Here is a 72089-nt window from a genome sequence, read left to right as displayed (position 1 = left end):
ATTCCATATTGCCTGTCCACCCTTCTCACCATTAAAAACATGACTAGTCATTTTACTGTCATAGCTTCCTTCCTTTGGTTCCAGCCTCAGACATTTACTAGCTGTGTGACCCTGTGTAAGTCACTTAATCCTGATTGCCTTAAAAAAGAGAGAGAGGTTGGGGAGAGAGAGAAAAAATAATTTAGAAAATGAAGATTATGTCAAAACAAATATATCAGTAAAAATAGAGAGACAGCATGGGGTTGTGGGTAGAGAGCTAACCTTAGAGTCAGGAGAACTGGGGTTCTAGTTCTATCTTTGAGATCTGGGGCAAGCCATTGAAACTCTCAGTGCCTCAAGCAGCTCTCTTGGCTATACAATATGGAGGAAATCTATATTGGTAGAAGACATTCCTTTTAAAAAATATTTGTTTTAATTATTTTTCCAATTACATGTAAAGATATTTTTTGAGTTCCATATTTTTCTCCCCCCTTCCCTCCCCCTTCCCAAGGACAGCAAGCAATTTGATAAATGTTATTCATTACAATCATGTTAAACATTAGTCATGTTGTAAGAGAAGAATCAGAACAAAAGGAAAAAAACACAAGAAAAAAATAAATAAGAATAATAAAAATATAACAACAAAAGTGAAAATAGTATGCTTTTATTTGCATTCAGATCCATAGTTCTTTTCTGAATGTGGAGAGCATTTTTCCACCATAAGTCTTTTGGCATTGTCTTGGATCATTGCATTGCTGAGAAGATTTGAGTCTATCACAGTTGATCATCACACAATGTGTACAATGTTCTCTTGGTTCTGCTCATTTCACTCAGCATCAATTGATAAAAAGAAGACATTCCTTACCAAGATTCCTTGTACAGTTCTAGTTGAACAAAACCAATAAAATAAGTTATAAAACAAAGAAAGAAAAGAAGAAAAATAATGGAAGGAAGGAGAAGATGGAGGGAGAGGAGAAAGGAGGAAAAGACAGAGAGAAAAAACAGAAGGAAGGAAAGTTTCCTTTTAAAATTTAGATACACCTAGGATTAGTCACATCTTAGCAGGGACTTAAATGACAGTCAATTGAATGAGTAGGACACAAGACAGAAATGAGAAATAGTGGTGGTGGTGTTGGTAATAGGGAGGATGGTATATGGAAGGAGAGCAACAGGAAGGACAAAAGAAGTGCTAATAAGGGAGGCAAGAATTTTCGGAAAACAAAATTGATCATTTGTACAATTTTGTCAAGGTCTGGCAACACTAAATATAGATGGGGTCCAAATCCATTTGTGGTGCGGGGACCAATTTTTAATTGGGGAGTATTAGCTAAGCGGCTAGCCTCAATATTGTGGCAAGGAAGAACAGCAGCCTCCCTCAAAACAGAACAGGATTTATTTTAAAAGAACAAACTTAAAAAAACAAACACAAAAAGGATCAATAGGCTCAAGGGAAAGGAAATAAATGGGAAAGGGAAATTATACAACCTGAAAAAATACCACCGTCCAGAATCAGCTGAGAATACACAGCCCCACTCCTGTCACCTTCAGCTTCCAGCTACAATACCAGAGGAAAAAAAAAAAAACTCCCTTCTCTCAGCACCCCTACACAGTCCCCAGCCAACTGGACTGGCCGCTCGGACAGTCACATGACTGCCCTCACTAGGCTTCCAATCATTATATTTTGCCAGGCCATGTAGGTGTTAGCGTGAAGTAGGGGATGATTGACATGAGGTGCCGCACCATGGGAACTGGCTAACAATCAGTGGGTGGAGCACTGTGCGGTTTTCCGAGCCCAGGCCAGTGAGTGCTGAGGCATAAATCCTCAAATAACAATTAATTCTTTATAGTGGCCATGAATAATCTTTGCCCCTATCAGGGAAGCTGAACTGAGTTCCATTCCACTCTCTGGCCTTTTCTTTCCTATGTCTGCCTGCTCTTGACCCAGCATCTTAATTAGAAGTAGAGATAGGATTGCTGCCCCAAATCTCCACGTCCAGCTCTTTGGATAGTCACCTACTGCAGCTGCAGGGATCTAAGCCTATGAAATATGGTGATTGGCCATGGTAATTTTTTTTTTTTGTGGGGCAATGAGGGTTAAGTGACTTGCCCAGGGTCACACAGCTAGTAAGTGTCAAGTGTCTGAGGTTGGATTTGAACTCAGGTTGTCCTGAATCCAGGGCCGGTGCTCTATCCACTGCACCACCTAGCTGCCCCTGCCATGGTAATTTTGATGGGGAGGCTGAGATCCCAGGGAAAATTTCAGTTCAACTTGACCGGATCCTACTGGGTTCTTGCGTTCTAGGCAAAGGCTTGCATTCCACTTCATCAGAATCAGTCCTGGATCCTCCTTTGCACATTGATTCTCCTGGGAACAGTATACTGTAGATTGTCAGTGGCAGCAGATATATAGCAAGACTGGGCAGCTCTTTTGGTTATCCAACTGGAAGGCTGGAGCTGGGAACACCAAATGCAATTCTCTTCTTCCCAATTTACTACAGACCCAGTGCCTGCACTGAACTACTAAAACAGACTTTTCATATTTCCTGTGACTCAACCTTTTTTCATCTATTTGACTCCAGCCCAAGATCCTTTAGTACCCTCTTTCTATCTTCTTGTCTCTAAATATATCAGATACTTAAACTCTGAAGCTTGGCCATGGGAAAGTCCTGCAGTAATGTAGATAGTGGCAGAACCAGAATTCAAACCCAGGACTTCTGACTCTGATCCAGTGGTTTTGCCACCATGCACATGACTTCATGGAGTAGCCTTCCCAAAGTATTCATATAAAAACACAGGATCGTAGATTTTGAACTGGGAGAGGGTTAGAGTTTATTTAGTCTGATCCACTCATTTTATAAATGAGGACACTGAGGTACAACAATGTCAAGCCACTTGACTAAGGTTACACGGGTAGCAAGTGACTGGGGCAGGATTTGAACCCAAGCCCTTTGGCTTCAAATCCAATACTGCCTCTTATATGATGTGATTATATTGGCCATGATTCTGCATTGGAGTTCTCAAGTTGGGGGTGGGTTTTCTAGCTTTTCGACTACTGATCATGAGAGTGATGCCCCTCCACATAGAAAGAATATAGACAATAGTGGGAAGAGCAATTTGGTGTTGGCTATGTCTGGTCTCTTCTGTTTAGGCCCTTTGGTAAGTCATTATGGGGAGGCAAGTTTCCCTGGGGCCCATGACAAAGCACTCTGACCACAAATCATCTCTCAAACATTTTCAGACTATTAAGCAAGGGAAATGGATTTGAAATTGAGCACACATCAGTACAGCTTCGGAAAATTACTTTTATTAATCAACATTGAATTTTTTTTAAAAAGTTATATAATGGTGCCATAAGTTTTCCTGTTAAAGGAGGGTTGTGGGAAAATCTTCAGGACTAATGAATCTGTCTTGACATCATGTGCAGGACCCCAGGAGAAGTGCAATGACTTGTTTCATTACTGAGGTTCCTGGCTGACTCAACTCCCAGGGGAAAAGGAGCAGTGTAGTAAATGAAGGCTTTTTCTGGCTGGTACACATTTAGTACCTGATGGTTCTCCATCATGAGTGACTAGTGGATATAAGTTAAAAAGCCCTGGGGGCCACCATCCCTGTAGGTGCTGTCAGGAGTGAATGGGCTAAGAACCAAACCTCTGCAGCAGACTTTCCACTTTAGACTAAAAACATACTCTCCTTCCTATGGCAATGTAATGGATTGAACTCCATGTAATGCACTTAAAGGCACAATATCTTATATATGGGTATATTAATGGCTTGTGGAAAGACAACTTCCTGAGGTCTAGAAAAGAGAGGTAGGCAAACTTGAAAGGGAATATTTCTTGGCATTGAGGGAGGGAGGGAGGGAGGGAGAGAGAGAGAGAGAGAGAGAGAGAGGAGAGAGAGAGAGAGAGAGAGAGAGGAGCACTAGGTGACTCTTACTGTCCATAAAAGTTGTTTGATCAGCAGGACTATGGTTTTCTGGCCGATGGACCTCCCTTTGGCTCATGGGCAATTTAGGTAGTCAGCCAGTCAATCAATAAGCTTTATTAATCCCCTACTGTGTGCCAGGCAATACTGTGCCAAATACTGAAGGTATAAAGAAAGGCAAAAACCAGATAATCCCTGATCTCACGGAGCTTACTTCTAATGGGGGAGACAACATGCAAAAAAACTTTGTACAAACAATTATAAACAAGATAAACCAGAGATAAGCGACAAAGGAAAGGCATCTTATAGAAGGTAAGATTTTAGCTGGGATTTGAAGGAACCTAGCAGGCAGAGATGAGGAACAAGATCATTCCGTCATGGGGAAGAGCCAATGAAAATGCCCAAAGTCTGGAGGCATCTTGCATCATTGGATTGCAGAGTATATGGTAAGAGTAAGTTAAGAAGCTGGATCTAAGGAATCGATCAGGTTATGAAAGGCTTTGAATGCCAAAACAGACAATTTTATATTTGATCCTGGGGGTGATGGGGAGGCTCTGGAGTTGATTGAATAAGGCTGTGGCACACTATATCTGAGCTTTTGTTGTTGTTGTTCAGTCATTTCAGTCATGTCCAATTTCATGATCCCATTTGGGGTTTTCTTAGCAAAGATACTGGAGTGCTTTGCCATTTCCTTTTCAGCTTATTGTACATATGAATAAACTGGGGCAAATAGAGTTAAGTGACTTGCCCAGGGTCACATAGCTAGTAAGAGTCTAAGGCTGGATTTGAACTCAGATCTTCCTTACTCCAAGTCTAACACTCTATCTATCATGCCACCTAGCTGCCCATCTGATCTTTAGGAAGATCAATTTGACAGCTGAGCGGAGGATGGACTGCAGTGGGGAGAGACTTGAGACAGGGAAATCACCCATCAGGCTACTAAATAATGTAGATGTAAGGTGATGAAGGCCTGAACATGGGTAGTGGCAGTGCCTGAAGAAAGAAGGGGGTAAGGTCCTATAAAGGCAAAATTGACAGAGCTTGGCAAAAGATTGGATATAGAGTAGGAGACAAGGTTGGGAGTAATTAAACTTGAAATGCTGAAGATATTAGCTGACCTAGTCAACAGAAGGGAGGCAGGGGAGGGGAGTGACTGTTTACAGAAAGTGTGGGGACCCTGATCTAGGCTTAATGGGCCCTAAAAGCTACTTGCCAAGGGGACCTTGGAAGTCAGAGAGGAAAGGAAGAAGTAACCAGCAAAATTTTAAAGGAAAGGAGAATAGGTTCATTAGATTCAGCACTGAAACGTCCCACTTTGTCAGTATCTTTCCTAAAATGTGGTGTGCAGAACAGAACACAATAATCCATACCTGGCCTGGGCAGACTAGGAGAGCATTTCTTTGGGGGTCTTCCATGACACATGTTTGATCCATTTTGAGCTTACAGTCCATTCAACTTCTCAGGTCTTTCACAGATGAACAACAGCATAAGGATGTAAGAGAATGCAAGTTCCAAACATATCTAGGCTTCCCTCATCTTGTACTTTTTTTTTGGATGGGCAATGAGGGTTAAGTGACTTGCCCAGGTTCACACAGCTAGTAAGTGTCAAGTGTCTGGGGCTGGATTTGAACTCAGGTCCTCCTGAATCCAGGGCTGGTGCTTTATCCACTGTACCACATAGCTGCCCCCATCCTGTACTTTTAAAAGTGATCATTTGAGAGGCAGCTAGGTGGCACAGTAGATAGAGCACTGGCCCAGGATTCAGGAGGACCTGAGTTCAAATCTGTCCTCAAACACTTAAAATTATTAGCTGTGTGACCCTAGGCAAGTCCTTAACCCCAATTGCCTCACCAAAAAAAAGAAAAGTGATTATTTGAGCTAAAGAGGAGAGCTTTATATTTATCCCTATTAATTTCATATTTTAGGTCTGATCCATCATTGCAGCTGGTTAAGAACATTTTTGCATTGTGAGGAAGGTGGATTTGATGGCCTTCAAAGGTAATTTAATAGTTCTAAATCTATGAAACCCCAAATCTGGGCATGCTATAATTCCTGCTGCTGAGAGAGACTGAGGCTGGTTGATTTCTTGAGCTCAGGAGTTCTGATTTGCAGTAGGGAGAGAGCTGATCAAGTGTCTACACTAAGTCTGGAAGCAATATTGTGAGCCCCAGGGAGCAGAATGTCACCAGACTCTCTAATGAGAGATAAACTAAGGGGCAGGGGGTGGAGCACCAACCCTGGAGTCTGAAGGACCTGAGTTCAATTTGGCCTCAGACACTTACTAGCTGTGTGACCCTGGGCAAGTCACTTAACCCTTATTGCTTCTGAGAGAGAGAGAGAGAGAGAGAGAGAGAGGAGACGAGAGAGAGAGAGAGAGAGAGAGAGAGAGAGAGAGGGAGGGGGAGAGAAAGAGAGAGAGGGAGAGAGAGAAAGTGAAAATGAGAAAGTGTTAAGTTACCCAGGTTGGAAAAAAAAAGAGCAAGTTAAAAGTTCTGTGCTGGGGCAGCTAGGTGGCGCAGTGGATAGAGCACCTGCCCTGGAGTCAGAGTACCTGAGTTTCAAATCGACCTCAGACACTTAACACTTACTAGCTGTGTGACCGCTGGGCAAGTCACTTGACCCCAATTGCCTCACTAAAAAAAGTTCTGTGCTAATCAGTATTGAGATCGGACTTATAAGTAGTTGCTACATTTCCGGCCTTCATGAGAAGGTGAAACCCAATTATGAATTTTTTTTTTTGGAACATGTAATCTAATGTGTTAGCTATTCCTCCAAGGTTCGTGTCATCCACAAATTTGACAAACATGCCTTAATCTAAGTCATTAACAAAAATGTTGATGAGCATAAGGACCAAGGACAGCTTTCTGGCACACTCCATAGATTCCTTTTCCCAAGTCAACACCAATGACTATTTTTTAGGTCCTATCATTCAGCCCATTTGGAACCTACCTATTAATTCTATTATTTTGGCTATACAGGATTATATAATAATAGATCAATGCTAGAAGGGACCTTAGAGACCTTCCAATCCAATTTTCTCATGTTTAGGTGAGGAAATTGAGTTTCATTGAAGTTAAGTGAGTTGTCCTCATTTCACAGAGGTCATTGAGGGTTATGGTCATCTGGAGGCAGAATCCTGTGACCTTGGTGTTGTGATGTTTAAGATTAGGTGGTTCAGGGTTTACTCTGATTGGTTGTCCACACCTTTGTTCCTAAGACAGGCCTGAACTCAGGTCTAATAGCTGAACTTAATCTTTGGCTCATTTTCCTACAATGCCTATTATTTGGAAGGAGGGAAAATTCCAATGTCTCCATCTTGACTCCAAGGATAGTGTAAGAAATAAAAGTCTTTCCTGGCTTTTAATAGTTCCATTTCTAAATGTTCATAAGCCTTCTCTCTGATAATAAACCATCTTTCCAACTATAACCCTGGAAGTCTTTGGGATGTTTTAGAAGAGATTCATGAATTGTGACCAGATGATCTTTCAATGAGGATTTTAGATCACTTTTCCCTTTTCTTTCCTTTCTTCTTTCTTTGTTTGGTGGGGCAATAAGGGTTAAATGACTTGCCCAGGGTCACACAGCTAGTAAGTGTCAACTGTCTGAGCCCAGACTTGACTCAGGTCCTCCTGAATCCAGGGCCAGTGCTTTTCTCTACTTTTCCACTAGATCACTTTTATTTCTGGGTTTCTATGACTTATTCAAAATTACAACCTCTACCTGAAGTAGAATCCAGGGTTTTAAAGTCCCTATCTAGTTCTCTTCCCACTATGACATAATGTCCCCTCAGGAATTACCCTGGCAAACTATGACCACCAAGTCAGGTCATCAAGCATTTATTAAGTGCCCACTATGTGCCAAGCACTGTTCTATACACAGGGGATACAAAGAAAGACAAAAGTAGTCCTTTTTCTCAAGGAAAGCTCTCAATCTAATGTGGGAGGTAATATGCAAACAACTCTATCTATGTATACACACATGCACAGAAGAAATGTAGAGGATGGACTGGATATAATCACAGAGAGAAGCCAGTAGTATTAAAGGAGACTGGGAAAGGCTTCTTACAGAAGGTGAAAATTTTGCAGAGAAATAGAAGGAAGCCAAGAGGCAGAGATCAGGACTGAGAAAATTCCAGGCATAGGAGACAGCCAGTGAAAATGCAGGAAGTTGGGAGGACAGAGTGTTGTGTTGAGGAACAGCAAGGAGGGCCATCATCACTGAATTGTAGAATATATAGAGGTGTAAGAAGGCTGGAAAGAAGCAAGAAGGGAGGGGGAAGTGCTAAAAGGAGAGTTGGGAGGCACTGAGTATAAACTTCACTTATTTCACAGAAAATATAATTGAAAATGTTTTGAAAATGGGTTTCCCTTTTGAGCTAAAGCTTAGTGGTTACTGGCTCCCCAACTTAGTAAAGATATTTTATATTAAAAAGAAACCCTTGAGATTATCTAGACTCAGATTTTTTTTGACATTGAGTCTCTTTCTCTCACCCAGGCTACAAGTATAAAGACAACTTATGGTCTAACCCTTCTATTAATAGGCATGGGAGTTTTGACTTGCTCTGTTTTTGGCTGATTCACCCTTCATTAGGCAGCCTGGTGCCTCCCCACTTCTAGGGGCTCACTACACTGGTTACAGACAATGCAGACACCCCAAATACTTAGCCCATTGTAGGTTAGAACTTTGGAGCATAACAGATCATTAGCCTTATCTGTAATAGCAGAGATTAACTGACATCCACCACCACTCCTGGCTAGTCTCATATAACTTTATTTAAAAAAAATTTTTTAGTTTATATCACTTAAATCTAGGAGGGAAGCTAAAGAGTCAAGAAACCATATTTGACTTACAATTCCTACAACCCCTAGGTTTTGGAAGGCAATATTGGGTCCTATAGCAGCTAGGAGGAGCAATGGGTAGAGCACTGGGCTTGGAATCAGGAAGATTCATCTTTATGAGTTCAAGTCCAATCCTGGACACTTACTAGCTGTGTGACCCTGGGCAAGTCACTTAACCCCTGTTTGCTCAGTTCCCTATCTGTAAAATGAACTGGAGAGGAAATGGGAAACCATTCCAGTATCTTTGCCAAGAAATCCCCTAATGGGGTCATGAAGAGTCAGAAATGACTTAAAACAACTGAAATTGGTTCCGTACTTGGGCATGATTATTTCCAGGATCAAGAATGCTCCAACTTGCTCTGTACTCTTCATTTCAGTCATAATAATTGGCCAGGGCCCCTACAGCTGAGGCTAAAAAGGCAGGGCAGACCTAGAAAGCAGAGACAGTGACATTGAAGACAGAGCTAGATTAACATAATTGCAAAAAGAGACACTTTCCCCACAGCTCCTGGTTAAGGCTCTCATCTGTATTACAAATTACAGTGTAACTAGCAATATTAGGCTTAGACAGACCAGCTGGCTGACAGTGTTGCTCCACCTCTGATTTAGGCTGCCCCAGACTGGGTGGGAGGAAGAGAAGTAGGGTCTTGTCTCACTAAAATCAGAGATATCTAGGCATTTTTGGTCTTTCTACACTTTTTTTCCTTGGAGTTATTAAAAAAGAGAAGGTGAAGTAATACCTATTCCACATCCCCAGGGGCTTCCAATTTAAAATAGGAGATGCTCTTTTGGCCATCTGGTATACAGCTTCCATTTTAACACAGGAGTCAATGTGAACAGAGAGACCGAGATGCAGAGTCTGTTTTATAGCTGATTTGGCTGCAGTATAACCATTCTGGCTATAGGGAGGGGAGGATGTGGGAATGCCAAGTGCACCTGTCCCCCATGCCTAGAACTGAGCATGTAAGACCTAAAAGAGAGAAATTGTTTCAGAGCCTAGGATCCAAGAGTCAAGCTGGAATTTCATCCCATTCATATTTGGGGCTGTGATATGGCAGCCAAAAAAGCTAATCTGATGTTCAGTTGTGATAATAGTCCACAGGGTTCAGGAACAAGAGGGCCAATAGTCCTGCTTCCCTCTCTGCTGGTCAGATCCCATCTGCAGTGCTGTTTCCAGTTATGGCACCACATTTTAGAAGGGTGTGGTTGCACTTGTGCCTCTGCAAATAAAAAGCAACCAGGAAGGGGAGAGGGGTTGAGGCTAAGCCCTTACAAGGATCAGTTGAAGAAACTTGGGAGGTTAGCCTAGAGTAAAGGACTCCTGGGGGAAACATGATGGCTACATTGCAGTATTAAAAGGGCTGTTATTTGGCAGAGGGATTAATTTGTTCTGCTTGGCCTGGGAAGGCAGAACTAGAACAGTGGGTAGAAGTTAGAAGAAAGAGATTTCAGCTCAATAGAACTTCCTCGCAATTAGAGCTGTCTAACAGAGGAATGAGGATTCATGTGAGCTGGTGTGTTATCACTCTGACACATTCAAATGGAGGTCAAGTGACACACTGTGTTGGGGATGTTATAGATGGAATTCATCAGGTGAGATTGGCCTTTCTCTCTCCACCTCCCCTTGCCCTCACCCCTGTCCCAGATCTGTGAATATATTAAATACAGGTTTTCATTGATTAGGTCAATGAATTGTTTATCAAATACATATCACATAGTCAGGAATGTCCTAGGCACTTAAGGGAGGAAGGGACAGAAAAGAGGTGAGGACACACAGACATAGAGGGCAGGGTCTTTGCTTTCTTGTAGTTGATAATCTACCTGGTGAGCCATGACTAATATACATGAGAATTACAAAACAACATAGGGCCAATTGCAGGATCAATCAATCTGTGAATACTTATTGTCTATGGTGTCCAAAATGAAATAGTCCCTCCCTTCAAGAATCTCAGATTCTATTAGGGAAACAATGCAAAATAAATACAAAATATGAAATAAATGGGAGAGAAAGAAAATACTGAAGGGGAGGGATAAGAAAAAGGCTCATAGAAGGTGAAATTTAATCTTGGTTCCCTTGAAGGAAATGAGGCATTCAAAGAGGTAGAAAGGAGGAGAGACTGCATTCCCAGTTGTCATAGGAGTTGATTTGTGCTGTTGTTGTCTCACTCATTTTGTTTGCCTGCCTTTGGTGGCTATGCCCAGGATACACATTTAGTCAGGTATTGGGGACTAAAATGGTGGTAGCACCTCTATACCACTGAGGCACCAGAGAGTTCTTGCCTTCACACTGCTTCTGGGTCTAGGACTAGAGTCTCCTTTTCCTCCTCCTCTTCTTCATCCTCCTCTTCCTCCTTTTCTTCTTTCTTTTCTTCCTGTTTCTTCTTCATCATCCTTTTCCTTTCTTTTCCTCCTCCTCCTCCTCCTCCTTCTATTCCTCCTCTTCTTTCCTCCTCCACTTCTTCCTCTTCAAGTAGTGAAGAGGCATGCTCAGGGTCACATAACTGGTCACTGGAAGATCCTAAATTTGATTGTGTCTTCCTTCCCCAAGAATAGTGTTCTATACAGCTCACCACAAAGGGTTTGATTTACAAAGATCTTCAGGGATATGAGGCATATGAGCTATCAAAATGGTATCCAGTTAATCAAGAAAGACTTGGATTCATAGCATGTTGGTATTCTAAAAGACCTTAGAGATTATCTATTTTTATCCTTTCATTTTATGCAACTATACCTTTAACAGCAGTTGTGGCACAGTGGTTAGAGACCTAGATCTAGAGTTAGAAAAATCTGAGTTTCAATTTGGCCTTAGACACTTGCTAAGTGTGTGTGGCCATGAGCAGGTCACTGAACTTTGAATTGCCTCAACTATTAAATGGGAATAATAATAGCATTTGCCTACCAGGGATGTTGTTAGAAGCAAATATTTGTAACTGCTTAGCACAGAGCTTGGCATATGATATATGTTTAATAAATGTTTCCTTCCTTCCTTCTCTCTTCTCCTCCCCCTCCCACATATATGTGCTCTGATATATGTATAGATTATCAACCTGCCTTTCTGTCTCTCCTCTTTTTTTGAAATAAGTAATGGATATGGATTGGCACATGGAAGGGAGAGACTTTTCCAGTTGGAGAAAGAAAAGTCATTAAGACTGGAATTAGTAAGATTGAAGAGGGCCTGATAATAGAACGGCTTATTCAAAGTAGGGAGTCCAGGTCAATGGATGTGGGTTAGAAAGGTGTGGTGAGGGCAATAATGGAGCATCTTAAGTGATAGACTGAGGAATTCAGAGTCATTCCTTGAACAATAGGAATCCATTTAAGGTTCTTGAATAAGGTGATAGGGAATTACAACTATACTTTGAGTGGTAGTATAGAAGATGTAGTGGAGAGCATGGGCAGCCTAGTAATTGGAATTGTACTTAGGAGGCTATTACAACAATCCAGGGAATAATGGTCTGATAAAATATGATAACTAGCAGAATGGGGAGAAAGTGTCAAAATCGGGAGGGGATGAGAAGGGAGAATCTTCAGGACTTGGTGACTAATGAAATATGTCATATGTTTGGGGAGTGGCTATTGGAAAGTGAAGAAGGCTTTCTGTGTAGGGGGTGGGGGATAGTTGTGTTGGTTTATATATTTGTGGTTGTATAAGGGATTAAAAGGAAGAAGGAAAAACCATCCTTTAGTGGTAATAATGAGAATGGAGAGAAAGCTCTGGGGGCACTTTCAGCTGACTCAACAGTATCTAACCATTCTTCTCATCAGATACTCTAGGCCCAGTGATTATATGCTTGTTTTACTTAATCTATCTTCGTAAGAGGAGGGAAGCTAGAATCTCTGTTATTTTCTCCACAGTCTTCTCACAATAGGGTCTGAAGAACTGGATCTGAGAACAGAAGCTGGACTTAATGAACCTTAGTGGACAGAGGATTAGAGACTCAGGAGATGCAGTCCATCAATCAATCACTGCTGCACTTTGGCATATATATTCTTCCCTGAACATCCCTTGTTGAGTCCTTTATAGGGGCTACTTATGCACCTTTGGTAGGTGTCCACCTGGTGCTCAACTCTCACCTGTGGCTTCAAGAAGCTGTAGGACATACAGTGGCCACACTGTGGTAAAACCATCTCAGTAGATGGGTTAAACTAAGTTGAGGGTAACCAACAGGCTTCAAACCCATTGGTAATTTAGGGGAATGTCTACCCCAAGCATGTGAAGACTTCTTCCTGTGGAATGGGCTGATGAGAACAATTTTTTTCAGTGGCTATGATGGAGGCTGAAGCAGGTTCTGTGGAGCACTTAGATCTTGTTCAGATACTGAAGATGTCAAGATCATCCATTGCATTCTGGTCCATTGCCAAGTTCTGACTTTTGTCTTGCCACTGGACTTCGATGACTCTGGAGAGAGAGTGAGGCTGGTGGTTTTGTGTGATTCTGCTTCACTTAAATCCATTCACATGCAGGCCAAGACATCAGCCAGTGATGGCATTGGTTTGTCTTCTACAAAGAAGGATGAACAATAACAGCATCATATTTTTGGAGAATGCTTTATACAACCTACATACAGCCCCCTCCCTTTTCTTTATCTTTCTTTTCTTTTTTTTTTGGTTTGTTTTTTTGCAGGGCAATGGGGGTTAAGTGACTTGCCCAGGGTCACACAGCTAGTAAGTGTCAAGTGTCCTGAGGCTGGATTTGGAACTCAGGTCCTCCCGAATCCAGGCTGGTGCTTTATTCACTGTCCTACCTAGTTGCCCCCTCCCTTTTCTATGTTCCCCAGCTGCCTGCTTCTGAATAGTGACAGGTTGGGCAAATGGAAATCGGAGCCGCCACCTCAAAAAGGTAACCTTTTCTGTATGTGCCCAAGTGGCTGAGGATTGATGAGTCATCTGGCTTTTCTTTCTCAGCCAGACTTACACATACAAACAACAATAACCTGCCATAGCTGCCATCTTTGAATACAAAGGATACCAACTATAATAAACCCATCCTGGTAAAGATCCTTGCCCTTCCCTAAACTCTGCTCCCATACCCTCCTCATTCCACAGTCCAGTGCTAGAATGCCCTCCTCTACTCCTCTCTGCTTCTACACATTTTCTTTATCCTGCAAAATACACTTCAGCTCCCATCTCCAGGAAGTATTTGAATACTGCAGTCCATGGGATTATAAAATTTAACTATAAGACAGACACCTTAGATATCATGTAGCCAACTTATTTTACAAAAGAAAGAATTGAGTGCAAAGGCTCTAGTTCCATCTGCTGCTTTCTACCCATGTGACTTTGGCCACTCACTTCCCTTCTCTGTACCTTAGTTTCCTTGCATCTAAAATGATAGTTATTTAGTCAATAAACATAATTAAGCACTTACAATGTGCCTGGAACTGTGCTAAACACTGAAGATACAAAGTAAGACATATGTATGTATATATATATGTGTATATAATAATGTATATACACACACACACACATATATATAGTCCCTGCTTTCAAGGAGCTTACATTCTAATGAGTTGAACTTGCTGATATGAGTATTGAAAACCACATTCATGGGAAAAGGAATGAGTCATGACTGTGCTAAATGTGAATGACCATATAATAGTTTAGTCTTAGCTGTTTAAGCTTCAGGGGAGTGAACACAATAATATGGCAAAAGGTAATGTGTGAAGGACCTCCTAAAGGGGCTTAGCATTGGAACTTGTCTGTCTCTCTCCCAAACAACAAAAAAGTCATTCCATCATTTTTGTTGTTATCTGGATGGGTTGTGACATCAGGGACAAGATGATGTGTCTGCCTGTCTCTGATTCTACAAATTGCTTTTATTTGGAAATAGGAAGTGGAAATATCACTAATCTGGACCTGGAAGAAGAGAGGCATTACTAAACTCAGCATCACAGAATTAGAACTGGGAGGAACCTTAGTGGTCATCTAGTCCAACAGCCTCTTCTTCCAGATGAAGAAATAGGACCAGAGAGGTGAAATAATATGTGCCAGGTCACACAGCTAATAGGTGAGGAGAGTTGAGATTGGAACCTAGGACTTTCCTCCCAGCCCCTGCACAAACAAATTCAGCCAACCTTTTATAAAAAATCATTGTTTAATAAAATGTCTTCAGTTAAAATTCTTTCTAGCTCCAAAACCAAGCTGTAGTTCTATGATTTCTTCAGTCAATCTTTGTGCTTCCTTTTCCAAGCTGCTGATTTTTTTCATAATGTTCTTGTGTTGCTTTCATTTCTCTCAATTGATTTTGAAAATCCTTTTTGAGCTCTTCCAAGAAGTCTTTTTGTTCTTGAGACCAATTCATCTTCCCTCTGAGCTTCACATGTAGGCAATTTAGGAGTATTGTCCTCATGCCGGAGTTTGGTGTTTGCCTCTTCCCTGTAGATACAGAAGCTCTCAATGGTGAGAGCTCTTTTTTGTTTCTTACTCATACTACAGCTTATTTTTTTTAAAGTTGAAGTCTCCTCTGGGGCACCAGGGTCCTTGTTTCAAGCTTCTTGGTGCTGGGGTATAGGGGCTGTTTCACTGGCTTTCTACACTGAGGCCTCTATGGCTTATGGATTCTCACCACCCTGGGCTTCCTGTCACAGCACTCTGCGATCAGTAGGCCTGGTTGTGCTATCCTGTGGGTGCCCTCCAGTTGGCAACCTGTCCTCTCGAGCTAGGGCAGGTGGGTTTCGCCACTGTTCTGCTGTGCCACCAGCTTGTTGTGCAGGATCCAGGGGCCTCAGTTGCCCCGTCCCTCTCCCGCATGCTGTGCTGTGGGTGCCTGAGCCTCCCTTTTGCCTGAGTGAGACTGACCCTTTCCTGAAGTCCTTTAAATTATCTCTGGTTGGAAGACTGTGTCTCTCTGTCTTTTTGCAGGTTCTGTAGTTTCAGAATCCATCCAGAGGCTTGATTTAATGTTCTTTTTGAGGGAACAGAAGGAGAGCTTAGGAGTCATTGGCTTCTCTCTGCCATCTTGGCTCCACCCTCCCGGTTCTATGATTTCAATGATATACTTTGCCTGGTGCATTGCTTTGCTGAGGACATGCTCCCCTGTGCCAATACTACTACTACTACTACTACTACTACTACTACTACTACTACTATTACTATTACTATTACTACTACCAACACCAACACCAATAACAATAATAATAAATGAATGAATGAACAAATAAATGAATGAATGAATGAATAAATAAATGAATGGATAGATGAATGATTGAATAAACATTAATGTATCACCTACAATGTGTCAGGATCTGTGCTAAGTGCTTTATAATTATTATCTCATCTGACTCTCACAATAACTCTGGGAGGTACATGTTATAGACAATGAAAGTCAGACAGGAGCAGGTTAAGTGAATTTACCAGGGTCACATAGTAAGTGTCTTAGACTGGATTTGAACTCATGACTTACTGACTTGAGGATTCTAGCCACTATACCACTAGCCTACAATTAAAGTCAGCGGGCTTTCTGTACAGAATCACAGAATTTTAGAATTGTAAAGGGCCTCAGAGGTTATCTGGTCCAAGCACCCTAGTCCAGCCCAGCAACTGTGCCAGTTGAATTCTGGATTTAAAGAGAGACACAATTTCACATTCATAATGACCTTACTTGGTGGCAATTTGCTGATGTCAACCAAAAAGAGAGTGAGACATATATACCAGTCTGTGATATAAACTTCTAAATGAAGGAATGAGTGAATGAATGAATGGAGAAGCATTAAGTGCTTATGATATACAAAAGCACTAGGATAAACTTTGGGGATACAATCAGAAAAGCATGACAGTCCCTGCCCTCAAAGACTTCACATTTTAAAGGGGGAGCCCACACACCTATTATCCAGATTTCAGGACCCTGCCCCTGCCCACTGAAGTCCCAACCAGGATCTGACCTGCTGTGCTAGCAATGAATAGACTAGTAGACAGTGACTTAACAGTTCCTTCCTCCCTTGGCCTGTCAGGAGGAAAAAAAAAAGAAAGCTGGAACAGTTTTCAAAATGTATTAATCTAGGTAATCAAAGGGCAGGTAGGTGGTGCAGTGACTTGAGCATGACCTGGAGTCAGGAAGACCTGAGTTCAAATCCATTCTCACACACTTACTAGCTGTGTGATCCCTGGGCGAAAGTCACTAGCACTGTTTACCTAAGTTTCCTCATTTGTAAACATTAGTTAGAGAAGGAAATGGAAAACCACTCCAGTATCTCTGCCAAAAAACCACCCAAATGGGGTCCTAAGGAAACTGAAAGATTGAGCAACAACTACAAAAGGGTAAGTGAAGGCCTAGACAATTGAATACACTAATTATAAGTCATTCAGATAAGAAGCCACGTTAGGGTGGTACCTTTCCTTAGGTGCTCAGTGGCTGGGCTACACTATAGATTCATTCAGTGAATCTAGCTATTTCCCCTATTGTAGGGGAAGGGGTCAGCCTGTCATGTATTTCATGTAACAATTGTGTATGTATTGACCACCTTGGGAACAAGTTAATGAATTAATTCATGTTCAGGTAGAAAGGTTCACAATGTACTAAAATATCACCAAGAATGCTGCACTTGGCGTCAGATTCATACCCTGTCTTCACTATTTACTACTACCAGTGTAATCTCAGCAAGTCACTTATTTCTCTATGTCTCAGTTTTCTAATCTGTAAAAATGAAAAGATTAGACTATGTGATCACTTAGGCTCCCTGGGATTCCATCTGCATGATCCTTTGACTCCTCCACAATTAAAAAAAAATAAGAGGGGCAGCTAGATGGCGCGAGAGGTTAAAGCACCGGCCCTGGATTCAGGAGTAGCCTGAGTTCAAATCCTGGCTGAGACACTTGACACTTACTAGCTGTGTGACCCTGGGCAAGTCAGCTTAACCCCCCATTGCCTGCAAAAAAAGAAAAAAAAGAAAAAAAGAAAGGGGACAAGAGTTTCTGTTCTCAAGGGATTATATAGTCTAGTTGGGCAGATAGAGAACACCCAGAAAGAGATAGCTCAACATTTGTTGTTCAGTCACGTCTGACTCTTCATTACCCCATTGAGGTTTTCTTGGCTGGAATTGTTTTAGCCAATTCCCTTTTCCAGCTCATTTTATAATGAGGAAACTGAGGCAAAGCAGGTTAAGTGACTTGCCCAGGCTCCCATAGCTAGTAAGTGTCTGAGGTCAGATTTGAACTCAGGAAGAAGAGGCTTCCTGATTCCAAGCCCAGTGCTCTGTCCACTGCACCACCTAGCAATGTATGTTCAGTGCCCAATGAATGTTTTAGTTAGAGGAATTCAGAGGTGAGAGGGATTTCCCCTGGGCTATGGAGGTAAGGAAAATATGGAGGAAGTGGGATCTGGGTTAGGGCTTGAAGAATGTGCTGGATTCAGTTAGGTAGCGAAGACTAGAGTGTGGGAGTGAACAGATGGAAGTGGGAATGGATTGAACCAAAGCTGAAAACACTGTCTCCAAGGTACCATTACAAACAATGAATAGCATATAGACAACAGGACTTACATTGGATAATCAAGTAATTATATCAAATTGATCTACTTAGATAAGAATTAATCATAATTATCTTCCGTCCACTGTTGTAGAGATGTTATAATTATAAAGTGATACAACAACGCTTGTTTAGATAGTACTTTATGGTATTAAAGAACTTTCATATCCATTATCTTATCTGATCTCATCCAAAACTCTGTGAAGTGGTTGCCTGGTCAATATTTTATATCCAACTTAAAGATGAGGAAACTGATGTCCATGGAAGTGAAGTAAGTTGAATAAAGTCCAATACAGAAGAATTAATGGAAGACTTGGGACTAATAACCAATTATAAGTCCTTATTATTGTTGTTGTTGTTTTATCCTATTGCCTGTAAGAAATTAATTGTGATTCGGGGTTTCTATGACCCCATCTTTGGCTTCATTATGGTCAGACTGAAAAAGAATTCCTTACAGGCCTATGACCCAGAGAACCTCTTCCAGAGAGTGGCTCTAGTTCTGGACTAACATGAACTACATGGTTCAGTACTGAGGAGACTGACCCCAAAGAAAGGAGATCTTAGCTACTTTTTAATACTCTCTGACTCAATTTGCCCCCTCCCAGGAAATTCTAAGGTAAGGTCTTCACATCAAAGCAATAGATCATCAAAGCCCATGCCTAGGGGGCCTCTCCTAAAAGGACATTGTTCAAAGTAGATGTCAGTTCTAGGACAGTTTTTATTTCTTCCACTAAAAATACAAAAGATCAATAAGTGTATATTAATAAATAACTAAAAACATAAGACAATAGCCCATCCTTTACTGTACTCTTGGAAAAGGTAAAGGTATTGAACAGAAAATTCACTTTTGCCATTGACCTACTTGCTTGTACATTTCAAAAAATCTGTATCACCTGGCAAACCAGAGGCGTGCCTTGGACTTTCTTAGGTCTTTCACTTGCAATGTCGACCTGGCAGTTTCTGCTGGTGATGATGCCCATTCTCCTCTGAGGAGTGTAGTTATAGAAAGCACCTCATACACGATTGCCATTACCAACTCTGGTCAAGTCAAAAAGCATGTCTTAAGCATCTACTATAGTTAAGGCAGGTCATGTAATCTGTCTGATTCCCCTTTGTAGAATTCGGGAGCTTGATTAATTAATTGCTAAACTCCCTTGAACTCAGAGATTTATATATGTATATGGTGATTTGTTTTTTCTTTTCTGTGGAATTGCAAGTAATCTAGTTGGCTTTGTTAAGTGGGTCAGTAAATGAGATAAATGGACATCATTAAGGGATTCCAAAGTGCTGCTTGAACCAGTTGTCACTGACTTTTTCTTTTTTAACTCAAGTTCCTTATCAGAGTTCAAGAGAGGGATGAAAACGATGCACACTTTTCTAGGCTGTCTTTGGTACCCACCGGTAAGTACGTCTTTCCTGAAATTATAACCCTTTAGCAACTTTTCCCCAGGCTTGGAATAGATTAGCTGTCAGTTCTCAAACAATTGAGCAATTAGAAGGCCCATTCAGGAGCTCTTCTATTGAGCTAGCAGGTTTCCTGTGGCAGTGTTCTTCAGTCCCAGTGCCAATGTTGGTACCATCACAAAACAGCTGGATGAGTCATCTGTGGAATGCTAAAGAAATCATTTCGGGCAAGGATTTAGCAGAGAGTTCAGCAATTGCTACCAGTTCATAACTTAAAGAATAATGTTAATAATAGACCTGCAAGGACAGTATCTATGAGAATTTTTTTCCTCCTTTCTACCCAACATCCAGGCAAAGAAAGGTACCAGTTAATTCAGGTGTCTAGGCTTCATATAAGGGAGGAGAAATGAATCTCTGATTATCATATATGATTTTAGCCAATTAAGCTTGTGAAAAAATTCCTTAAACTCTTAAATGAACATTCAACAAGCATTTATTAAACACCTACTATGTATCAGACACTGTTAAGAGCTGGAGATACAAAGAAAGGGAAAAGACAGCCCCTGCTCTTGAAGAGCTATCTAAAGAGGAAACAACATGCAAACAATATTGTATAAACAAGCTATATGTAGGATAAATTGGAAATAATTAATAAAGGAATATTCTGGAATTAAAGGGGATTAGGAAAAGCTTCTAGTAGAAAGCAGGCTTTTAGGAACTTGAAGAGCAGCCAGGCAGGCAAAGATGAAAAGAAAGAATATTCCAGACAGGGAACAGACAGTGAGCATGTCCTTTGTCAAGAGATGGAGTGTCTTGTGTGATGAACAACAAATAGGCCAGTGTCACTGTGTTACTGTATCAGAGTACATGGGGAGGAGAAAGGTATAAAAAGACTAGTAAAGTAGGAGGGGGTCAGGTTATGAAGAGCTTTGATTGCTAAACGGAGGATTTTATATTTGATCCTAGAGGTGAGCAGAGCTACTAGAATTGATTGCTTAAAGGGTATGTGTGTGGTGATTTACATGGTTAGACCTATGTGTTAGGAAGATCAATTTGATCTGTGTGGAAGGTAGAATAAAGTGGGAAGATACTGGATTCAGAGAGCCCAACCGGAAGGCTCTTGCAATAGTCCAGGTGTGAGATGATGAAGGCCTGTACCAGGATTGTGCCATTTTTCAGAGGAAAAAAGGTGGGGGGACATATACAGGAGATGTTATAAAGCCAAAATCAACAGGGCTTGGCAACAGATTGGGGATAAGGGGTTAAAGAAGAATTTTTAAAAAGGGTTAAAAAGAATCATGTTTGTGAGCCTGGGTGACTGGGAGGAAGGTGGTACCCTTGACAATAATAAGGAAGTTCAGAAGAAGTGAGGATTTAGAGAAGAGATAATGAATTTACTTTTGGATGCATTGGGTTTAAGATGTCTACAAGACATCCAGTTCAAGATGTCCACTAGGGGCAGCTAGATGGCACAGTGGTTAAAGCACCGGCCCTGGATTCAGGAGTACCTGAGTTCAAATCCGGCCTCAGACACTTAACACTTACTAGCTGTGTGACCCTGGGCAAGTCACTTAACCCCCATTGCCCTGCAAAAAAAAAAAAAAAAAAAGATGTCCACTAGGTAGTTAGAGATGAGTCTAGAAGGAGGGATAGGTTAAGGTTGGATAAGTAGATTGGAGAATCTTTGGCATAGAGATGATAATTGAATGCCTGGGAACTGATGAGATCTCCAAGTGAAAGAGAGGAAGAAGAGAAGAAAACCCATGGTAATACGGGGGGGGGGGATACCAATGGTTAGTAGACATGCCCTGGATGAAGATTCAGCAGAAGAGACTGAGGGGTGGCCGCACAAGCAGGAGAACATTAACCATAAATTAATATGAACTAATAAACATTTACATTAACATAGCACTTGTTTATTGTTGTTCAGTCATTTCAGTGGTGTTCACAATCTTTATGACCCCATTTAGGAGATTTCTTGGCATAGGTAGTACTTAATAAATACTTGTTTGATTATATAGTTCTGTATTCCTCATAATAGCCCTGTGAGGTAGATAGTAAAAGTATTACTATTTCCATTTAAAGATGAGAAAACTGATGTTATGAGAGGTTAATTTGCCCATGATCACCTCAATAGGACAAATCTGAGACAGAATTTGAACTCAGATCTGTCTTAACTCCAATTCCAACCCTCCAACCACTCTACAATATTGCCTCTTGCTGAGAGATAAATAATTATTAATCTCAGTTCTGCTACCAATTACTTTTGTGATCTTGGAAGTGCTGTTTATTTCCTTTCTCTGGGTCTCAATTTCATGATTTAAAAATGAAAGTGTTGGGTTAGGGGGCAGCTGGGTGGCACAGTGGATAAAGCACCTGCCCTGGATTCAGGGGGACCTGAGTTCAAATCTGGCTTCAGACATCTGACACTTAATAGCTGTATGACCATGGGCAAGTCACTCAACCTTCATTGTCCCACAAAAAAAAAAAAGTATTGGGTTAGAGAGTCTTTAAGGCACATGCAACAGTTTGTTTGAGGAAAACAATCTCTGCCTTCCTAGAGTTTATACTTTAGTAGGGAGATAAGAAAAAAAATATAGAAAACTATGCTAAATAACATTAGAGGCTAAGAGGTATAAATAAAATCCTGGGGAAAATCATTGCAGGGAGAAGGATAATGGAAGATCATAAAGGAGAGGACATTTGATTTGGGCTTTGATGTATGGACAGGAATTCAACAGTCAAAGAGGGAGCAGGACATTCAAGGAATAGGAAACAGTGTGAACAAAAGCATGGAAGCAGTGGGGGAATATCATACATTTGAGGGGACAGAGTAAAGTGATTTGGCTGATATGCAAATGACTTATGATTAGGTGATTACTAAATTTTTTTTTATCTCTTACATCTCTCTAGTCTATGTTTCTGCTAACATTTATGTAGCATACTTAAAGAATTAGATACTCTAGAGTAGGACTTAAAATGCCTAGGCACATTATGGAACCTTTAAACCCATTTCAATTATTAACACCTTCTTCATTTGGGCAGCTAGGTGACCCAGCAGATAGAGTGCCAGACCTGGAGTCAGGAAGACCTGAGTTCAAATTGGGCCTCACACACTTACTATCAGTGTGACCCTGGGCAAGTCACTTAATCCTATTTGCTTCAGTTTCCTGAACTGAAGAAGGAATGACAAACCACTCAAGTATCTCTGCCAAGAAAAGCCCAAATGGGGTCATGAAGATTTAGACACAACTGAACAACAACTTTCTTCATTTAACCCTCACTTTTCTACTCTGATTTGAAGGAAAAAACCCCTTTAATTCTTCTTCTTACAATGTTTCAGGTGTCAAAAATTCCTAGACTTGTATAGGTTAACAGTGTATAGCTAATTTTGTCTGCATATATATGAAACATAAAGATTTAACTCATAATCTTGAGGATATCTCTAGTTCCACTGTCATCTTCAGTAGCAGCAACCAACCTGTATACTATGGTAACACTCTTCACAACATGCAATATATCTCTGCCTGAAATTATTTATTGAGTATCTTGAGAAGCAATTAATCTAAATGGTTCTTCTTCTTCTTCTTCTTTTTTTTTTTTGGTGAGGCAATTGGGGTTAAGTGACTTGCCCTGGGTCACACAGCTAGTAAGTGTCAAGTGTCTAAGGCTGGATTTGAACTCAGGTCCTCCTGAATCCAGGGCCAGTGCTCTATCCACTGTGCCATCTAGCTGCCCCTAAATGGTTCTTGATAGGAGCAACCACAGCACTGAGACCATAAATAATAGTGGAAATGAACACTAGGATAGGGAATCAGTACATTTGGTGGTTCAGCCACCAATTAGCTGGGTCTCTCCCCTCTCTGGACCTCAGTTTCCTCTGAAAAAACAGTGGGGTTGGATAGGATATCTAAGACTCCATTTAGCTCTGCCAGTCTGTTGTGCATTCTGACATTCTGTGGTGTCATCTCACATTGTACAGTCAAAAGGCCCTCCCATTGCCCAGAAAGGTCACACAGAGCATCTTTGACGAGGTGCTTTGGCCAACAGATGATGCGGGGGAAGGTCCTCACTTGGTTTGGGTCTTCCAGGCTTTACTCAATGCTATCCTGCTGGTCTGCCCTAGAAAATCTGACTGGGGGAAAATTATATGCTGTAAGCAAGAAATGAATGAGCAGCCTGGCATATATTTAGATCGCTTTACAGAAGTCTTTGAGGAGTACTCTGGCATCGATGACCCAGCCAACGGTGCCACCCAAGGGAAGGCAATGGCTTTCGTCCAAGGCCTTCTCCCCAAAGTTCAGGAACAGCTGTGTGCTTGTGTGGGATGGGAAGGAAAACGCTTACAAGAATTAGTAGCCTTAGCTAACTATCACTGGGAGCTGTGATGGAAGCACAGTGGTGGTTGGACCCTAGTCAGAGAGGTCCCAAGAGTCCCTTCCATTCTTCTGTATGCTTTTACTATAAGCAGCTTGGTCATTGGAAAAAGGAGTGTCCTTATTGCCAAAGTTGTCTGCTCCAGTGTGAACTCCAACTACCCTTCAGGCTCACTTGAGGGATAGTCATCCTTAAAGCCCAGACTGGATGGGAGCCTCCAGGCCCCTCCTCTTGATGTGGCAAGCCACTGCCACTGAGAAACAGTTTTTTAAAAAGCCAAAGCCTGGCTTCTTATCAGGAGATTTGTTTTGTAATTTCACCTTCTGCCTTCAGTTCCTAAATTGTGGGGAAGAGCTTTTCTATTCCAAGATTTTTTTTAAATACAAATTTTGGCATCAATTTTTTATTTTATTATTATTTGTTTTGCAGGGCAGTGAGGGTTAAGTGACTTGCCCAGGGTCACACAGCTAGTAAGTGTCGAAAAGCCCTCCCAGTCCTAACATTCTATGTTCTGTGTTCTTATATTCTAAGTTCTAAGGTCCATTTCCTCTCTGAAATCCTTTGTTCCATGATTCTAGGGTTGTTCTCTCCAGGGTCTCCAAATAAAGAGGCTAAACAAAAAGCAAAATATGTCACATGTTTGTATCAAGGTTGGACAGCTACCAATACTTTGCAGGATTAAAATGAAACACTAGAATGAGCACATCTAATTAACAGCTGCCTCTGGAGAAATAGATGAATTACCCCTGACAGCATGGCTTAAAGTATAACCCCCCTGGTCTCTGAACTTCTTGTCTTTTTTTATTGTGGTCTCTAGGTGAATGCCTTCCAATTTATTCTCTACCTTAGATGTCACCCCTTTATCGCCTATAATTTTCAAGTATCAATATTCTCTACTGTGTTTGCCATTTAAGATCCTACCTCTCCTTTAAGGCCCACATCAAATGCTACCTCCTTGAAGCCTGCACTGATGTTTCCAATCGTAAGTGGTCCCCCATATTCTTTGAATTCTTGTCACTTTACTCCTCTCATATACTTTGACAGCATCATGGGGGTGGAAAAAGCTCTTGATTTAGAGTCAAGAGAGCTGGAGACTTATGTCTCTGTTAGTTGTGGATTGTATGACCATTGCTAATTACATTGCTCATTTGAGCTTCAGTTTCTTCATCTGTAAAATGTGTATAATGATATTTGCACGATCTCCTTCAGAGTTGTCAAAGTGCTTTATAAACATTAAAGCACTACAGAGACACGAATGATGATAATAATAACTATTATCTTGTTTTGCTGTTATTACTCTACATTTATAATCTTCCCTACTAGACTGTGAACTTATTGAAGTCAGGAACTATGCCTTATTCACTTTTGTTTCTCCCTTAGCATTGTACCTTGTTAAAGTGACTGGCCCAACATAGATATACAATAGGTGACTGTCAACTTTGAATTTATTGAATTGGAACATTTTGTACTTTTTGTGGCCATGTGAATTTATTGTTTTTATTCATGTATTCCTCCATTAACCCTTTCCGTACATGTCATGCCCCACTCCCTTTTCCCTTTTACAAAAACTATTTTCAATTATAGACGTGGAGGACACCCTACCATTTTATGGGACAACTTTAGTCATACTTAAACTTCAGAAGGATAAAGCAAAGACAGAGAATAGTGCAGCAATATTACTATTGAATGCTGATGCAATAATGTTTTAATTGAGGGAAGAAGGGCAACAACACCATCTAAATATCCAAAAAATTATTATTTGTCACAAAATTGGATTTGTGTTTATGATACAAAGGAAACATTTATTGTAATTAATTATATAAATACAAAACCATAACCACTGAATTTGGAAATGGAAGTCCTGGGTTCAAATCTCAGCTTCACAACTTCTTGTTTGACTATGGACCGTTTTACCTCTTTGGGTCTCAGTTTCCTCATCTGTTAACAAGGGGATTGAAGTAGGTTACTTCTAAGCTCTTTTTAAGCTATTTTCCATCTTATAATCTTATCTGAACAAAAAATCAAGAAAACATTTTCCATGTTTACATTTTTTACCTTCCCCCCCTTATCTGAAATAGTAACAGATGAGTTTTCTGCAAAGAAGGAATTTATTCTAAGAGGATCAAACCAAGAGTAAAACATGAGTAATAACTTACTGGGGAGAGGGCAAAACAGTAGAGCACAGAGATATGAGAGAAGGGGAGAGCCAATTGCCACTAGGGATATGAAAGCCTAAAACACTATAGGAATCTGCTAAAGAATCATTTAGTTTTCTCAATGACTACTTTTTGAATAAATGTGGGTTATTAATTCTTTTTAAAGATGGTAATGGGGTGGGGCAGCTAGGTGGCACAGTAGATAAAGCACCAGCCCTGGATTCAGGAGGACCTGAATTCAAATCCGGCCTCTGACACTTGACACTTACTAGCTGTGTGACCCTGGGCAAGTCACTTAACCCTCATTGCCCTGCAGAAAAAAAAAAAAAAAGATGGTAATGGGGGCCTATGGTTGTCCCTCATGCCTGGAATGCTCTCTTCCCTCATCTCTATCTCCTGACTTCTCTCAAATCCCAACTAAAATCCCACTTTTTATAAGAAGCCTTTCCCAATCTCCCTCAGTTCCAATGTTTCCCACTATGATTATCTCCATCTTATTCTGTATGTTGCTTGGTTTTTTACATGGTTGCTTGCATGGGGGTTGTCAGCCCCATAAGACTGTGAGATCCTTGAGAGCAGGGCATATCTTTTACCATTTTTGTATCTCTATACTTAGCACAGTGCTTGGCATATAGTAGATACATAATCAACGTTTATTGACTGACTAACTGGTGGCAGAGGGAAAAAAAGAAGAATTAGGTTCACAAGTATCATAAGGGTTTAACTGATAGGACTTGTTTACTAATAAGAGAAGTGAGGAAGACGGAAGAGAAAAGATTCAAACATAATATTAATTGTGTCAGTGGTATAATGGAGCCAGAAAAGTGAGTTCATTTCAGATCACAGATTTAGAAATTTGAAGGCACCTTAGAAGTCACTTAACCCTGTTGGCCTCAGTTTCATTATCTGTAATATGAGCAGTAGAAGGAAAAGGCAAATGACTCCAGTATCTCTGACAGGAAAGCCCCAAATGGGGTCACAAAGAGTGGGATGTGACTGAAATGACTCAACAACAACAACAACAACAACAGAGGTCATCTATTCAAATTCCTTTATTTTATATAGAGAGAAACTGAGGCCCAGAAATGTTAAGTTACTTGCCCAAGATCACTCAGGTAGTTAGTATCAAGATTTGAATCCATGTTCTATTACTCTCAGTTCTTTATTTTTTGTTTTGTTTTGTTTTTTGTTTTGTTTGTTTTGTTTTACTCAGTTACTCTTGGTCAAGGTCACATGGCAATATGGAGACTAAAATTTGGGTCTCTAATATAGAGCCATTTTCCTTTCTCTTACCACACAGAGCTTCTCAGGGTATAAGCCATAATCAGTCAGATTCAAAACCCTTCTTTTTGCCCCCCTCATTTTTGTGAGAACATATCATGCTGGATAGTAGGGCCAGAAAACATCATAACTTTGTTTTTGAAAAATATTGTACCCAACCTCTTTAGAGGTTTCTCATAAGTAGGAAAAAATCAAAGAAGGCTAATTTCCTTAAAGTTCAACAACTTGGAGCTCAATTTTTTTTTAATCATAAAAGTATTTTATTATTTTCCAGTTACATGTAGAGATAGTTTTCAACATTTGTTTTTATAAGATTTTTAGTTCCAATTTTTTCCCTCCCTCCCCTCTCCCCAAGACAGCAAGCAATCTAATATAGGCTATATATGTACAATCACATTAAACATATTTCTACATTAGTTATCCTGTGAAAAAAGAATCAGAGTAAAAAGGAAAAATCTCAAAAAAGAAAAAGAAAAAATAGAAACAGTATGGTTAAATCTCTATCTATATTCCACAGTTCTTTTTTCTGGATTTGGAGAGCATTTTTCATCATGAGTCCTTTGGAATTATCTTGGACCATTGTATTGTTGAGAAGAATCAAGTATATCACAATTGATCACCACACAATGTTGTTGATATTGTGTACAATGTTCTCCTGGTCCTGCTCATTTCACTCAGCATTGGTTCATGTAAGTCCTTCCAGGTTTCTCTGAAATTCACCTGCTTGGAGCTCAATTTGTAACAAAAATTAAAAACACTGAAAAAAATTCAATGAATAAATTTATAATTATTGTTTGAATAAATTATACTTTTAAATTTAATGTAACTTAATGCCAATTTTATCAGTAAGCCTGAGTTTACATATTGCATATATATATATATAGATAGATATAGATACAGATGCACACATACATATATGTGTGTATACACACACACACACACACACACAAACTTATTGGTAAAGTATTGGGTATTTTCCATTTACCCCAATTTTTCCATTGTTTCAAGGGGGAATTTTTTTTCTCCCATGACTGACATTTTCCCTTTTCAATAAGTACTTACTTCTGTTTCCCACTCAACTGCTTGTGACACACTCTGTTTTTTTCTCCTCTTACCTTCTTTGAATTGGAGGCTGTAATTATACAAGTCTCTCTAAGAACTCCTAATTTTGTGGAGAGACTCAGACCTGATCCTTCCTCTTGTGGAACAAAATGCTTTGGGTAATGTGGTGTAGCAAGAAGTTAGTGGACAAAGTACTGGACTTAGATGCCTCAGATTTGAATCCTGGTTATACCACTTATTTCTTAGGTCACCTTGGGAAATTTAACTTTTTCTGTGCCTTGGTTCCCATATCAGTAAAGTAAGAACTAGATTAATGTCTCTTCGAATTTGACCATTCTTTGTTTCTGTAATCTGCAACTTCAAAGGAAAGGTATCCTTAATGAAAACATCACCTTGGCTACTTTGTAAATTATCTCTCCCTTTTAGACTTCTAGCACACACACACACACACATATACATACATATATGTGTATAATATGTGCATATATACAGACAGACAACCCTATAGTTCAGGGGACTATTTGCACAAGACTCTCCTCATTGTTGGAATTAATTATTTAATACCGTGTAAAGGGCAGAATTGGTGAGAGCTAGAGAGAAGAGAGATCCTATTCTTCTGGCTTCTAGTTTCAAGAGAGAAGCCACTTAATTCCAGACTCTCTTCAGGTTATTGAAGGGAGAGAAAGACTCTGGGAAGAAGTTGACATGTAAAAGATCCACCATATTTAGAGGATATTAAATATCACCATTTATTAAAATCTACTTTCACTGTTAAGATTTTGATTTTTGCTCACTTTTTCTACTTTTCTCTCTTCCTACCTCCTATGGAATGGGCAATGGAGCTGTCTGCATCTTGGTGTTAACCTTCTTTTATGTTTTTCCTGGTGAGAAATGATCTTGCTCTATTCTTTGTGCCTCTTTTTTTTTTTTTAGTGAGGCAATTGGGGTTAAGTGACTTGCCCAGGGTCACACAGCTAGTAAGTGTTAAGTGTCTGAGGCCGGATTTGAACCCAGGTACTCCTGACTCCAGGGCCGGTGCTCTATCCACTGCGCCACCTAGCTGCCCCCTTTGTGCCTCTTTAATCGGATTTTTATATTCTTCCTTGACTACACATTTTGTGTCACCTATTAGACTATAGACTCCACGTGGATAGAGGATGTATCTTATTCTTCTTTGTATCCCCCTCTAAAACCTAATATATCTTCAAATAGAGTAGGTGCTTGATAAAATGTTGTTGAATTAATAAGTGGTAAAATGAAACCACTTAAAACCATCTCTGTTTAAAAAACTCAGGATTTCTGTTTAAAAGTTGTTTTGAAAACCCAACTTTTATTATAACTCTGATTTTGTGCCTGGAAGTCATTGGAAAGAAGGCAGTCTGTAACCAAGGCAGGCTGTGAAAGTAAGAGCTGTTGCTAAGGGAACCAGCTGAGAAGTTTATAATGTTTAAACCTTACTATTGTATTTGAATTTCATGTAACACCTACTAGAGCAGAGAGCAGCTAGAGATTCCTGTTGGGAGGGGAACAATTCCTCTCTTCTTTAAATAGAGTGGAAAATTACTTCCTTCTTTTTGGAAAGGACAGCCACCCTAGGGGTTACACTGCTGGCATGGAGATACACCTAGGGTCTATAATCTTTCCTTCGGATTTTCTTGTTTAAGTTCAGAGACAGGAAATCTAGATATGGTGAATCACAGAATAGATGTCACTTTTTTCTTCCTTTTAGTATTTCTTTTTTAGTTGATAAAAGGAGATATAGCAGAGAATGCCTATATCTTAGAAAGGAGCTTCCAGGATTGGGGCTTTAATTCCAAAAGAAGCAACAGAATCAGGGAGTTGCATACAGGTCAGGACAGTGAAAGAAAAGAGCCCCAATTCTCTCTTTATAAGGAAGAAAAAAATAAATAACACTAGTGATCTTTGCTGTGGGTCTGATCAGCCTAGTATTCTGTCTCTGACAGGGATGGAAAGATATAAGCTGGAAGGGAATGCTTAGTTCTAATATTTTAGAGAGAATTTGATTAAGTAGTCCTATTCCTTTCTATCTATGTCCATTCTGACTTTCTAGACTTTAAGTTTCTTTTCTTTCACCTGTCATGGTGGTGAGGAGTGAGGAGGAAGAAATTTGATCTTTTTTTTTTCCTTTTCTTTTCTTTTAGTGAGGCGATTGGGATTAAGTGTCTTGCCCGGGGTCGCACAGCTAGTAAGTGTTAAATGTCTGAGGTCAGATTTGAACTCAGGTCCTCCTGACTCCAGGGCCAGTGCTCTATCCACTGCACCATTTAGCTGCCCCTGAAATCTGATCTTCTTAATCTGTTATGATATAGCTACCTTGACTCATCTTCTTGCTTATGTGAGTTGTCATTTTCTATGCTTCCTCTAGCTTCCTTTTGTCTCTTGAAGATGACCCATGTGTAGAAAGCCAGAGAGGTTTCAGGGGACCCTTGGACACAATAAAGAGATGCTCTTGGAGGAAGATATGGAAGGAAGAAGAGCAGTGACCTGAAACAAATTATCCCAATTTTAAACTATAATGCTTCAGGAGTGATGCAATGGAGAAAAATGAAGAACAAGTACTGGGCTCTTGAGGCAGACACCCAAAGCCACAGTGTAGAGCAATTTGGGTGGTGCCTACACTTCACAAGTAGGAGACAAGTGAGCCAAGGGTTCAACTTGGACCAAAAAGAATTCAGTACTACTTGCCAATCACTGTGCCATTTCCCCCACTATAAATTTGTTCACTTTGCCTTGGCATTTATGTAGCTGCAGGAGGCTATTATCTTGTCAACAATGTTCTACTGCATTGACATTATCTCTTAATTACACAATTACTTTATTATGTACTGTACTTGTAGTAATAAAATATCTAAAGTACTTCTAGCTCATTCTGGATTTTTTTAAAGGCTAGAGTCAAACCAATTCCTTTAGGCATAGAATATCTGAACTCGAATGAACCTTAGAATAATGACTATTAGAACTCAGGGCACCCAATATCAGAACTGGAAGGAATCTTAGAGCATGGAAGATAAAATATCAGAGCTGGAAGGGAACTGAGAGATCATGTAATCTAATCACTTCATTTTACAGGTGAGAAAACTGAGGCCCCCAAAGGGGAGACAACCTGCTCAAGGTAACATAGGCAGCAATGGGCAGAAACAAGACTAGAATTCAACCGTGACTGACTTCTTCATTCCTCTCCTAGTTTTGCCTCTGACCCTTCGCCAGTCCTCAGTGGTTTTCTCTTCCTGGAAGTTCCCTCAAGCTCTATGACCCTACAGTTCCTTTCTCCCGTTGGTGAAATTTTCCTGGTACCTTCATTTTGAGGAAGGGATCAGTACAGTGACCATTTATTCCTTTCCCAGCTTTGCTTTTGCCTTTCTGGAATTAGCCACCATGTGCCTGCATGGATACCTTCCTTCTTACTTTTTAGCTCCCTTTTATGTGTTATATTCCCTTACTAGAATGTAAACTCCTTGAGGGCAAGGACTATCATTCTTTTTTTCTTGCATTTGCATCCTCAATGCAGCCTTAGTATTATGCCTGACACATAGTAGCTACTTAATAAGTGTTTGTTGTCTTTCACTTACTAATCAAGTTCAATTTGTCTTTTTGACAGAGGAAATTAAACTTTCTCTGTTTTCTACATGTTGTCCATTGCAGTGAAACATGCTACTTCCCTATAAAAGAACAAATAAATACTCAGGAGGAGTGGTATTTTTATAGAATTACTTTTGATGCGGGAAAGGGTTGATCCAATCCATTAAGAATTTAAGTATTTACTATATACTGTGTCTTAGGTGCTGGAGATAAAAGACATCCACTAGAATCCTTGGGCAGCCAGAGCAATAGCATGAGAGTAGAGGGTGCATGGAGGAGAGGGAACAGAGGTATCAAAAGAGATAGGGTAGTAGTGTATCTTTATGTGTGTAATTATGTATGTATGTGAGTTGGTGTCTAGGTTCTTATGGATATTCATGGTTGTGTTTATGTGTTTTAGAGTCGTACAATGCTACAGAAAACCAACTCCTCTTACTTTGAAATGTTGTTGTTTGTCCTTTGTTCCTGAAGAGGACCATGACATCAGGGTGATGTCATAAACATGCAGTGAATTGGATTTAAATGAGGCAAGGCTGTGCAAGGTCACCCACCTCAGTCTTTCCTCCAGGGTCATCTGGGTCCAGTGGCAAGATATGCATCAGGATGACTGGAGATGGTTCTGGATATTTGAGGCAATCAGGGTTAAGTGACTTGTCCAGGGTCACACAGCTATTAAGTATCAAATATCTGAGGCTGGAAATGTAGAGGAAGATTTGCTACAAGGTCTTTTTTTTTTCTTTATCCATTTAAATAGGCTCAGTTTTATTATCGTTTTTTTTTTAAAACCACTACCTCCACCACCACAACCACCACATGTCTCTTTTTGACAATAGACTCTCTATTCCCACTCTTTAAGTTATCAGGGATCCTTTTCTAACACTACATGTGTAACCTCGGATAAGTGTCTTAGGGTTTGGACTAAATGCCCTATAAGACCTCTTCTAAATGTAGATCTATGATCTTCCAATCCAAGGAAGGTGGATTGTGAAAGAATGACACGTCTCCTGTCCCTAACTGACTCAGATCTGACTATGTCACTCCTCTCCTCAAGTAGCTACAGTGGTTCCTTTGGTCTTTGGGATCAAATTGATGAAATCCAAACTCCTCTTTTGTTTGTCAGTTACAGCCTTTCATTACCTGGTTCTACTCTTACATTCCTCTCTTTATGTCTTCTACATTTCAGCCAGAGTGGTTGACTTTGTGTTCCTCCTATATGATGTTCTAGCTCACATTCCTGTGCCTTTATACAGGGGGATTTTTGCAATTAAAGGATCCTTGAGTCAATCTAGTAGGTCCACTCTCCTCTCAACTAACTGGATATTACAGGATATGAATCTGTCTCAATGAGAACCTCCAGTTGAGAAATACATACACCTTAGCCCCTTACTGAGAGGACACAATAACCTCCTCTGATCGATTTCCAGTGATCCAGGCTATTTCCTGACAATTATTTGACCTCAGCCTAGAGGAATGAGCTCTTGTTAGAGGGACTGCCCTCCAAAGGCATGTCAGAGTGAGCTCTTACTTTTGCCTTTAGTCTTCACCAGAGTGAAGCTAGGAGAGGGATATTTTGTTCTCTTCCATTCCCCACCAGGAGCAACTTAAAACAGAAACACATGACAGTGGTAGGCACATGCTAGCACATGTCCTGAGAGGGGAGCTCTTGGACTCTCAGTCCTGGCTATCCTCTTCTATCTTTCTCTTTCCTTTTGTGAGCACAGATCAGAGAAGATGATGAGGCTTGGAGGCTACCTCATGGGTAATCCTGAGTTTAAGAGTTTTTAAGTTAGAGAGTTCTTGAATATAAAAAATGGTCACTGGCTACACAGAGAGAGAATTGTGGGGTAAAGGTCTGCCATTAGGAGGAACTACAGCTGAAGCCTCTTACTATAAGGGGCTAGGAGACCTCAATCTTACTCACTTTCAATGATAGAGGTCTAAGTCGCTCATTTGGTGAAGATACAAGATGAGTAAGAGAATTTGTTCAGTGTAAAATGTCTCTATTTTCTGGGTCAATATAATTAATGAGTGTAATGGTCTTTTGAGTGTTTTCTGTTTTCTGTATTTGTGTGCACTTATGAGTCCTTTTTATAGAAATGATAATAGCTAAAATTTATATAGCTCCTACTTTATGCCAACACTATGCTAAGCATTTTGCAAATATTATCTCACTTGATCCTCACAACAACCTAGGTGCTAGCTGCTTGTGGAGTGGGTGAATTAAAGGCTGTCTCATACTTGTACTCTATACTCAGCACCTTTTCAGGAAGAGAACCTTATTAACCACACATGATAAAACCCTAGACAAGAGATATAGCTAATGTGAATTTTAGAAAGGTTTGCTCTGAGTACAGAATCAAAGAGGGAACCTGAATAATCTGCAGTGAGGGCCCCACAATTGAACCCAGGTCTGTGTGAGCAAAGAGTCCTTTGGAGGCTCCTAGGACATGGTTGACAGTAACAGGAACTACCTGAAATGTTTTTCCTCCTCATCTTATGCTCTTAGAATTACGACCTTACTTCAAAGCTAAGCTCAGGTGCCACCGCTTACATTGAGGCTTTTCTGGATCCCCTGTTTTTAGCGTCCCCAAATTGTTTTGTATCTTATTTGGCATGCATTTTGTATATATGTTGGTTTTGTGGTCCACCTTCCCTTCTCCTTTCACTTTGTAGAATATAAAGTTCTTGAAGGCAGAGACTCTTTAATTTTTGTCCAGGGCCTGGAACATAATAGGAACTTAATAAATGCTTGTGGAAAGAAGGAAGGAAGGAAGGAGTGAAGAAGGAAGGAAGGGAGGGAGGAAGGAAGGAAAGGAGGAAGGAAAGAAGGCAGGAAAGAAGAAAGGGAGAGAGGAAGGGAGAGAGGAAGGGAGGAAGGAAAGGAAAGAAGGAGGAAGGAAAGAATAGAGAGAAGGGAGAGGATGAAAAAGAAAATGATGGTAGGAAGGAGGGAAGGAAGAAAGAAACAGAAGGGAGGAAGAAAGGAGGGAAATAAGGAAGGAAGAGAGGAAGGAAGAAAGATGTGCAGGGCTCTCATATCTCAAATCCTCGAGAATTTGGGAAAATGGTGATCCTCAATTCACAAGTTCACAAGGATAGCATAGAGTTATCTGGGATATCTAGGGATGGCTTTACCTCTACTTCAGAGTGGAACCTCAGTGAACTCTTGAAAACAAAGCTTAGGTATATTTCATATCTAGTTTTTTTGGGAACTGACCAATGAGAGCTCAGTCCTCAAGATCATAACCAATGAGAGGCCAGTGCTCAAGACCGTATATAGTATGTGCACTCTGCCTGAAACCCCCCCCCATGTGGGTGCTTGATAAGCCTACCTGCTCTCCACTTCAGGGGGTGCCCAGGTATGCTGAAAGTATATCCTGTCCACTTACAATGTATCCAAAAAGGGCTTTTGAGTTGGTTGCTGAGTCAGAGCTGAGTGTACATATGAAGGGTTCCAAAGACTGGACCTCTCCTCTTTCTTCCCTGGCTGCATTTAAGTGAGGAAGATAAACTTTCATGGGCTTCCACATAGAGTAGAAGCCTTTGGCCTTCTCTTACTCAGAGATGGTTTGAAGTTGGTGAGCACATAGCCTTCTGGGCAATCCTGTGTCTGGGATGGGGCTGACTTTTGTTTGTCTTCTTTCTGTTTTTACTGAGTCTGTGGGACTTTAGAAGTCTGAAGATTCACTAATAGGAGTCCTTTCCAGAGTTAGCTAGCAGCCAACCCAGTGGATAGGGGTGGCACAGTGGATAGAGTGCAGGACCTGAAGCCAAGAAGACTTATCTTCTTGAGTTCAAATCTGGCTTTAGACATTAATTAGCTGTGTGACTCTGGGCAAGTCACTTAACCCCATTTGCCTTGGTTTCCTCATCTGTAAAATGAGTTAGAGAGTAAATTGACAAATCACTCCAGTATCAAGAAAACTGCAAATGGGGTCACAAAGAATTGGACGTGACTGAAATGACTGCAACAATCCTGGTGAAGAATGACCTGTTTGACCCAGCCTATGCATTCATGGCAGCTAAGAAGCAAGAAAATGACTTGTCCATTCACTATACCACTTTCAAAAGAGAACTTAGTGGAGTGAATGCTTTGTAGCAACTACTTTAAGTATGAACCCAGTCTTCTCAGGGGCAGAAGAGGGCATACAAGAGAGTGTGCCTCCCTTAGAGGGATGTGTTTGTACCACTGTTGTCCCTTTTCAGTAAATATCCCTTTTGTAAGGCTAGTGATGTTAATTGATTGAATGATACTGGTGTATTTATCACTGGGTCAATCAATAATACAGGGGCCATACTAACTATAACTCGGGGTTAATATTGGGGAGATAGCATTAGAAAGACACCTCCAACTTCTGGGTGTGGTACTTTTAGACCACTGAGGGGAAAATGTTTTCTTGTCCTGGGAACTTGACTTGCCAGTAAGAATGGGAGTTGAGATTACAACCCCTAGAGTTTATATATAGCTACAATAGAATTCCCCTATATGTGAGTTACAGGGTTCTCTCTTGCTAGATATTTGGTCTACTGATGGACAATATGGAGATTTAGTTCAATTCAACAATCCAAAGGCATAATCTTTTCTTTAGGAATCTGTCCTAAAATATGAAAATGAAAATATTTTAAAAGCAGATGTTCAAAAAAGTAGATGTTTAATGTCCCCTTTCCCTCCTCAGTTTTGTGTTTCTAGGAAAATCAAAATTCACAGAAACTCAAATGCTACCTAGTCTTTCCTCTAAACCAAAAACCCCATGTTGCTGCAACTGGCATTTTCAGGCTGGACTTAGTCAGGGGAAGCTAGAGTTAGTTCACAGTTGGTGTCCTCCGAAACAGCACTCCTCGGCTTGAAGGTATGACCTTCAACAGTTTCATTGTATTGCCTCAAACACACAGGGAATCGTGTGCAGGCTCCCTCAGTGAGATATACACACACAGATCCACACACAGAAACAGGAACACAAAGACTTCTGAAGCACACAGACACACATCTCCCTATGATCCCACATATATGCACATACAGAAACATAGAGGCAAAAATTAATAGGTAGGCACACATGCATAAAGAGAGAAACACACACACACACACACATACAAACAGATAACATGGTACACAGGGTAATTTCAAACCATTTAGCTGAATTCTTTTCTCTTGGGACCCTTGATAGCTTCACCAGAAAATGAACAAAAGAGAGACCTCAAGCTGAGCTAATACCCAGAAAATCCTTGGCCAAACTCACTAGTACATCTTAATGTGGCTGTCTGCTTTAGGAAGAAGCAGACTATAATATGGCTAGTGAACTGATTTAGAGATAGAGGAAAGAGAGATTTAACTCAATACAACAAACATTAATTAGGTTCCCACTATGAGCCAGGGATTGTGCTAAGTGCTAGAGATGGAGAGACAAAACATAAAGAAGTTTACATTCTACTTGAAGGAATCTGGGTTGGTTTATTAGTGAACAGACATTGGCTTTAAGCCAAATGAAATTGTCCTGTCATGCCAGAGTCCTATTGATATGTATTAGATTGTAAGCTACATGAGGGCAGGTATAGTACTTTAACTTAAATATTTTTTAATGTACATCCTCTATTACCAAACGCCATGTTCTGCTCACGACAGATGATTAATAAATGCTTATTTTTATGATTCATTTCATGTTGGGTTGTATAGCACACTAATACCTGACTTTAAGTCAATATCAGCTCTATAGTAGCAAGGAGATTCCATAAAAGAAGACTCATCTAGCAAAGGCTGTCAAGAAAAGACACAAAGAGGAGGGAGGCCCTTTGAAAAACTAATACTAATGGTAAGGAAAAAGCTAAATAGGGGAGATAGGGGGTGTCAGAAACAAAGAGAACTGTTTAAATAGAACAAAGGGTATTAAAGAAAAGCAGACAGAGATTAGGGGAGGAAAAGCCCTGACAGAGAGAAAAAAGAATTTACATAATTAGGCAGGAGATTAAAAACAGAACCTCTGAGCACAGCTAAGTGGATGGAAATGCAGCTAAGTAGGTGAGAGCTGTCATATTTCCCAGCCACTGGAGGTTCAGCTATACTCCTTGGGGGAAGGGGCAATGATGATGGTAACTGGAGAAGCAGACGGAGGTATCCCAGTGTAGTAGACAGAGCATGATATTTGCCACCAGAGGCTATGGGTTCAAATTTCAACTCTGCTATGCACCAGCACATAAGCTATCTGAGTCTCAGTTTTCTTTTGAAATAAGAGAATTGGACTAGCTTCTCTCTGAGATCCTTCCTTTTTCTAGCTCTAAATCCCATGTGTAGTGTAACAATTGGAGTGATGCCACCTGCTGGAGAGTTACTGTAGGAAAGCTCCGCCTTGAGGAGAAGGCATCTGAGGGCAAGCCACATGGTTTAGAAGGTCAGTTCCTTGGTGCCAGGAAGTGACATTTGTTTGTGGGTACTGTCTATCAAAGCTACCAGCCAATTAGCTTGGAGCTGTGTGTGCACATGTGGATGGGATGTTCTGGGTTTCACAGGAGGCTTGTGGGACAAGGAAGGGGTGAAGCATATTCTCTCACACTCTCTTTTGTGAGGACCTCAGCGGGGAGCAGAGCAGGGGATGCTGGCTCCCTGAGATAGATGTAGGAATATAGGCCTCTTTCTCTCTCTCTTCATCAAATTCTTATTCTCCTTAATAAATGCTTTAAAGTCTAAACTTTTGCTAAAGCTTATAATTCATTGGCGACCACTCATTAGATATTTTAGATAATATAGATAGATAGCAACTTTACAGTAGGATCCCTTTGGTGCATTTGAAGGACCCACTTTCTCAAACTCCACTAACACTGGCAGGTTGAGTTACCAGGGAGTAGCTGACTATTCTTCCCCTCAAGATTCTAGGGGAAGGTTGGAGCTTCTAACATTATCACCATAAAGCCCCCATCTGGTGTGCTCTCCCAAAATTAAAGAAGCAGTTGACATCACCCCAATATCAATCTCCCAATTGACATCAATTAACTTATAAAGGAATAGTTACTGAGAAGGTATAGCAAGGACAGAAGTAAAAAATTGTTCCCATAAACTGGTGGGATGGGGGTGGAATATGCTTTCCCTTGCAGGGAATAGGCTAAAACTCAAAGCAGAAGGCACAAGACATTCCCCACCAACTTGAGGTACATTCTCCCTTCTTTACATTTACAAGGTCCCTGGGGAAAGCAGTCCCAAATATGGAGCAATCATGAGTCTTTTGGAATTGTCTTTGGATCACTGTATTGCCGAGAAGAGCTAAGTCTATCATAGTAGATCATCACACAATGTTGCTGTTACTGTGTACAATGTTCACTTCACTCAGCATCAGTTTATGTAAATCTTTCCAGGTTTTTCTGAAATCTGTCTGTTCATTCTTTTTTGTTTGTTTGTTTGTTTGTTTGTTTTTTGGTGAGGCAATTGGGGTTAAGTGACTTGCTCAGGGTCACACAGCCAGTAAGTGCCAAGTGTCTGAGGTCGGATTTGAACTCAGGTCCTCCTGAATCCAGGGCCGGTGCTCTATCCACTGCACCACCTAGCTGCCCCCTGTCTATTCATTCTTATAGCATAGTAGTATTCCATCATAGTCATATACCACAGAATGTTCAGCCATTCTCCATATCATGGGCATCCCCTCAATTTCCAATTCTTTGCCACCACAAAAAAGCTGCTATAAATATTTTTATACATGTAGGTCATTTCCCATTTTTTATTATTTCTTTGGGATCCAGCTCATTTTACAGATGAGGAAACAGAGGAAAACAGGTTTTTTTTTTCCAGGGAAATGGGAGTTAAGTGACTTGCCCAGGGTCACACAGCTAGTAAGTGTCAAGTGTCTGAGGCCAGATTTGAACTCAGGCACTCCTGAATTCAGGGCCGACTTGCCCAGGGTCACACAGCTACTATGTCTGGGATTGGATTTGAACTCAGGAAGATGAGTCTTCCTGACTCCAGGCTCTATACTCTATCCACTGCACCACCTAGAGACCCCTAAACATTTCCCAATTACATTAAAAAAAAAATTTTTTTTAAATGTCTTTTTTTGGGGGGCGGGGCAATGAGGGTTAAGTGACTTGCTCAGGGTCACGCAGCTAGTAAATGGCAAATGTCTGAGACTAGATTTGAACTCAGGTCCTCCTGAATTCAAGACCAGTCAATGCTTTATCCACTGTGCCATATAGCTGCCCCCCAATTACATTTTAAACTAGTCCAGGCTATACCTGCAAGTTTTATATCGTGCAGCCCAAGTTTCATATCTTTAAGCATCACCCACCATTACTTGGGCTCTAGGATCCTTTGGGTATCAGAGTCCTAGAATCCTCACACCAGGATGGCATACAGAAGTAATTTCATCTTGCTCTCTTGTCTTTCTGCCAATCTAGCAGGGAGGACATGGTCCAGATTTTGCGGAGTGATGGGCTGTGAAGATAAATATCATACTGACCAAATTTGACAATGATAAACAGCTGAAAGACACAATTAAAGTGTTGAATGACAAAATCTGGATTAAAAAAAATCTCAGGTAGAGCAGTGGATCAAATTCTAAGACAAGAGGTAAATATAAAAAAAATTATATATATATATATATGTAAATATATCTCTCTATATACACATACACATATATAGATAAAGAGATAAATATAAATATGAAATATTAAGAAATATATATATAAATATGCAATTGTGTTCAGAAAATTAATTACACAGATGCGAGAAAAAAAGCTTTAGAGGTTAAATGGAATATAAACTCAATATGAGTTAATGGGGTTACACTGCAGTTGAAAAAGTCAATGCAATCTTTAGCTACATTAGAAGAAACAGAATCTACAGTAAGGGAGATGACAACCTCGCTCTACCCTGGCTTTAACAGAATACATTCAGAGTATTGTGTTCAGTTTTGAGAGCCATGTTTTAATGTAAAGAATTAATTGTTATTTGAGGTTTTTATGCCTTGGTGTGCACTGGCCTGGGGCTCCGCAAACGGCACCGTGCTCCACCCACTGGTTGTAGCCATTGCCAGGGCTCTGGCACCTCATGTCATCACCACTTGCCCACGCCTACATGGGCCTGGCAAAATTATAATGATTGGAAGCCTAGTGAGGCCAGTCATGTGACTGTCAGAGTGGCCATCCCATTGGCTGGGGCTGTGTGGGGTGTTTCTAGGTTTGGGGGAGGAGAATTGGGCATTCTAGGTGGAAGCTGGAAAGCAACAGGCATTCTGCTGTGTATTTTCAGCTGATTCCTGGGTGGTGGTATTTTTTCAGGTATTATAATTTCCCTTTCCCCATTTTATTTCCTTTCCTTTGATCCTACTGATCCTGTTTGTGTTTTTTTTTTAAAGTTCATTCTTCTTAAAATAAATCTTATTTTGTTTTGAGGGAGGCTGCTGTTCTCCTTCCTTGCCCCAATATTGCAGCGAGCCGCTTACCTAGCACTCCCCAATTAAAAATTGGTCCCCACATTAGTAATGACCTTGAATAGCTGAATTGTGTTAAAAGGAAGATGAGAAGAAAGATAAAGGGATTGGCACTCATGGCATACTTCAGATTAAAGAAACTGAAGAGGAGGAACCTGTAGAAGTGAAGAGTGAGGGGCAGCTAGGTGGCGCAGTGGATAGAGCACCGGCCTGGATTCAGGAGTGCCTGAGTTCAGATCCGGCCTCCGACACTTAACACTTACTAGCTGTGTGACCCTGGGCAAGTCACTTAACCCCAGTTGCCTTACAAAAAAAAAAAAAAGAAGTGAAGAGTTAGGGAACATATGTTATGTTCTTCAGTTATTGGAAAAGTTGTCACATACAAGTCAATGAGCATTTATTTAGTGCTTACTGTATTGGGCTGGCATTGTTCAGTTGTGTCCAACTCTTTGTGACCCCCGTTTGGGGTTTTCTTGGCAGAGATACTGGAGTGGTTTGTCATTTCCTTCTCCAGCTTATTTTATAGATGAGGAAAATGAAGCAGATAGGGTCAAGTGACTTGCCTACGGTCACACAGTTAGTAAGTGACTGAGGCCAGATTTCAATTCAGGTCTTTCTGATTCCAGACCTGGCACTCTATTTACTGAGCCCCCTAACTGCCCATATTAATAATTTACATGTAAGTGTAATTTATATATAAATAATGAATTTAATAAATATAAATATTTATCTTCCCAAATTCTATATACTATTAGATGCACTCAGTCCTTTCAGAACGGATTGGATTACAGATTTATCTCATTTTATCCTCCCAATTACCCTGGGAGATAATGGAGATTATTATTCCCATTTTAGATCTTAAAAAACTGAGGTAGACAGAGGTTAAGCGACTTCTCAAGGTCATGCAGTAACTAAGTGTAGATGTAGATACTTAGTTCTTTCAGACCCCAAACCCAGCTCTATGCACTGTATCACCTAGCTGCCTATGTAAGCAAAGGTCACCTTCATCTTTCTTTTTCATACCCCCTCTCCCTTTTAGATAGGGAAATATATGATGAATGTACCCATACTAAGGTGATAGCAATCTAAGGAGAGATCTGTCTAGTTTATTGGAAAGGACCCTGGACTGGGAATTAGGAAAACCTGAGTTCTAAAACTGACTCTGCTATTAGTTTACTATATGATCTTCAGAAAGTCACCTCACATTTCTTCTGTTTCTTCATCAATAAAATAAGGTCATTGGATGAAATGTTCTTTCCCATATCTCTCAGCTCTAACATATTCTTTCCTGCTTCTAGAGGTGTGCAATTTTTCAAAAAAGGAAAATATTTAAAATAAAGTATAAACATCTAATGGTCAAAGTGTGTTTATTAGATGGTATTATTTTGGAGCAATGGAACTCTAACCTCACAAGCCAACCTTCTGGTGACTGATTAGCAATTAATTAATAATCCAAATGATGAATAATCCAGTGTTTAGCACAGTGCTTGGTACATAATAGACATTTAATAAATGTTTATTGACTATTGACTGCCTGACTAATTCAGTTTCCCAGGGGCCTTGATAAAGGAAAGGGGGGAAACTATAGATAATAGTGTGTACAAACATTTCTCCCTCTGTTGGAAAGGTATGCTCCTTATTACAAATTATCCAATTGGCATTCTGGTTTTAGTCAATTCTTGTGAATTGGGTTAATGTGGATCAATTTCCTAGAGCCTGATCATAATTGGATAAACAGATGAAATTGCATTCAGAACTTGCAAATCTTAGACCCACACTTAGGATGCTGAGTTAAGGTGCCAGTCTTGGACTTTGTCCCTTGCTTTTCTTCTTGATGGCTTCCAGAGCTGTAACTAGGGGTGAATGGAGTTTTTTCCCACAGTGTTGACAGTCCTGGGTTCCTATGCTTCCCCTTCATAGCCGTTGCCATTCCCCCAAATTGTGGGGAAATGACTGACCATGCCTGGCTGCTTGTCTTCACTTTAGTTTTCATCTTCTGTCTTTCTCCCAATCCCCTTGAAGGCAAGGCCTGGTCTTTCTGGGGTAGGCTGTCACTGCCTGGGAGAAGAGCATCTGTAGCTACAGTTATCCCTTCCACATTTCTGGGGTTAGGGGAATTGTACCTCCCCTAATTTGGCAAATCCACATAAAACTTTTTGTCCCTCCCTTTGTACCAGAGAAGGTCTGAATTATTATGGCATTAAAAGATAAAATATGTTATATTATACAATACCGTACATATATTTCATGCATTTTTGAGTTTCTAAACCTTTTCTGTGTTGTCTGTTGGCCTTCATGTGTGGTCTGTGGCTTCTGCAAAAATTTCCCCAAATTCCCATCTAATTTCTTATGTTGATATGTCTTATGTCAACATAGCAAAACCATGGTGGGGAAAGTCATGATGTAGAAGGATAACTGTAGTGTCCTCTACTAAGCTGCTCCATGTGTCTCAAGACATCACCCTCCTGATGTCATCGGTCCTCTTCGAGAACGAAGGACAGTAACAGAAGCAGCAACAGCAACAATAATCATACCTTCTACCAACTGTATTTGTCCCAAGCATAACATTTATTTGTTGTGGTTCTTCTGCCCTCCATTCCTTCTATTTCCGTATCTTATATCTCACCTTTCCTTTCTGCTTTCTCTCTCTTCATCTTACATCTTAGCACCAGTTGTTACATTATCCAGATTTGAAAGGCACAGAGGCAGAGGTTGACTCCTGTGAAAAAGGCAAAATAAAGCTGTCCCCCTCCTACCATAGGGTCATAGGATTTTGTATCTTTTTTTAAATCAGAAAAGTATCTTATTACTTTCCAGTTACATGGAAAGATAGTTTTCAACATTTGTTATCATAAGATTTTTAGTTACAAATTTTTTTCCCTCCCTCCTTCCCAAGACAGAAAACAATTTGATATGGGTTATATATGTACAATCACATTAAACATATTTCTTCATTAGTCATATTGTGAAAGAAGACTCAAAACACAAGGGAAAAACCTCAAAAAAAAGAAAAAAACAGCCAAAAAGTAGAAACAATATGGTTCAATCTACATTCAGAATCCACAGTTCTTTTTTCTGGATGTGGAGAACATTTTCCATCATGAGTCCTTTGGAATTGTCTTGGATCATTGTATTGCTGAGAAGAGCTAAGTCTATCACAGTTGCACTTGCTTTTTTCTTTTCCTTCTCAAATTTTAACTTTTCCTGGTGTAAAGATAAACCATTAGAAATTACTTCTTTTTAATAAGCAATCATTTATTTAATTTAATTTTTAATTTTTCTCCCATTAAATTTTATTCTCCCAAATTACATGTAAATACAAATTTTGAAATCAATTTTTTTTAAACTTTGTGTTCCAAATTCTCTTCCTCCCTCTCTTCCCCCAACCAAGAACTCAATCAATTCAATATAAGCTATACAGAAGCAGTTATAAAAAAACATTTCCACATTAGCCAGGTTGTAAAAGAAAACAGACAAAAACAAAACTTCAGATAAAGGAACTAACAAACAAATGAATAAAAATTATGCTTCAATCTATTCAGACACCATCAGTTCTCTCTCTGTAGATCAACTGAATTTTTCATAGGTACTTCAGAGTTGTCTTGGATCATTGCTGAAAATAAGCAAGCCATTCACAGCAGATCATCTTAAAGAATTGCTGTTATTTTGTATACAGTACATTTCACATTGCATCAGCTGATGTAGGTTTTTCTGGGTTTTTCTGATAGCATCCTGATCATTTTTTATAGTAAACTACATTTATATAGTACTTTAAAGAGATATTTCCTTACAATGAGGTTGATTCTTGCAACAACAGTAATAGATAGCATTTATATAGTACCTTATACCTGACAAAGAATTTTCTTCACAATAGTCCACCAAAGTAAGTATCATACATTTTGTCATCATAAATCAATTCTCATCATCATCAATCCATCCTCATTGTCACCAATCAACCCCAATCTTCATCCAATCATCAACAATCCATGAATCAATCAATCATTTTCATCATCATCTTACATTACTCTCGCTTCTGGTTCAAAAATTTTTTCACAGTTAATATTAACTGTTTCCCTCCATCCTAATCCCTTGTCCATGATACTTCAATATTTTCTAGCGTCTTTTACCCTATCCCTCCTCAAAAGTGATTTGCTTTTGACTGCCCCCTCCCCCAATCTGCCTTCCCTTCTTTCACCCCTCCTTCCTTATCCCCTTCCCTTCCTACTTTCCTGCAGGGTTAGATAGATTACCTAACCCAGTTGAGTGTGTATATTATTCCCTCCTTGAGCCAACTCTGATGAGATTAAGGTCTTTGAGCCAATTCTGATGAGTGTAAGTCTCATTCACTGCCCTGCTCCTCCCCCTTTCTTCCCCCCACTCCATAAGCCCATTTCTGCTTCTTTCATGTGGGATTTTACCCCATGCTACCTGTCCCCTTCCCCCTGCCCAGTTCATTCCTCTCACCCCTCAATTTTACCCTAAAGATGTCATCATGGGGTGGCTAGGTGACATAGTGCACAAAGTACCCACCCTGGACCCAGGTGGACCCGAGCCCAAATCTGGCCTCAGACACAAGATACCCACTGGATGACCCCAGGCAGGTCACCCACCTCTAACCACCCTACCAAAAAAAGATATAAAAAAAGGCATTACAAACATCATCCCTTCATAATCAATTCCCACCTGTGCCCTCTATCTAAATTTATTTCTATCCTTTGTCCTAATACTGAGAAATTTCTTATGAGTTAGACGTATCATCTTCCCATGTAGGAATGTAAACAATTTAACCTTTTAACACCCCTCTTAATTTCTTTTTCCTATTAACCTTTTTATGCTTCTCTAGGGTCTTGTATTTGAAAGTCAAATTTTCTATTTAGTTCAGTTCTTTTTATCACAAATACCTGAAAATCCTTTTTTTCCCTTTGAAGTCCCATTTTCCCCCCTGAAAGATTATACTCAGTTTTGCTGGATAGGTGATTCTTGGTTGTAATCCCAATACCTTTGCCTTCTGGAATATCATATTCCATGCCCTCTGATCCTTTAATCTAGAAACTTCTAGATCTTGTGCTTTTCTGACTGTGGCTTCACAGTACTTGAATGGTTTATTTTGGGCTGCTTGCAATATGTTCTCCTTGCCCTGGGAGCTCTGGAATTTGGCTATAATATTCCTGGGAGTTTTCATTTTGGGATCTCTTTCAGGAGGTGATAGGTGGATGCTTTCAATTTCTATTTTACCTTCTGCTTCTAGAATATCAGGGCAATTTCCCCTGAAAATATCTTGGAAGATGATGTCTAAGCTCTTTTTTTGATCATTGTTTTCAGGTAATCCAATAATTTTCAAATTATCTCTTCTGGATCTATTTTCCAGGTCAGCTGTTTTTCCAAGAAGATATATCACATTGCCCTCTATTTTTTTATTCATTTGGATTTGCTTTATTGTGTCTTGGTTTCTCATAAGGTGACTAGTTTATGTTTGTTCAATCATAATTCTTAGGCAATTATTTTCTTCAGAGAGCTTTTCCATTTGGCTTTTCAATCTGTTAACTTTTTTTCCATGACCCTCCTGCATCACTCTCATTTCTCTTTCCATTTTTTCCTCTCTTACTTTACCTTCAAAGTCATTTTTGAGTGCATCTTTGGTCTTAGACCAATTCATATTTTTCTTGGAAGCTTTGGATGTAAGAGCCCTGATGTTGCTGTCCTCTTCTGAGGGTGCACCTCGATCTTCCTTGCCACTACAGAAACTTTCTATGGTCCTCATCTTTTTTCTGTCTGCTCATATTGCCTGTCTTTTACTTGACTTTTAACTCCTTCTTAAAGTGGGGCACTATATCCAAGCTGCACTGTCCCAAGCTTCAGGGGGTCCCAGGTGGTAAGATTTAAGGAGGGGCCAGTTCTTCACTCATCTGGCCTGTTCTCTGGTCTGTAGATAAACCCAGGCCAACTTGCTAATTAACCAGGTGACAAAACTTTGTGTGCTGTGGTTGTTAGCTCTGATGAGCCCGCACCCCTCCCCTATCTGGGCCACCATCACTCAAGCCTACTTCCTGGTTCCCAGCAGAGGTGAAACACCCAAGTTCTTCCTCAGTGCCAGCAGAGACCCCTGTAATCTCCCCACAGTCAACTGCTCAGCCCTCTCACCAGACTGTGAGTTTAGTTCCAGAAGACACTGGTGCTGATTCAGAGGCTCTGGGCATCTTTTTCTCTGGTGAAGCCTGCCTGGGACTGGATCTGTGTCAGTGTGACCTTGGAGTTGGGTTCCACTCCCACCCTGGCACAACATCCCCCTCCTGCTGGCCTTCTAATCTGTCTTTGTCTGGAAAATGATCTCAGCCCATTCTTTTGTGGGTTCTGCTGCTCCAGGAATTGTCCTATGGAGTTATTTGGAGGGGTTTTTTTTTGGAAGTGATGGTGATGTGAGTTCTGAGAGCTTTATCAGGATTTTACATCTTTCAGGGACCTTTAGTCCAACTTCCTCACTTTTTTTAATGGACGAAGAACCTGAAGCCCAAAGAGGGGATGAGATACCCCTAGGTCCACACAGTAAGCTAATGGGCCAAACTCGAACTATGACTTCAATCGTATCACTTAGGAAAGAATTTTGACAGATATAGGCACAGTCAGGGACATTAGAAATACACACACACACAAACCACACACACACACAGCTTCTTGTTGTCTTGTCCATTGTGGCATAGATCTAAGAATGGCTACACACCACTGGGGGAAATATTACCTATCTAGAGAGAAAAAGTAACAAGGTTAAGGGTCCCAGCTGTCCTCAGAAACCAGGTAGTTCACAGCTATGTCATATACAGGGACCTAGCGCCTTCAGCCAGAGCTCCAGAGTAACTGAAGATCAAGGCACACCAAAAGTAAAGCCAATAAGGAGACTGAAAGGGACCCTGGAAGAAATGGCAGATTTAATTGCAGACCACTGCCAGGCAATGTCAGACCAATTACAAGGGACATATAGCCCAGGAGAATAAAACCTACAGACTATCTGCTGAGGGTTAGTGCAAAGGGCACAGAAATGATTAGAGGATTGTGAGGAACAGAGGAAAAGGTCTTGAGGTAGAGATATTAACCTGGGTTCCATGAACTTATTTTTTTAAAAAAGTGATTCGAGATAGTTTTTTTTCAAGATAGTTTTCCTTTGTAATCATTTATTTTATCCTAAACATTTAAATATATATATAGAATATATATTATATATGATCAGTATATATAAAATCAATATAGTTCTTCTGAGAAAGGATCTACAGGTTTCTACAATCTGCTAAAAGGGATTTGTGAAAAAGAGGAAGTGCTAGAGGAATGGACATATATCTCCAAACTGGAAAGTAGGGAGGGGGAATTAGAAAAGGGCAATGAACGAGGGAAGAAGTGCTTGTGCTTATGGATTTCCATTCTTATATGTCATCTCTTTTTCAAAAACAGTCAATCTCGGAGCTAGTAGGAGGGGACATTAGACCATCTACCCCAATTCCCTAAATCTAGAGATAGGAAGAGACGTATTCAAACTCTCTCCTCTGACACATCCTGCCTGGTATGAGCGTGGTCAAGTCACTTAAACTTTTTTTTAACTTAAAATTGTTTTTCACTTAACCTTTTAATACCTGAGACAACTTTTGTGTTTTTGTTTTTATTTGTTTGTTTGTGTTTTTGTGGGGCAATGAGGGTTAAGTGACTTGCCCATGGGTTCTCACAGCTAGTGTGTCAAGTGTCTGAGGCCAGATTTGAGCTCATGTCCACTGTACCACATTAGCTGCCCCAAGACAACTCTCTCTTAAGATAGATATTCTTTTAAAAGAAGTAATAATTGTTACTTAAAGTTTTGAGTTCCAAATTTTATCCTTCATTCCCTTTCTCCTGAGGGGTAAGCAATCAGATATAGGTTATAATATGCAATTATGTAAAAACATTACCATATTAGTAAATTTGCATAAGAAAATTTGATAAAAGAAAAATGAAAAAGTGAAAAATAGCACGCTTCAGTCTGTGTTCAATCAATATCAGTTCTTTCTTTGGAGGCAGATAGTAGGCTTCATCATTAGTCTTTTGGGATAGTCTTGATCATTGTATTGCTGAGGATAGTTAAGTCATTCACAATTCTTCATCAAAACAATGCTGTTGTCACTGTGCACACATTCTCCTGGTTCTGCTCACTTTATTATACATAGTTCATACAAGTCTTTATAGGTCTTTCTGATATCATTCCTGCTTGTCATTTCTTATAGCACAATCATATACCAGAGCTTGTTTAGCCTTTCCCCAACTGATGCGCATTCCTCTGATTTCCAATTTTTAGCCACCACAAAAAGCTGCTCTAAATATTTTTGTACAAATAGGTCTTTTTCTCTTTTTTGGGATGTCTTTGGGATATAAACCTAGCAATGGTATAAGACAGACATTCTTAACCAAGGATCTGTGATAAATATATATGTATATATATATAATATACATGTATATACACACACATATATGTATGCACACATACATATATAAATCTGTGTGTATATACACACATATACACATATAGACATACACAAATGTATTTGAATATAGTTTCCTTGTAATCCTATGAGTTTTATATTATGCATATAAAAAACTTTATTTTGGGGAAGCCTCTCACTAGATTAGTTCAATATTAACTCTTCTCCTTTAGACCATAATTACAAAGAGGATCATGGGTTATAGAATTAAAGTGCTTAGAAAGGATCTGGTCCAACAATCACTGAAGGCCTAGAGATGGGCAAGTGAGTCTGTCAAGGTCACCCAGAGAGTTGATAGAACCTACATATCTGGACTCCCAGACTGATAGTCTTTTCATTCCCTTCCTGAAAAATTGTTTGTTTTTTGTGGGGCAATGAGGGTTAAGTAACTTGCCCAGGGTCACACAGCTAGTGTGTCAAGTGTCTGAGGCCAGATTTGAGCTCAGGTCCACTGTACCACATAGCTGCCCCAAGACAAATTCTTAAGATAGATATTCTTTTAAAAGAAGTAATAATTTTTACTTAAAGTTTTGAGCTCTAAGAGGATGATAATAACAATAGATAGCATTGACATAGGGCTTCAGGTTTCAAACAGACTACACATGGATTCTCTTGGCAAGCCCAGTTTTTTTGTTTTGTTTTGTTTTTTGCCAGGCAATGAGGTTAAGTGATTTGCCCACTGTCACACAGCTAGTAAATCTCAAGTGTCTGAGGCTGGATTTGAACTCCTGAATCCAGGGGCAGTGCTTTATCCACTGTGCCACCTAGCTGCCCCTAGCAAGCCCAGTTTTAACAAGGAACCAGCCTTGAGGGAACTTTCAGCATGCCCAATTTGTCTACCATGTAGTTGGGGTAGCCTTCTTTGAATGGCTTGCCTGAATCTTTAAAACTGGTGACACAGCACCATTCGCTTTTTGCCAACATCTTTTTGGGCTGAGGTGCCTTTTCACGCAACTCATGTGCTGAGCCAGTGTGGATCCCAATTAATTGAATTGTTGGGAGGGGAGGGGCTGTCTTTCCTTTGCTAATCGATGACTATCCAAAGAAAATCTTACTTCACATTTTGTCAAGGAGATCCTGCCCATGCACATAAAATGCTGTTGCATTTGGAAGCAAAGGGAAGCTGCCAACTAGAATCTCCCCCATTCCATCAAAGTTCACCTCTCCTTTAATTTCCCAGTTATTGATGGGGGGGGTTAGTAGGCAGAGATCTGAAGATTCAGGGAGTACCCTGGGCTGCAGTACATGATTGATGCTAGGGTCCCTTTTTGTAGTGAATTAGCAGAAATGGGAGAGAGTTGGAACAAGAAGAAAAGTTTGGTCCTCTCCAGCCTTCTTGCCTTCCCAGTCTCTGGCCTGATGAGCTGTCAGTCAGCATCAGGCCATCCAGTGAGGGCAATAACAACAAATTAAAACTATCATTACTGATCTAATACTGATTGACAGCTTAGCCAAGATTAGCTATTCTCCAGGCAAGAGTGAGTCTGAGACATCTCAGATAGGCAGACTAGACAGGAGAGGGTGGATATAAGAGAAAAGACAATGGATATAGATAGGGATGAGGAGAATACACAGAGTTAACAGAGACAGAGGGGTTGGGGTACATGTACAGAATACTTAGCACATTGCAGGCAGCAAGATGGTACAGGGGATAGAAATCTGGAACTGAAGTCAGGAACACTTTTGTTCAGATATGGACATTTACCAACCATGTGACCCTGGGCAAACCTTTTAACCTCTGTCTGTCATAGTGTCTTCATCTGTAAAATACTACTTACCTCTCAGGGTTGTTGTGAGGATAAACTGAGACAATATTTGTAAAGTGCTTTCCAAATCTTAAAGTGCTATATAAATCCTAGCTATTAATATTAGTGTTGAATTGAGAAAGCAGAGTTAATATAAGTTACAAACTTCCTAAAAAATCTCCTGCCTTACCCACACACATTTAGACACAGAACCTAAGTAATTTTTCAAAGGACATTGAAAGGCAGGTCTAATCCTCTTATTTTTCAATAAGGAAATTAAGTCCCAGAGAGAGAAAGTGATTTGTCCAAGGTTACATAGGTAGTAACTAGCAGGGGTGGAAATTCGACCTTAATTTCTCCGACTTGAAATCCATGGCTCTTTCCAAGGCACTGTGCCAAGGCAGGTTTATTTTGTAATTCAGGTGTCCCAGTTGTTCTCTTCTCCTTATCCACCCCCACCATCCTCCTACATGCATGTCTTTTTAAGAGGAAAGTACAGGGATGGCTGGCACATAGCTATGCACACTAGCTAGGATGAATTGTCAGGTAGTGATGGCTCTCCAAGGTAGTGACTGCTGTTCTAAGCTCCTATTGCAGCTGGTTTTTCCCCAAATACTTTGCTTTCCTGGATCCCCATAAGCCCTGAACTTATGTGAACCCTCCCAGTTATCCTGATTCTGTCTGGACTTTCCAATTCCACTTAATCCATCTCTTGTGGCATGAAGAATCCTATTACTCTCTCTCCAATAGGAACTTGACTTCATACTAAGACCATGGTTTTGTTATCTCCCTCATAGAGATAGGCAGTTAGGTGGTGCAAAAGGACAGCAGGATGGCACAGTAGATAGAGTGCAGGGCTGGAGTCAGAAACATCATCTTCCTAGAGCTGAAATATGCCTTAGTACACTAACTAGCTATATGACCGCGACCCTAAATCACTTCATAACCCTGTTTGCCTCAGTTTCCATTCTCTGTCACATGCGCTGGAGAAGGAAACTGGCAAACCATTCTAGTATCTTTGCCACGAAATTCCAAAATGGATCATAAGAGTTGGAGAGAACTGAACAACACCCCTATGACCATTCAGCTCCACTCCCTTTGGAGCATGGCCCTTTTTGTCTCTTTAACTCCTCCCTGCCTGACAGTGGTTAATTAGATGCTCTGAGCATATTGTTTATAGCGGTGGCTTAGAAGAGTCAGGGTAGCCTTGGACCATGGTGGCTGTCAGCTTGGAGGAGAAAGTGGTTAGATGAGGGAGTTGTATGAGAACATGATGGCATTAAAGCAACAGCAGCAGCAACAATAGAAACAAGAGTTATGTGGTGGGTTGAGTTGTGCAACACCTCTGGCATCTTTCTGATTCAGTATTAATCACTTGGCTGATTTTCCATTCCATAAGCTAGCCAATAAACATGTATAAGCACTATATTGTGCCAAGTCCCTGTAAGTGCTGGGGATACAAAAAGAGGCAAAAGTCAGCCCTGACCTCAGGGAGCTTATAGTCTAATAACTAACTGGCTTTCTGCTCATATTATCGTCTTAGACTACTCTAATCTTGCAAAAATCCCTCAAAAGTCCAAAGGGCTATAAAAACTGTGCATATCCTTTGACCCAGTAATACCCACTATTAGGTCTATATCCCCAAAGAGATCATAAAAAGGGAAAAAGGGACCCACATGTACAAAAATATTTATAGCTGCTCTTCTTTGTGATATGCAAAGAATTGGAAATTGCAGAATTCCCATCAATTTGGGGAATGGCTAAACAATTTATGTTATATGAATGTAATGAAATATTATTTTGCTGTAAGAAATGATAAGCAGGTGGATTTCAGAAAAAACTTGGAAAGAATTATATGAATTGATGCTGAGTGAAATGAGCAGAACCAGGAGAACACTGTACACAGTATCAGCGGACTTAACTCTTCTCAGCAATACAATGATCTAAGATAATTCCAAAGGACTCATGACAGAACATGCTCTCCACATCCAGAAAAAAGAATTGTGGAATCAGGATGCAGATTAAACCATACTGTTTCCACTTTTTTTGTTTGTTTGTTTTTCTTTTTTGAGGTTTTTCCCTTTTGTTCTGATTTTTCTTTCACAACAAGACTAATGCAGAAATGTTTAATGTGATTGTACATATATAACCTATTTCAGATTGCTTGCTGTCTTGGGGAGGATGGAGGGAAGGAAGAGAGGGAGAAACATTTGGAACTAGAAATCTTATAAGAACAAATGTTGAAAACTATCTGGAAAATAATAAAATACTTTTATGATTAAAAAGACAATGAAAAAGCAAAAGATAGAAGTAAAAGTGTATTAATAAAAAGTCCCTTAAAAAATAAAACAGAAACATCTGATAGTGACCAATCCTGGGCTTTCAGTTTAAGTTTGTTGGGGGTCACTATCCAATTTATTCCACTTCTCCTCCAGACAGAGACAATGAAATTCTTTTTCTAGTGCTCTAAGTTTTACAAAGTACTTCTTATCCTGCCAACAACCAGATCTAGTTAACTGCTTGTATTATCTTACCATTGGATGCCACTAACACCCACCCACCTGAATTAGCTCAGAGGTTTGGGAGTGCAGGGGGAGAGGGGAAAGGGGAAATCTCAAGCTCACCCTAACAGTTATTCACAGGACCCAACTGGGTAGTTCTGAGTGAATGGGCAACTCTGGTTCTCAGAGTCTGTAAATGGACAACCCTAATTCTCAGAGTCAGTGACCTTCTAATCCTCATCCTTTACCTAGGATGATGTTCACTCCTTGCTAAAGGGTATAGGGACTTTTGGCTTAACCCAATCAGAATTCAGTTCTTGAGTCCCCATCCACTAGTGAACATCACTTACTTCTTTGAACTTTCTATATTTCACTGAATTCTCATCTTGATATTAAGGAGGATAACTTTACAGAAAACTGACCAATACACTTGGATATGACATATAGTTGTTCTTGCTCTTAGGATAGAATCAATAAGCAAAGAAATGGTACTTAATAATGACCACATAATGCATAATAAAATAATCAAGCATCTACCAAGAAGCCATGAGCCTGCCACTCTCAAGGAGTGGGTTGATCTGACCCCAAGAGTTCTAGGAAATGTATAGTTTGTGTTGATTTTGTTCCTCACAGCAGCAGTCCTGCAAGCAAGCAAATCAATGCTCATACAGGGAACATACTCATGCTTCCAGCAGGACCAGTCATCAGATGCTGAGGTAAAATCTCTGGAGGACCTCTCCACAATTGGGATAGGTCATGATCTGTGTAGATTCAGGTTCTCAGCTCTAGATATAGTTAGCTGATAATTTCCCCTAGATATAGTTAGCAAGTTAGCTAGATAAAGCATTTATTAAGACATTCTATGTTTCAAACACTATGCTATACACTGGGGATAAAAATAAAAGTAGATTAGACATCCCTACCATTAAGGAACTTAAGTTCAATTGGGTGAAGATAATACATAAAGAGGACTGAGGGGGGTAGGAGGAGGTGGTACACCCAGAAGAGCTGTGGAGGCCTGGAATCAAGTAAGATAAACCTGAAGTTGGCCAAGCAAGTACCCTTGCTGAATCTAGGTGAGGAATCCAGTTTTCTGGTGGGTTGGGAATGGAAATGATGGCTCAAGTGAAGCCAACATGGCTGAAGGTTTTTGGGAAATGCTGCAGAGGGCTGGAACTGAAGAAGATATATTTAGAGTGGACCTATCATAGCTTCACAGTAGTTCTAGGAGCTAGTCCAACATGGGGAAGGGTGAGTGAGCTCAGTGGCCATTCCTGGTAAGAAGTCTGCCACTAGCATTGGCTGACTTTTCCACTTAGGAAGAAGATAAGACCCTGAAGCTAGTTTTCTTACCACCACTCCTTATAAGGTTGGAAGATTTAGCAAGAAGAATGCTACATCCATGGACAGCAGAGTCAACAAATCTAGCACAGAAATCTTTCTCCAATGCACCAGCCTGCTTCTTGATCAAATCCCCTGGGGATATACTTTTCCTAGTAGTTATGGACTTATTTTCTTCAAGGCCCCTGGCCCTGGGGCAGTCATAGCTATTCACATGTCTTGTATGCCTTGGCTTTGAACAAAAAGAAGAGTTCCCTGTGCATCATTATGTTTGGGGAGCTGCATAATTTGTTCAGCATGTGGGTGGCAAGAGCCTCCTAAGTCAATGGCTTTATCATCATGGTCATAGTGACCCTGTCTGTCTATTCCCCTGACAGATTTTCATCTTCATTGTGGATCTCTATAGCTATTAGAGATGAAAACAATGATGCTTTAAAAATTGAGATTGCCAATTAACATGAAGTTGCCAACTTCAGTCCTTCCCATAAATGAAAGACAGAGGACTTACCCTCTGCCCTACAACTGGACCCTACGGACCATTGGTCTTATCATCTACTCTGCCTATGTGCTTTCCTGACTAATGGGACTTGCCATCTGCTCTGTAATCAAGCTTTCCTATAAGGATTGTCTCTTCCAATTAGAATGTTAGTTCCTCAAGGGTAGGATATCAAAAATTAAGTACTCTTCATTTTGGGCACTAATTTTGCAGAGATGAATTTATCACTTAGTAGTTTTTAATTCTGACCATCTTTGCTTGGACAGAGCAAAATGTGAAAGGGACATAGTTTTCCATGTCTTCGCAAATCTTTTTAACCAAGATATATTCTAGTATTTTGTAAGTTCAATAACAGAGACAATCTCCATAATTAATATTAAACAAGGAGACAAAGTATAGACAATTGTTTCTGGTTCATCAGACAAAATAATTAGTCAGCTGACTTTTGGGCAGGGGGAGAATCATTTTCCTAAAAATTCAATCCCTGTTTAACTACTCCCTTTAAGGATTCTTATTTCCACTTGGTCAAAGAAGACCTCAAGAGATACTGCTGTAATTGAATTAAATCAAAGACTTATTTTGGTCTGATTATTATCCTGCTCTATTCAAGGTTTGGGGAGAAAGAAGGAATTATTCAGGGGTATACTGGTAAATGTTTAATAATTGACTTTCCAGAAAGAAAAAGTCCACAGGACAAAGTTTTAAGTTTAATCTGTATAATTAACATTTTTTCCATGATTTTCTTAAGTCTAAATCAATTAAACCATAAATCAAGTCCTGATTTATAGCTATTTACCAGCTTCTGAATTATAAATGCTAACACTGAAAATTTAACAATCAATTCATGTGAGCAGGTTTGAGCTCACCTCCAGCACAACCACTGGAACTTTAAAGCAGAGTAATTGTTTACCTCCTGCCCTCATCTAGTCAGCACCCTAATTCTGTCTTCAAGGAGTATGGGATTTTCCCTGATCTCTGGCTTAGTACCCTTAGGAATAGCTTATACCTTTGAAAAGGGTGTTGCGAAATTTTCTACCAAGACGTTGATTAGTACTGATGTTTTTTTTTTATTTTATTTTTTTGGAACCAAGGACTTCAACTAAAGTATTATCCTAACATTATTCATTATACATAGCCTAAAAAGGGAACAAGCATGAGGAAGATTCTACAAAGGAATTGGCATATAATGGTTGTCGTCTTTTCATCTTCGAAGAGGACCAAAATGACATTATATTGGGGTCAATGTGCGTCTGACTGTGACTGATCAGACCAATATGAGCTCAGAAGACTCTACCACAGGGTGGGCTCAAATAGTCCATATGAACATTTCATAGGAGATGCATCTAAATTTGTATATCTTATGTTTCCTTTGAGCTGCCACCAATTTGCTTTGCTCACAGAGAACAGCATCTTCTTTGATGCGGGCATGCCATGCTTGGCAGTCCTGTGCCATTGTTTCCCCTGTCTCCAATTGGTTCCAAAGTTCTTCAGAGAGACCTTGAGATTGTCCTTGTATCATTTCTTTTATTTTTATTTTTTTAGTGAGGCAATTGGGGTTAAGTGACTTGCACAGGGGTCACACAGCATGTTAAGTGTTAAGTGTCTGAGGCCTGATTTGAACTCAGAACTCCTGACTCCAGTGCCTGTGCTCTATCCACTGCACCACCTAGCTTCCCCCCTTTATCATTTCTGACCTCCATATGAGCCCTCACCTTGTGTGAGTTCTCTGTAATTAGTATTTTAGGCAAAAGTACATTTGGTATTTGATGATGTGGCCAGCCCATTTAGAGTTGTGCTCGCTACAGTAGAGTAGAAATGGTTGAGAATTCAGCTTGAGAAAGGACCTTAGTGTCCATTGCCTTTTCTTGTCAGGTGATCTTTAGAATCTTTCTAAACAATTCAAATGGAAGTGATTCAGTCACCTGGTGTGGTGCTGGTATACTGTCCAGTTTTTACAGGTTATATAATGAGGTCAACACAACAGCCCTGTAGACTTCAGTTTGGTAGTCAGTCTAATACCCCTTCTCTCCCACACTTTCCTTCAGAGCCTACCAAACACTCAGCTAGCTCTGGCAATGTGCAATCAACCTCGTCATCTCTGTGGACATCCATGGAAAGTATACTTGCCAAGGTAAGTGAATTTATCCACAGTATTCAAAATTTCTTCGTTTTTCTGTAACAGTGGCTCCACATGTGGATGGTGTGGTGCTGACTGATGGAGAACCTCTGTTTTCCTGGTGTTGTCAGGCAAAATTTAAACACTGGTAGGCAGTGAAATCAATTGATACTCTGTTACATCTCTTCTTCAGAGGCTGCATTGAGTGTATGAGTATCAGTGAACAAAAAGTTTCATCCCAATCCTCCCTCCACTTTAGTTTTGGCTTGTAGCTTTTTTTTTTTTTTTTTCAAATTTACTTAATTTGTTGTCAGTGTGGTAGCTGACCTTGATTCCATTTTTGTACTTGTTGAAAGCATGTGACCTACATCACTGAAAAACTCATGCACATGGTAAGTGTTTAATAAATACTAATCCATTCCGTACTATTCCATGAGGAATGGGGTAGCCAGATGGCATAATGGCCAGAGCACTAGGCTTGATGTAGGAAGACTGAGTTCCTTGGCTTCCTTCGCATCTCAAGTATAATCCTATATTGCAAGATGACTTTGCCATTCTTCCTTTTTTTTTTAAAAGTGAGGCAATTGGGGTTAAGTGACTTGCCCAGGGTCACACAGCTAGTAAGTGTTAAGTGTCTGAGGCCGGATTTGAACTCAGGTACTCCTGACTCCAGGGCCGGTGCTCTATTCACTGCGTTACCTAGCTCCCCCTCAGATTATTTCCAAGTTAATCTGTATCTATAGGGACTGTACGGGATGGTTTGCATGTTGTATCCCCTGGTAGACTGAGCTTCTGAGGGTTGGAAGGATCTCCTTTGTGTGTATGTTTCCCCAACTCTTAGCTCGATGCCTTTCCCATTTGAAAACTTAATATACACTTGATGACTTGGTATAACGAGGTGGTATCCATATAATAGATCTTTGTGGGCTTCTAAATTTAGAACAAGGCTTTTTACGTTTTTTCCACTCGTGACCCCTTTTTGCCTGGAGAAATTTCTATGCAACCCTAGGTAAATAGGTATATAAAACAGTATACATATAACCTTTTAACTGTTGCCAAATTTTTTTCAACCCTCCCACATTCAGTTATGTGACCCCATATGGGGTTCTGACCCACAATATAAGATGCAAGGATTCAGAAATCCACAAATTAACACTCTGTTTTATTGTATTTATATTTATTTTGTTCAACCTGACCTGATGTTTATTTTTTTAATGCATCTATAAAGTCATCTTTTGTTATTCTTTCACTGCCTAAACGATTTCTTTAGGGAACTAGAAAATGTATTTCATGTATTTTTGGGGTAAAATCCTTTTTCACAGTGGTGCTTTCCAGGACAAGAGCACCATTTGAATTGTGTGAAAAATTTCTGAAAAGACCACAAAAAAGTTGAAACAAAACCCCTCTTATCGGTTAACTCCAGCCATTCCCAAAATGGGGGGCCTTTTTGATCAGCCTCCACAGGGTATTGTTCCCGGATCGAAATGTCATCCCACTCCCGAGAACAAGAATTTTTCCCTGTTCAAAGAAGGCAGAGGTCAAGAAGACCCGATATATTTCTTGTTTTCTTGGGGGTGGGGGGTGGGGCCATGAGAGTTAAGTTACTTGCTCAGGGTCACAGCAGCTAGTAAGTGGTCAAGTGTCTGAGGCTGGATTTGAACTCAGGTCCCCTTGAATCCAGGGCGGGTACTTTATCCACTGCACCACCTAGCCACCACTGCCCCAGTTTATATTTAACTTGGCTTGACTGCACTCAGCAGCACATGGCCCTCAGGTGTTTGGCACTTCTGGTGGACAAGTATGGTGGACCAAGAGCAGAAGAAATCTACACTGGAATCCTAACTCTGATACATCCTCCTTGTGTGGTGTGATCATGGGCACGTCACAGCTTTGCTTTTCTCATGAAAAAAAAATGTGTACAGTCCTTTCCAAACCTCAAGCTCTATGTAAATGTCAGCTGTTGTTATTATATGCGAACCTATTTCCACATGCCAGGCTCCTAACCCCCTTGCCTCACACAGCCCCAGCGGCAATATGATGGAGCTTGGGCTTTGTTGCTTCAGGTGGGTGCTAGGTTGTTTTTCATTGACTCCATAAATCTTGCAGTCAGTGGAAACAAAATTGCCTTTCTCTTCCAGTGTGGCTAAAAGAACAACCAGCCTATGGCTACCCTGTGATACATTGTGTGATAATTGAATACTAGGAGTCTCTGAAGGAGCTACGTGCTTTTTTTTTCCCCCAGAAGATTTCCTTTGCTCTGCTTCCCTCAAGAAAACACATGCATTCTGATTCAATCTGGCTCCAATCTTCCCCACCCTCCATCCTCCCTGTCACTCACCCCAACCCCCCCACAGATATTAACAAAACTCCTTCATGAAATGTGATTAGGAAATCACAGAGAAGTTAAGAGTTGTGGTTAGAGAAAAGAGGCAGCTTTCCCTCAGAAAGGACTAAAAGGTCAGGTAAAGGAAAGTTTATATATCAGTCTAAAGCAAAATTTAACAAAAGGAAATGTAGTTTCTCATGGCTCACGTTTTGTGAACCCACATGGGCTCTCCTTTCCTAAGTGTTTAATAAATGGCTTTAGGATTTTGATGGGGTAAAGAAATATTTTAACATACCTACCGGTATTTCTAGATGTATTATTGATTGATTTCAAAAGCAAGGCATTTGTCTACTTTCAGTCTTTCGAAACCTCCTGTTCACTATGCATTTCTAGAGGTTATTCAAATAGGATCATTGTAAGCTCATTTAGCAGTCCAGGAAATAATCATCTCAGCTGTTCAATTTTAAAAAGGACATTGATGAGCAAGAAGAGAAGCAGGTAGTAAGGATGGTAAGGTGTTTGAAAGCTGTGTCATTCAAGAAAACAGTTGTGGGGCAGCTAGGGGGCACAGCAGATAGAGCACTGGTCCAGGAATCAGGAGGATCTGAGTTTCAAAGTTTGACCTCAGTTAGTAACTGTGTGACCCCTGAGCAAGTCACTTACCCTGATTATCTTCCCCCCAAAAAGTGGATAAAAAAGAAACAGTTGAGAGAACTGGGGATTTTAGGCTGGAGAAGAAAAGACTTTTAAAAGGATATCATCACTCTTTTCAAATATTTGAAGGGGGGCCACATAGAAGAGAGTAAACTTATTATTTCCTGTGGTTTCAGAGGGCAGATCTAGGATCAATGAGTTCACTTCTACAGTGAAGATGTAAGCATTTAATAATAATGTTTTCCATTCATTCATTGGGGAGTGAGGTCAAGAAGTGATTCATTAGGGCATGAACATGTTTTTAAAAAAGAATAAAAGAAATTAAAGGATTTAGATTTGAAAGGAACCTCATACAGGGGAGGAAACTGAGTCCCATACAGGTGAAGTTGCTTGCTCAAGTTCATTTGGATAACAGAATCATAAATTTAAATTTTGGAGGGAGCATAGAGTTAATTTAGTCCAATCCCTTTATTTTACAGATAAGCAAACCAAGGCCCCAAGAAGTTAAGTGAGTTATCCAATGTCACATAAGTAAGAAGCAGATAAGCCAGAATTTGAACCCAAGTCCTCTGACTCCAACTCCATCTCTCTTTACACTCCATGTCCTCTCATCTCTCAAGTTCCACAAATGTGAGGGTCATTCCATTCCATTTTGATTTTTTAATTCCATTCCATTTTACCTTAACATTTACCTACTCTTTAAGGCATTGTACTATGCCTAGCATACAAAGATATATGAATAATCCCTTTCTGCAATAGAACACCTCCTAATTTAATTTGTCTACCTCATAAGGGTCATGAAGGGCAGAGGAAAGGAACTGTGAAAAAGATTACAACAATTAATAATTGCTCGAATTTGTTTATCTTTTTAAGCTTGGTATTCTACTGATGGCATCATAATGACATATTAACTTGCTATGTGACCTTAGGTGAGTCACTTCACTCATCTAGGTCTCAGTTTGCTACCTCTTATGATTAAGTCAAATTTAGAAATATGCTGTGCCCAGCATGTTAGACTAAGGAGATTCTGAAGTCCTTTCCATGACCTATATGCTTCTCCAGTGACCTTTGGTATACCCGTATGATGATGCTTTGGCGATTGTGGTGCTCTAATATTTGAAACCATGCCTTTACCCCCAGAAGAACATTTTTATTGCTATTAAAAAAAAAAGATGGGGTTCTGTGCCTGAAGAAACTTAGCTTCATTAAAAGCACTATATATTTTTCTCAATTCAGGTCTAATCCACTCTTTTCATCTTATTCGATTCTAGTACCTGCTCATTGTTCTTTTGAAGTTTCCTATCCATAGATATTCTCTATTTCTATCATCTCCATCTCTATCTTTGTCTCTGTCTCTACCTCTCTAACTCCAGATGTGTTAAATGTAGATATATCTATGTATTTATATATAGACATATTGATAGATTGTATATAGGAATATAGACAGATATAGATACACAGAGATCAATCTATATCTATATATTTATGTATCATATGTACATAGTATATATTATATGTAACATTTAATAGAATATATTCATCTACATATCTATTTTATATAATTGTGACAATTAAAAGTATGAGGACATAGTTCTGTGTAATTTAATAATTTCATTAATAAGCCCAAAATGTTATAAATAAAAGCATGGTCATTTGCCCATCTCTCTCAGACCAAAGACAATCATGTTGGTGGGGCACAGAGCTTATAATAACTAGTTGATCAATGGGGACAAGAATTGATCCTTACACAGATTATCTTAAGCTTTGGGCCATCAATTCAAAGAATTCCTCCTCTTCAATAGGGGGACCAAGTGGACACACCTTGAATGAAGAAGGATCTGTTCCACCCAAGCCTGAGTAGAACACAAAGAGTTTCCCTACCTTAAATTCCTTGAAAGCTTGGGATGAGTCTGACCACGATGAGAGAGATTCAATTTTATTATCACTCTTTTTTTTGTTTGTTTTGTTTTTGTCAGGATAATGAGGGTTAAGTGACTTGTCTAAGGGTCACACAGCTAGTGTCAAGTGTCTGAGGCCAAATTTGAAATCAGGTCCTCCTGAATCCAGGGTCAGTGCTTTATCCACTTTGCCACCTATCTTATTATCAAGGAGAAATTTGACCTCTAAAAAGTCAGGGCTTTGGTATAAGTGGGGAGCTCTTAATCTTCCCAAGATATTAGTTAAAAAAATCATTTCTCACATATAATATTTTCCATATGTTATGAATAAATATAATATTAATGTTGTATACCTTAAGTATAGTATGTTATTGTTTAGTTATTCAGTCATGTCTGACATTTTTGTGACCTCACTTGAGGTTTTTCTGGAGAAGATACTGGAGCGTTTGCTTCTCCAGCTCATTTTTAGAAGAAGAAACTTTGGCAAACAAAGTTAAGAGACTTAACCCAGGATCACAAAGCTAAGTAAGTGTCTGAGGCTGGATTGAACTCAGGTGTTCCTGACGTCAGGCCAGTGCTCTATGTACTGTACCATCTAGCTGCCCATATATAGTATATATTCATCCTGTATAATATATAAATAAATCTAATCTATATATGAATATAATCTATCTACCCATATAATCAATTTGTATATTTATGATAGAGACAGAGCTAGGTCTATCTATATATATTAAGTATAGCATATATTTGATATATGGTATGTATACATATAGTCCTATATATATTAGATATATATTTAGATGGTATAATTATATATTCATATATAGAGACAAAGTATATATGTATATATAGATATTTCTACCTCTATATAAATATATCTATCTTCTATATGTCTGTCCATATATCTTTATTACATACATTGATGTACTAACTTAGGTGCAGCTTGGTGGTTCTAGATGGAATGCTGGACTTGGAGTCAGGGACGCCTAAGTTTAAATCTTCCCTTAGACACTTATTAGATTTAAGATCCTGGGCAAGTCACTTAACTACTTTTAGCTTCAGATTCCTCATTTTAAAATGGAGATAATAACAATATGTAAATCCCTGGGTTATTTTAAGGATAAAATAAAATACTATATTAAGCACTTGGACTGACCCTCCAACTGTTTGGCATAGTCTGCATGCTGTACATTTTTCATCCATTTAATTTTCCTGTATGGATAGCTGGAACTTATGAGTCACCATGGTTCTTATGCCAGAGGTTCTGCAGTGTTCTGGGGCTTGATCCAATAAGCACAATGTTATATATACAGGAGTACCTAGAGAAATTAATCACCAGTAATATAGAATTGCTTTTTTCATTTATGCTCTGCGCAGGACATCTTCCATGACAGTGGCAAAACACCTTTTGTGAGCATATGTCTCCCAGTTTTTATGCCTGGCTTGACCTATTGTTGAACAGATGGTTGTTGAGAAGTTACATCTTTGGTTTCATTTATCATGAAATATTGAATGAACTTAATAGAGAAAGCCTCAAAGGATATGCCAGCAGGCTGTGTTTTGCTTTTTGATTTAAATTGTTTTTCTTCTTATTCTTTTTTGTAATTAACAACCAATAAGCACAGTGGGATCTTGTATTTTCTGCACCTTTCAGTCAATAGTGTGGACTATCAAGAAGTGGTTTGCTAAAGAAAATCATTTGCAAAAATCCATTTCTTTCTCATTTTTTCAATAACTATAATAACTGGGTACTTCTGGAGCACTTTTAAAGATTAAATAATATTTCACACACATCATTTAATTTTAAGCTTCACCATAAAATCCCTATGTATAGGTACAACAGACCTCATTGAATCCTTTCAGTTGTGCCTGAATCTTTGTGATCCCCATTTTTTTTTTGGGGGGGTTAGAGATATCAGAGTGGTTTACCATTTCCTTCTCCAGCTCATTTGACAGATGAGGAAACTGAGGCAAACTCGGTAAATGGACTTGCCTAGGGTCACACAGCTTGGAAGTCTATGAGACTTGATTTGAACTTATGCAGATGAGTCGATTCCCTGATTTTAAGTCCAGTGATCTCTCCACTGACTTTCCTAACTGCCCTACATCAAGCATTATCACCTTCATTTTTACAGATGGGGAATACTGAGACTGAGATGAATTATATTCATACCGAGGTCGGGCTTTTAGTAAATGACAGACAGGATTTTTTTTTCAGGGGAATATTGATAATCAAAATAAGTCTCTTTTCCAAAATTTCCTTTTGGATTTTTAAAGTATCTGAGGGCTCATTGAAAAAGCCAGGTTGAAGTTTCTGCAATTGTTTTCAGGGGTCTTTACATTATTGTTCTGTCTTCCAATTTGCTATTAATTTGAACTTTTTAATCCACTTAGTTGGTGGTCTGATTCCTGCAATAGTAACTAATTATTTTTTGTCTAAGATAGATCGATTGGGTGATGGTAATTTTTTAGTGCTTGTCAATTCTAGCACACTCAAAATTCTCTTGTGGGAGAAAATATGAATGATATTTATGCATATATGCATACATATATGTGTATATGATATATATGCACCATAGATCATACGTTCATAAATACACATACATTATGTCTTCAGAATGGTCTATAAGCCTTTGGCCTATAAGCCATTTTCCAGCATTTTTTTTTTGTGTGTGTTATCATCCTCTGTGATCACCTAAATTGTATTTATTTTCTCTAAACTTGCAGATTTATTTTCCCCTTAAAGTTGAAATTGTTTCTCGGTCAAATTATATACCATTTTTATTCTAGAATTTGATAGCAAATACCTCTCCATATGCATGATTGTATGGTAAACCAGCCTCTGTGTTTAGGAAAGGGAGATGGAGAGAAAGCAGAATGTAGAACTTATATATTCAAGTAAGATTTATTGAAAGATACAGCTCACAGGCGGGCTTTAGGCATAGCCAAGTCTGTATGCAGTACAATGCAGTAGGGCGGGCGTAGCTCTAATGAAGATCTGATGACCAGTCAGTCTTCCCCTTTTGGAAAGGAGAGGTCTCTTCTATGCCATGTGTTAGTCAGTTTCCCTCACAATAGTGGTTCTTAGGCAGAGATTTGGTGGGGAGGAAATATGAAGTGTGTTATCATTTCTTGCCTCTGCTCCCAGGTCACTTTTTGGATTCTTCAGTATTGTGATTAGTTAAATTGGATGAAGGTAGTGGGAGTAGTCTGAATCACTCCCATAGTTTGATTTTGGGCTTGTTAATTTCTTTTCTTTTTTCTTTCTTTTTTTTTTTTGGGGGGGGGGGCAATGAAGCTTACGATAACTTGCCCAGGGCCACACAGCTAGTAAAGTGTCAAGTATCTGAGGTCGAATTTGAACTCAGGTTCTCCCCAAATCCAGGGCTGGTCCTTTAGCCACACTGCCACCTAGCTGCCCCCAGGGCTTGTAATTTCTACACAGAAAAGCTGCTCTTTAGGACTTTGGCTGAGCTCTGGAAACATTCCAAAAGCCTGAGAGCTCATCCTTCTCCCAGGTGCCCATTAGTTCCCATAGGCCTCTTGGCAAAACAAGGAACAAAAGTACCAATAAGTCTATACATAGCCTGCAGTAATGACTTTAGCCCTTAACTGTCCTGAGTCTATCTCCGGACATTAAAATATAGTATAGGTACAATAAACTAGTTTTGTTCTCTAGGGCTTTTTGTCTAGAACTTCATATATTGTACTAATTGTACCTATGAATTTGGCCAATAGGTTAATTGCCAAGGTCTAGAGTAATCCCTTAAACACCCCTTTTGTCTCAATGTCACCCAGTATCAAAATTGTTGTTGACTATGTTTGGAGGCTCTTGTCATATTCTCATTAGCATTTCTCTACCTCTTCATGCTCTGAATAAATTTTAATGTGAAAGTTGTGATTATCTTCATGGTTCTTTTTTAATTTATAGTTTTCATGAGTACTACAAGATCACATGATCAAGCATCCCATGAAATATTTCTTATTAGTTTCCAGGAGAAGAAACTTAAGAACCATTGTTTTTTTAAAAAATTCAATTTATTTTATTTTCCCACTTTGCCATATGGACTTTCAAAAGACACAACATAAAAGTTTTTTAAAAATTAAATAAGAATAAAATAAGTGAGATGTAACTCAGACAGTATAAAAATCAAGGGACTAGAACCTGGAGGATGTGTATTTGAGCCCCTGCCTTGCCATTTACTATGCTTGGGCTTTTAATACTTGAAAACTATAAAAAAATACACTCACATAAATGTGAAGCATTTATATGGGAAATATGCATACTGTGTATCCCATTACTATATATATTACATATGGCAAAGCTTCTTAAATGTTGGTAACTGAATGTGGGAGTCACAAAAAATTTGGCAACAGTAAAAGGTTATGTATATCTATTTTATATATGTGGATTCATGTAAAAATTTCTAGGGCAAAAAGGGAAATTCTGAGTAGAAAAAGTTTAAGAAGCCACGCTATAAGGTAACTGACCAAAGCCATGGACCTGTCAGTGAGTTACTGAGGTGTCTACCTCAAGCATGTGAACGACCTTCCTGAGGGGAATAAATGATAAAAACAAACTTGTTTCAATGCTATGAAGGGGGCTGAAGTAGGCACTGTGGAGTGCTTAGGGCTTGGTTAGACATCAAAGATACCAAGATCATCCTCTGCATCCCAAGCCATCGCCAATACTCTTGACTTTTGTCTTGACACTGGACTTTGATGACTCTGGAAGAGAGAGGTGAAGTTTATGACTTTGTGAAATTCGCATCACTTAAATCCAGTTCTAAAACAAGTCAAGACTTCACCCATCATGCTATTTTCCTTTTTGAAAATGAAGGATAAACAACAAAAACTCTCTCTCTCTCTCTAATATATGTATATATATAATATATATGTGTTTTATGTGCCAGTCAATAAGTATTTATTAAGTAGCTATGTGTCACAGGCTGGCCAATCTAATTTAAGCTGCCACAACTGTGATGTAGGTATACAGATGTTATCATCCCCATTTTACAGATGAGGAAACTGAGATTGAAAAGAATTAATTCAGGAGGCAGCTAGGGTGGTGCAGTGGATAAAGCATTGGCCCTGGATTCAGGAGGACCTAAGTTCAAATCCAGCCTCAGACACTTGACACTAGCTTTGTGACCCTGGGCAAGTCACTTAACCCTCATTGCCCTGCAAAAACCCCCAAAACCAAACCAAAACAAATTAAAAAAAAAGAAAAGAATTAATTCATACACGTGGTGAAACCTCTCATAAATGATACAACAAGAATTTTTTCCCCCGCCAGGAATGTTGATAATCAAAGTATGTGTGTATAACATAAACACTCATACACATACATATTCACACATATGTTCATGATAGTACCTGGGATCTCTCAAGGCAATATCTTCATGATCAGTCACTCCATCAGAGGCACTCATGAGAACTAGAGAAAAGGTAGGATTAAAATACAATTTTCTTCCTGGAAACATAAGGGTACATAATCACAATGACAAAATCACATGGAGTTAATGGCACCAGACTCTTCCTGGAGACTAGGTTTAATAGTGCAAAAGGATGAAATCAGGATGGCTCTGAAAAGCTTTGAGGAGATAAGTAAAATTCTGGTGCTATGGTTGACTCATTGTACCTACAATTTGGAAGATACCTCCAGCCTTATCATTTTATAGAGAAAGAACCTGAGGGAAAAGTGCCCAAGGTCATAATCACAAAATCTCAGAGGGTATCTAATATTTCCTGGACTTGAACAAAGATCCTTGGCAAATCATTCAATACCCTCCCACCAGAATTCTAGTGGGTGACAGTGAGGAATGTTGGATGTGACTTGTCCTTAGTTTTCTAAAAGTAATACTTGTGGATGAATTGGATTTGAGTGAGGCGGAATTGCACAAAGTCATCAGCTTCACTATCTCTTTCAGTCATCAAAGATTAGTGCAAGACAAAAGTCAAGACAACTGACGATGACCTGGGATACAGTGGATGACTTTGGCATCTTCAATATCTGACCAAGCTGTAAATCTTCCACAGCACCTGCTTCAGCTGCCTTCATGGTCATTGGAACAAATTGTTCTCATCTACCCATTCCACTGGGGACATCTTCATGTGACCAGGGAATGTTGGATACATCACCTTCCAAGACAGAGCTTCCAGTTACACAGGTAGTAAGCAGTAGCTTCCTTCTCACACTGTCTGCCCCTCCCTGACTCAGACATAGAGCAAAAGCGACATGACATGACTAGATAGAGCTAGATAGGAAATGAAGAGAGATGATGCTTTAGTGGAGAGGTGCTATTTGCTGGGTCAGAGCAAGAAGGATTCCAGGACAATGGTGACTCTGCTCATCACTAGGTCTAAATGTTGAGTCAACCCATCCTGTTTAGCAATGTATTAACTGAGCTTGGAAGTGGTCATAGGTCCTTACCAGTGACCAGACAGTAGAGGCTAGTTGTTGTTGTTGTTTGGTTGTTTCAGTTGTGTCCGATTCTTTGTGACCCCATTTGGAGTTTTCTTGGAAAAGATACTAGAGCGGTTTGCTATTTCCTTATCCTGCTCATTTTACAGATGAGGAACTGGAGGCAAACAGGGTTAAGTAACTTGCTCAGGGTCACAGAGCTTGTAAGTATCTCAGGCCAGATTTAAACTCAGGTCTTCCTCACTCCAGGCTTGGAACTGTCCACTAAGCCATCTATCTCCACAGTAGAGGCTGGGGGGGAAAAACAAAATCCTCCTGATTTCCAGTTCATGCTATGTCCTGAATTCCATGTTCCCATGCTCTAACTCCCAGAACCAATCTTCATTTAGAGCAGGGGTTCTTAACCTGGGGTCTGTGAACTTTTTTTCCATAATATTTTGATAATTGTATTTTAATATGATTGATTTCTTTTGCAATACTTTGTATTTTACTTTTTTTTTAGTGGGGGCAATGAGGGTGTGATGAAATAATGGGATTTAGCAGATACTCAAAAGACCCACCTGGAGATTAATCTATACTGATTGAATCAAGTGAGAGTGATTGACTGCTGATTAAGCCTACTTCAAGTTAACTGGATTGTAATCACACCTGGCTAGCCTTTAAGAAGGTATTGTTCTCAGAAACTAGACTGTGAACTCAACTTGAGAACACCTTCAAAGCCAATGGATTTGGAGGACAGCAACCAATCACCCTGAAGCAGTGTGTAAGGGACCACCTCTGTTCCAGACCTATAAAAAGCTTCACAATCAGCTTGCTGGAGAGTTCCTGATTAAAGCAGCTCATGGAGGAGGACTTGAGGAAGAACCCAACCAGGCTGGAACTCTAGGCTAGTAGGACTTCTTTTTCTTAACTTTCTGAACTCCTTGTAAATATCTGTATGCTTTAATAAATGTTTAATGCCCAAAGACTGGTACTGAAGCTTTTAAATTTAAGGCGATCAGACAATATAGATTTTAAACATCACGAGGGGTTTAGTGACTTGCCCAGAGTCACACAGCTAGTGAGTGTCAAGTGTCTGAGGCCGGATCCTGAGGGGGGTCTCCTCAATCCGTGGACAGTGCTTTATCCACTGCACCACCTATCTGCCTCTGTATTTTACTTTATACATTATTCTGAGAAAGGTTGCATAGGCTTCATAAGATCGTTAAATGGTCCGTGGCACAAAAATATTAATAATTGTTGCTCTAGGGTTTCAACATAAGCACATGATGACCATTCATACTAGAAGTGTGAGTCAAACATCCTGAGGGTGATGTATAGTTTCAATGCTCTGCCTGGCCCAGGGATCATGTAAATTGCACATTTTTCTGGACCCCATGGGTCCAGATCAATTCTATATCTGTGGTACTTCCATGGTATAGGAGAGGTGGCAGGCTTATAGATGGCTGGTAGATGCTTTATGATGCATCATGCACTTGCTCTTATTTATTGTTTATTAGCTTATTTCCTCTTAAAAATGCTGCATATAATAGTCCAGCATGCTAATCTACTTCTGTGTAGAGTTGATCTTTATTATGCTAAAGTCATATGACTAACAATCATTGAAATATGGAAAGTGAAAAAAAAGAGTTTGGATTCATCAACAGTTGAAGGTTCTGACCTAAGTTCTAACTGGGTAGAGATATCAGTTGACAAATCCTTTCACAGGGTCAGTGCTGCCCCTTAAGGGGAGCTGAGAGAGGGAAGTTGGTTGCTGACTCTATGAGAAACCTTCGACAGCATGGCCCTTAAACAGCTGTTATGCCCAACTTGCAATGGGCAAATCACAGGGCATAGAAAGAATTTATTCTTTGACTTCACCTGTGCCCTCACTGCAACAAGGAAATATTTATATCTTTAGTAATTGATTTTCTATCTCATGGATCACAGAATCCTTTCCAAACTTTCTTTCTCCTCTCCCCCTTAATCCTCCATATATCCTCTTCCCCATCAATTTCACTTGAGGTCTTGGCCTCTTACTTCATTAAAAAAACTGAGCTGTTTATGGAGAGCTCCTTTATTTCCCTTCTCTTCACCTCCAACCCTTAACATCATCCACCACACTCGGTCTTTCCCCTATTCTCTGACTATGAGGTAGCCCTGCTCCTTCCCAAGGCCAATCCCCTGTCATGTATAAAAAGTTTGAGAGACTTAGTTTCTGGGTAATTAATAATTTTATTAATTATGATGAAAAAAATTATGGTGAGCAAATACTTAACAAAGAATGGTCATTTGCCTGTCTCTTATAAACCAAATGACCCATCTTGGAGTCCTCTTGATGCTTATATAGCCTTGGAAGAGTGGGTATTCCTGTGTAATCAACTCTGATTGGTTGACAATTAATGAGAGATAGATCTATTCTAATGAAGGACTGAGGATGTGACTTGGTTATGTCACTCTTACTCCCAGGTCCACCCCTATTCTAGACAAAGGATCAACCAACCCCCCCTCCCCACCTCCACCATGCTTGAGTAGAGTACAATGGGGCTGGGAATTCACCTTTGTTAGATTTTCCTTGTAAGGTTTGTCTAGTTATGATGGTCTAGGTGAGGTAAATTTGG

This window comes from Dromiciops gliroides, chromosome 4 (genome assembly GCF_019393635.1).
Source record: "Dromiciops gliroides isolate mDroGli1 chromosome 4, mDroGli1.pri, whole genome shotgun sequence".
NCBI lineage: Eukaryota > Metazoa > Chordata > Mammalia > Microbiotheria > Microbiotheriidae > Dromiciops > Dromiciops gliroides.
Note: the sequence above shows the minus strand (reverse complement) of the source record.